Raw genomic sequence first — 70,703 nt, 5'->3', positions numbered from 1 at the left:
CCTCATAAGGCTGCAGAGGAGAGACACTTGGCACCATTAGAACTCATACATTCTGATCTTTGTGAGATGAATGGTGTGTTGACTAAAGGTGGAAAGAAATACTTCATGACATTGATAAATGATTCCACTAGATTTTGCTATGTGTATGTGTTAAATACTAAAGATGAGGCTCTACACTACTTTAAAATCTATAAGGCAGAAGTTGAGAATCAACTTGAAAAGAAAATTAAACGAGTCCGGTCTAATCGTGGTGGAGAGTACTTATCAAACGAATTTGATTCATTTTGTGCGGAACACGGCATTATTCATGAGAGGACGCCTCCCTATTCACCCCAGTCAAACGGGGTTGCCGAGCGGAAAAACCGTACTCTAACTGATTTGGTTAACGCCATGTTAGATACATCGGGTTTATCCAAGGCATGGTGGAGGGAGGCTATATTGACCGCGTGTCATGTCCTGAATAAAGTTCCTACAAAAGATAATGAGGTCACTCCCTACGAGGAGTGGTCAAAGAGAAGGACGACGCTCTCGTACTTACGTACTTGGGGCTGCTTGGCGAAAGTCAATGTACTGATCCCCAAGAAGCGTAAGCTTGGACCAAAGACTGTGGACTGCGTTAATTTGGGATACACTAAGAATAGCGTAGGCTATAGATTTCTAGTAGTGAAATCTGAGGTACCTGACGTGAAGGTCGGTACAATAATGGAGTCGAGGGATGCTACATTCTTTGAGGATATATTTCCCATGAGAGATATGCAAAGCACTTCTAGACAGGAATCTGAGATAACTCCTGAGCCTGCCATTCCTATGGAATACTATGAACAAACGCATGATGAAAATCCTGAGGAGGATGACGAGGAAGCCCGTGGTAGGGGCAAGAGACAAAGGACTGCAAAGACCTTTGGTGATGATTTCTTCGTATACCTCATGGATGATAATCCCTCTTCTATTTCACAAGCGTATGCGTCTCCAGATGCTGATTACTGGAAAGCTGCGGTCCGTAGCGAGATGGATTCCATCATGGCTAACGGGACATGGGAAATCACTGATCGTCCCTATGGTTGCAAACCATTGGGATGCAAGTGGGTGTTCAAAAAGAAGCTTAGGCCCGATGGTACGATTGAAAAGTACAAGGCTAGGCTTGTGGCCAAGGGCTACGCCCAGAAAGAAGAGGAAGATTTCTTCGATACTTATTCACCCATGGCTAGACTGGACCACCATTCGAGTACTACTCTCATTGGCGGCCTCTCATGGTCTTCTCGTTCATCAAATGGACGTTAAGACGGCTTTCCTGAATGGAGAGCTAAATGAGGAAATCTATATGCAACAGCCAGATGGCTTTGTGATAGAAGGTCAGGAAGGAAAGGTGTGTAAGTTGCTGAAATCTTTATATGGTCTGAGACAAGCACCTAAGCAATGGCATGAGAAGATTAATAATACTCTGACATCTGTTGGCTTCGTTGTTAATGAAGCTGACAAATGTGTATAGTATCGCCATGGTGGGGGCGAAGGAGTTATATTGTGCTTGTATGTTGATGACATACTGATATTTGGAACCAACCTCAAAGTAATTGAGGAGGTTAAGTCTTTTCTGTCTCAAAACTTTGAGATGAAGGACCTTGGGGTGGCTGATGTTATCTTGAACATCAAGCTGTTGAGAGATGATGAGGGTGGGATTACACTTCTGCAATCCCACTATGTTGATAAGATTTTGAGTCGCTTTGGATATTCAGACTGCAAAATTTGTCAAACACCATATGATCCTAGTGTGCTTATTCGAAAGTTTAAAGGTACAGCTATAGATCAATTGAGATTCTCTCAAATTATCGGTTCACTTATGTACCTAGCTAGCGCAACGAGGCCTGACATCGCGTTTGCTGTGAGCAAACTTAGCCGGTTTGTTGCAAACCCGGGTGATGTTCATTGGCGCGCTGTTGAAAGAATTATGCGCTACTTGAAAGGTACTGTCAATCACGGGCTTCACTATACGGGATTCCCATCCGTACTTGAAGGGTATAGTGATGCAAATTGGATCTCTGATGCTAATGAGATGAAGGCTACCACTGGGTATATGTTTACTCTTGGGGGTGGTGCTGTTTCCTGGAAGTCTTGCAAGCAAACGATCTTAACAAGATCGACAATGGAAGCAGAATTAACAGCATTAGACACATCTGGTGTCGAAGCAGAATTTCTTCGAGATCTTTTGATGGACTTACCTGTGGTTGAGAAGCCGGTTCCGGCTATCCTTATGAACTGCGATAATCAGACGGTTATTGTTAAAGTGAAGAGTTCAAAGGACAATATGAAGTCCAACAAACATATAAGAATGAGATTGAAGTGTGACAGACGTTTGAGAAACTCCGGAGTGATAGCGTTGGATTATATCCAAACGGCTAAGAATCTAGCAGATCCCTTTACTAAAGGGCTATCACGTGTTGTGATAGATAGTGCATCGAGGGAGATGGGTATGAGACCCACATGAGTTGCCATGGTAGTAACCCAACCTATATGATCGGAGATCCCGTGAAGTAGGACCTGGGAAAACAAGCCAGTGGTGAACTGAGGAGAGTAACTTTACTAACCCACTCCGTTGGAGATGCAATACTCTCGGATACTGTATGGTAGGATGACTACTGTCTTAATGTGTTCTAATGCTTATATGTAAGCAAGATGCTGTCCTACAGAGCGATCTTTGGAGGAACACACCTATATGAGCTTGACTGCTGGTCACAGTCTATGAGGTTTGGGTGATCTCTAGTAAACTCATGAATAGGCCAGGAGTGTGACTAATATGCTCCATCCGAGGGGTCACCTTCGGCAGTCTAGTACTAGTAATACTTGTGGTGAAGCTCCTTTACGCCAAACTGACAATTCAAGGCATAGTCTATTGTTCAGTTGTAAAGGGGTGTAGCTACTTGTTCTAGGTGAAGCTCAACCTTAATAGGTCTTCACTGAAATGCTGGTATATTAAAACAGTGATTGGAACGAGGGAACACGATGTGCCCTTGAGATCTGGTGGGGGATTGTTGAAATTTGGAGGTGGGCTTTAGGCCCATTAGAGAATTTCAGAAAAATCTCCAAGGGCCCATGTAGGTGGTGGCATGACAAGGTGGTGGGAGTTTAGTCCCACCCCGCTAGTGGAGGAGAGTTTGAACCCCTCTATAAGGGTCTCTCTTCCACATGCTATTGGAGAGTGAGAAGAGAAGGTGCCCTCGCGCACTCCTCCTCCGCCGCCCGCCTCGCCACGCCACGCCACGCCTCGCCACTACGCGCCGCGGGTTGCAGGAATGAGCCGAGCCGAGCTCATATCTACGCGCTTATTTTTGCCGGTCAGGAACGGAGAATACGTAACGGACAAGGCACGATCCGAGACGTCGGATCGTGGCTGTTACCGACTCGGACGTGGGCGTGGCCCACGTCTCTCCACCCAGCCGCCTTTATAAGCACGCGATCGCCTACCCTAGCCGTCTTGAGAATCAGATCACATATGTCTCACGCGTTCGTTCCTTCAACTGCTGCTGCCGCCGGCGACTCCGTCCCGTTTACCGCGTACACGGTCGACGGGAGAGCAGGCCTCCGAAACCTTGCCTCTCTCGTTCCTGTACGGGAGAGGGGCGATTAGGTTTTTGGGGAGCGATCACGCGACTGCTCGCCTCCGTCCGTCTGCTTCGTCTACGTCTGCGTCGCCTTCGTCATCGCCATGTCTTCAGCAAGCGAAGCTGACCGTCTCCGCGAGAAGGCCGAAGCAGAGAAGAAGGCGGCAGAGGATACTGCCGCCGCCACCGCTGCTGCTACGGCCAACTGGCCGATTGGAGGGTATGACTCGTTTATCCTCATGTTCGTGTTTATCCTAGCAGTGCTACTTGTCTGCATAGATGTATCCACTATATGCGTAGTATGTGCTAGGTTAGCTCAAGATCAGTATATCATTAGTCTAGTCAATGCCATACTAGTTATTATCTCGTGGATTAATATACTCGGAAAATTGCCTAATTACTCAACATCTGTTGCATGATGTGCATCGGTGCGCGACACAATCTTCGTATATGACCTATCCTGCCGTATATAGGTCATATCACTGCAGCATAAGTCTGTTCCCGGCTAGCCAAGTTTCGGGAACGCATCTATCGTCATTAGAGGACATGCAGAGTTGTGTCTCCGATGGATCTCGCATTATTTGGTTAGCAATTTGCTTGCATTCAATCTTTATTCGTGTGTGTGTGTTAGATCCTTTCGATTTATACTTCTCGTCATCGCCGACGGCTGCTATTCTTGTGGGGCTGATCCTATGAAACGGCGACGGCTGCTATTTTTGTGGGGCTGGTCCTATGAAACCTTAGCACAACAACATTTTGACTGTCTACTACAACAAGCCCGACTCCGGTGAGGGTTAGGAGTTGACGGCTCTGTGCCACCACGCTTTCAGCTCACTACAGTGTTTGTTGTCGTTGCTAGGTGGTCTATCGATATGGATGTAATTTTTAGAATCTCCGTGTCTTTGCACTGCAATGCTATGATGTAAAAATTTATTTTATGTTCGTGTCTATTATTGTTTGTCTCTTATTTTGTCAAATGCTCACAAATTATTGAAATGTTGACGAACTAAAGATGAGAGTGACGCCCGATGAAGCCAGGTGCCTTACTCACATGTTTGTCATCCTATCCCAGCCGGTGCTCGACTTTCCCAGCGATTGGCACCTCACAAGTTGCAATCTTGCACACTGTAACGAAGTTCATGTCCATAAGAAGACCATAATTTCAGACATGTGCGTGTAATGGGATTCTTGTCCGTAATTTCGGACCAGTACGCGTAGCTGCTCCGGGCGACACTCTTTCTAAAATAATGTACTCGTACGTAGGACCGGCTGGCGCAAGCTTCGTCAGCAGTTAGCCGACGTTGAAAGGTCAGGTCAGGTGTAGGTAGGAATAGGATGAACACACGCGCGCATAGTGAAAGTGCCAGTTGATGCTGATCCATTTGGTTGTGGTGATTAGCTTGGCGCGCGGTTACGGTCACGGAGTTTAGGAGATGGTGGGTCGTCATTGTCGGGCTACATTCGGTCTCCAGATATCGTGCACGGGTTGATGACTAATTGATGCCACAATGTGCCATGAGGCGTGTATGTCGACTCTTCATTGAGACGTCGGATTGCGCGAGGCCCCGATATACTCCATAAATCCATTGAGAACGCAGGAGCCATGTATTGATCTTATTTACATCATGGAGACGATTGCACAACTTGATGACTAATAACAAATATAGAAAAGAGAGCGCGACATAACGGAACCGAACTGGCCCTCGGCGGTTGCCATGGCTGCATCGACCGAGAGCAAAAGCTCCACACGTGAACCCGAAGCTACCTAGCTAGTTCGTTCGTTCGTTCGCGCGCTCGCCTAACCTCTACTTTGTACTCCCCCGTTTCTAAATATAATTTTTTAAGAGTTTTTAATAAAAAATTACATACGGATGTATATAGACATATATTAGAGTGTAGATTCGTTCATTTTATTCCGTATGTAGTCCTCTAGTAAAATCTCTAAAAGGACTGATATTTAGGAACGGAGGGAATAGCATATGCTGTTCGAATCGCAATTCATGGATTTAAATATTCAGCGACGTGACGAGGCATTACGAACTCGAAGCCAAACCAACACGAAGCTGATTAACGAGATCTAAATATGCATTGTGGGAGAAGCTTCATTATATATGATTGGTGGCCCTGCAGAGTGCGGTGTGAGAGGAAGATAGACAAGTCGTAGTAGCTAGGAGAAAAACATGATGATTGATTGATTTAGGTCGGCGATCAGCGTCATTTCACGGGCTTGATTTCCTTTTATCTTTCTCTCGCGAAGGCGACCGATAGAGCCATGATGCGCTCTAGTACCACATTTCAGGGTTACGTGCGTGCCGTTGCAAGTACAGAAACTAGCCAGACACACAGAGCACTCAGACCAATCAATAAGCTGGCTAGCTAGGTAGGGGGTGCTTAAAACGTGACCAGCAAGCTAGTACCGAATCCAACCGGCTAGCTCCATGGGGTGCTTACAAAATGGCATGACAATGAAAAAGGGGTACTTCCTCCACGTACGCACGTCCTTCTTGAAAATATCAATCAACTTCGAACGGGATCCAACAAACATCCCGTTTTCTACAGTTTGGGTCATATTTATCTTGCTCGTATACTGGAATTAAGCACCAACTAGCACAATGTATCATGTGTATTTCATGTCAGTCATATTTGTAGAGTTGCAAATACGCTGAGTTGTGGACTAACTCATAATTTTTCTAGAGAATTAGTACATGTTAAGAAGTGCATAGTAAATGTCTACATCAACCATATTTTGCTACATCAACCGTATTTTGTACTTACATTTTCATTAGGTCGATTTGGCTGATCGGGAGTGATTAATAGATAAGGTTACATGGGTTACATGGGTAGGGGCGTTCACTAAGGTGGCCTAACAAGAGAGGTACTTGCCCCATCCATGAGCCATGTTCTCTCCTCCCTCCGTCCCGTTCTAAATTCAGAGGACCGCCGCACCGATGTACTTCCTCCGTTCCTAAATATAAGACCTTTTAGAGATTATACTATAAACTATATACGGATGTACATAGACATATTTTAGAGTATAGATTCACTCATTTTGCTTCGTATGTAGTCTCCTAGTGAAATCCCTAAAAGGTCTTACAATTTGAAACGGAGGGAGTATCTGTGTTGTGGAGGACCATCATTCTCCAATTTCGTACCCAAGAATGGAGGGCACGCTGCATGCATGCATGCTTAATTGTCCATGGATAATGGTCTTGGAACTCTTTGACACTAAGGCTTCCTTTGCTTTACATAAATTTTGGATTTCTAAATGATAGAAATTTTATAAGGACATTTTCTTCGGAGCTGTTTGGTCTCTTGGAATAGAATCATATTTCTGTACAGCATAGGATTCCTTTGCATTTGAAAGAAAAATAAACATTACGCTAGACTCAATGAAAAAAACCATATTATATGAACCAAATGACATTTCTTTTCCTTTTCTAAAAAAAAAACCTTTTCTAAAAAATGACATTTCTTTTCCTATAGAATTTGAGATACATGTCATCTTATTTTCTACTATGATTTTTCTATTCCCATTAAATTCCTAGAGTTCCTTCCCCCCCCCCCCCCCCCCCCCCCTAGCATACAATGCGCACATACGTACGTCAGCCTGTTAAAAGTGATCATGTACCAACAGGACAGCACCGTGGAAGCCTCCAAAGCATCGAGATCACAAGAGGGAAAGGAATTAAAGCTCTTGAAAGCTAATACAAATAAGATTCCAGAAGAAATAGTATGCCCGGATGATGATTTGCTTGGCCGGACGAGGAAATACCCAAGGGATTCCAAAAGAAATAGTATGCTCCCACAACCCACATGGAGCCAGCAAGTCCCTCCATTTCAGCAGAAATGCAGCTCCAAGCATCTAACTGCTACTCCATCTTAAGTCTGTCACGAATACTGTCGTAATAATGGATTGATGGATGCTGATTCTTTCTTCTACATGAGAGACCGACAGTGACGCGGCACCAATAAATCACTGTGGAGAAGATATAATACTGAAGTGGTATTGTACTGCAAACTCAAAACAAAATAAAGAATAACAGCTACTATGGCGGTGCTTGGCTTCCCTTGCAGCATAAATACATGTAGCATCTTGTGGTCGCTTGGTTGAATAGAAAACATAATTCTGCAAATTATGGAGTAGAAGAATCTCTCCCGATGGCCGACGTAAGACCTGCCTCCTAGGCTGTTTAGTGGTTGCAGGAAGAAACATGGATGTGCAAACCATGCATATAAAAACTACTTTTTTTTTGTAGTTGTAGTTTGGACCATGTGCTTATACTTTCTGATAAATAAGTTCTAAAAATACAAGAGCATCTCTAGCAGACCCCGTAAAAGGGCGAACCCGTATAATTTCGACGAGTATACGGGTTCGTCCGTTTTTCTTGTTAGAACACACTGTATCCCGGATCTGGCCCTAAAAAAATTACCGTGGCCCGGAAAAAGATCCTCTCCACCGTTATTTATGTTGTTTCAGCGCTCGGATACGGGTCAAACCTTATCCGCCTCCGTCGTCGCTCCGCTGCGATTCCTCTTCAACTCCGTCCCAATTTCTCGCCACCGACGAGCCTAAAAAAAGCCCCAGGGTCCTCTCCCGACCCATAGGCGGCTACAGAAATAGTGGGGATCACACGCAGCGCTGCTGCAACCGCATCTCCGACACCACATGCCAGCGAGAGGGGCACGGATGTGGCTCAACGAGTACGAGCTTTCGAACGTCGCGAGCTCGACAAGTACAAGCGCTAGCTCGCGGTCCGTCACCGCACCTCCTTCGGCTCCTCCGCCGCCAGGAGCTCGTCGGCGGGAGCCTCCAGCTCCCAGCTCACTCCGGTCAAGAGAGAGCCGGAGGAGCTCAGGACGCTCACTGTCAAGCTCGAGGCTGACGCGGACCCGCCGCGTCGAAGCATCATCGGCCCCGAAGACTACCTCCTTCCAAGGCAGGAGGTCCACCTCGAGCGCACCATCATGGAGCGCTCGGTGAGGGATGCGGAGGAGGCCGACGCGCGCATCCTCGCGAGCTCAGGATCGAGGAGATCTTTCCTTGAGAAGGGTGTCGCGGTGTCACATGCACACATGTCGAAGGAGGCGGACCTGGCGTCATCAAGGCCGAGCAGGCCAAGGTCTGGATCGACCTCGACTCCAACGAGGACTGAGCTACTCCGGATCCTCCGTCGCGTCATCACTGCCACACCCGTCGATTTTAGTACCCTAGGCTCGGGTACGTTGCAAGGCCCGCAGATCCCCCTTCCCCCCATGTAGTACTATGATGTAGTTTGATGAACAACTATCTGTGATGTATAAGATGATCAACTATGTACGATGAATGTCTTTGTAAGTTTCTTCCGTGAATGTTTTTTTCAAATTTTACAGTTTTATATACTGGGTTTGATCTGCAGCGGACGAATTCGCCTTGCAAATCAGATCTGCAGCGAACTATAAACGTGTTTTCCGGATCCAACTTTTACGGGGTCTGCAAGAGATGCTCTAAGCTTTGTATTTTTGAAACAAATGAATCGTTTTAGGTACATCTTTCTTGAGGCTGGAGCAGTGCAGTAAAAAATCATTTTTCTATTTTCTTAGAAATAAATATTTTTCTAGTATTTTTTTGAACAAATCTTTTTCCTGGATTTCATTATATAAAAAAAAAAATTCTTAGTATCAGCATTTCTTTTACAGAAAAGTAGAGGAAGCGGTGGGCTAGCACGGTTATCATTCCGCTGCCACACTAATAGAATTGGCTGCCCAGACGCAGGGTGAGGCTGTCTATGATTTTGGCCCAGTACAACTGCTGGAATTTTCTGTCACGACGGCTTTGTCTCGCAAAACCTGTATATCTCGTCCATACCGGGAGACAGACGAACCGGTCCACTATGAGTCATGGGGAGCGGTTTCATGGATGTTTTTTTTCATATTGATATGTCTCGGCGATCTACTTTAAATCAAACGTTGCCATGATGTTTACACTGAATTTGCCATAGTATTTAGCATAAAGTTATCACGGCATGTTTCATCTAGTTTTTTCTTTCAGATTTAAATTTACCATAGTATTTCAACTACTTTTCACGTCATTTTTTTACGAATTGACCATGGCAAATTTTAATAATTACCGATGGCATATTTAATTAATACATCATGGCAATTTTTAGTTATCCATCATGGCAAATTGAGTTTATAGCTCATGGCAATTTTAGTATTTTTACCATTTAATTCTAGTATTTTGAACATGTGTTTTTTGTATGAACCAAGACTAATTCTAGTGCATGTATTATGAAAAAATTAAATAATTCATGGTTCATGATGGAATTTGAACCATTGACCATGCACTTTTTAAGTAATTAATGAAATATTTCCTTTTTACATACAAACCATGGCAAAAATATTTGATGGATCATGTCAAATTTTAGTAATTCATCATGACAAGTTTAGTTTCTTAATTTTTTTATAACATGTTACAATTTAATTTAAACATAGTAGAAAAAGCAGTTGAAATATATCATGTCAACTTCATTGTAATCATGATGGTAATTTATGTGCAAAAGACATGCCAACTTTTATCCCAAAAACAAAGTCGTCGAAATATATTGATATGAGATTTAGTTTCAAAGATCTCGCTGCGACGGATTTAGTGGTGAAAATGTTTTTTAATCGAAATTTTCATTCAAGAGGTAAAACATTTTAAAGTTTGAAAAATCCAAAATATTCCCACTAACATCATCTGTTTTTGTCCTGGTTGCATGTATTTTGTTAGAAATAAAAAAAGCTGACATGTCACAATAGGTGGCTAGAAGGGAGTTTGGCCCATCCTCTTTTAGCCCACACGTGTGGCCCTTATTAGTGTCCCTGTTTTTTAGACAATCTCGTAAAGTTTTTTATTAACCCGTCAAAATATTTACAGGGGCAAAGTAAAATCATCAGGGTTGCTTAATCACACATGATGATCAGCCCCAAATGAGAGAGCATGCTTTAATAAATTGTGAGCGTCGATATTAGAGCGTTTGTACTCACAACTAGAAAAAACAACTAGAACGATGACAATCTTGCAATCTGAAGGAACATAAATTCTTCGCTCATAGAGGTCATCCGTCAGGGCTAGCTCTAGTGTTGTAAGTGAGTCCTATATCCCGCCCATTGCTTGATATATGCACCTCCCGTCTACAACAGGCGCTGAATGGGTTGCTAAGCAACTGATGCTACGTCTATAGTTTTTGTTTATTTCTGCAGATCATTTCTTCAGTTCTTTAAATAGATATTTATTTTCTTCTATTGATTTCTTCGTTTTTCTCTGACATTTCTATTTTATGTGTTTTTTTCCGTTTTTAGTTTTTCTCTTGTTTTCAATATATGTCTATTTCTTAATACTCGTTGTATGTCTTTAAGTGAGGGAGCAACTGATGTTATATCTTTAGTTTTTTCTTTGTTTCTGCAGATCATTTATTCAGTTTTTCAAATACATGTTTATTTTCTTTATTTATTTACTCGGTTTTCTCTGACTTTTCTATTTTTATGTGTTTTTTTGCTGTTTTTTTAGCTTTTTTCTCTAGTTTTCAATACATGTCCATTTTTTAATACACTGTGTACAATTTTTTTTATACATATAAAATATATTTTTTGGGCATGTTAAATATTTTTTATATACATGATAAGTAACTAGACGACCAATCTGGCTAGCAAGCTCAAACATTGATATTAAAACAAATACATGATGAGTATTGTGTTTCAAATACATGTTTTGACTATTTATAGTAAATATTCAACATTTTTAATTACATGTTGGATATTTAAATGGTACAGAACATTTTCTAAATTATGCGGACTATTTCACATTCTTTTAACATTTTTTAAAATATCATGAAACTATTTTTGAAATGCGTGAATATCATTTTTGTCAAAGGTCACGAACATTTGTTTGAATGGTATGTAATATTTTTAATATTTACCTGAACAAAATTTATATAATGTATAAACATTATTTTTCTAGTTCCTTGAACAATTGTTTGAAATGTGCGAACATTTTTGAAGTTCACAAAACATTTTCTTCGAATACTATGGACATTTTTTAAAGGATGCAGGAGCATGATTTTTTTAAAATTGAAAAGAAAACCTTTTAATTTTGAACAAATTAATATTTCAAATACATGTATTTGGAATATTTCAAAATTTCTAATACTCAGTGTGTGCCCAGGAGGCGGTTGTACGAGCTTCCTCTTAAACCACCTCCAATACAGTTTGCATGATTAAAATATAGCTTCCGCCAACCGGAAGCTTTCTCATTCTATTGCAGGATGTCTGTTTCTTCATGTATGGTAAAGTGGCAATGACACCACATGTGCTTGAACTTGACGAGAAAAATCAGTTTGGTGCCAAATTTTTGACATAAATTGAATTGGTGACAAAACTTGACATGGAGATGCATATACGATGTTAATCCCATTTGTATATGCTAATAATGTGGGTGAGGCATGCACACGTGACGTGGGATCCAATGCCACTGACCGGAAGGTGAGGACTAAGGTGTGTGGCCTGGATTTTTGCAAAAAACACCTTGGATTTTTTCATAACGACCCCCCCCCCCTCGATTTTGTCATGTCCTATTTTGGTGAAAACAGTATGAAAAGAGAACGAATATGCGAAAACAAGATTCGAACACACGACCTCATCCTAACAAGCCAGTTATCCATGTCTTGCTTATTCTCGAGATGGGATAGATACACTAAATGACCATATGAGCAAGTACCCACGTGTGGTTGACATGATACTTCTTTAATTCATTAATACTATTATAGTTCATATTTATCATTTTCATTATGTAAATATTTGTTTAAATAATAATTTTTTATTTGTAGAATTACGTGAACATTGTTTTAAATAATAATAGTTCTTGTAAAGTGAGCACATGAATGCTTTGTGAATGCAAGAATATAGACTAAAAATACATGAATATTCTTTTGAATACATTAATAATATTTTTTAAATTCTGAAAAAAAATCGAAAAATCGAAAATTTTATTTTAGTTATATAAACATTTAGAAATAATATGTAAATATATTTTTGACAACATTACCATTATTTTACATAAGATTAGCTTTTAGAATTACATGCACATTATTTTATTGAACTAATATTATGTAGAATTACTTGAACATTATTTTAAATCAGAATATGTTTTTATAATTACAAGAAAAATATTTAAAATAAGACAATTTTTTAGAATCATATGAAAATAATTTTAAATAAGTTATTTAATTTTAGGTATATTATTTTCAATTTACATATTTTTATAGGATTCTAAGGATGTGAAAAAACTAACATGTGCAAATAAGCGGCTGGTGATTGCAGCCTGTTTAATCCCTATATGCGTGATGGGCTATACGCCATTAAGTATGGAAACCCCTGTTTATACAACAACTCATACTGTGGTGCGTTGGCTAGCGAACTAGAACTTGTGCTACGAAATATTTTGCGTCCTAATTTTCTCTGTATTGTGCCCTGATGTGTGGGGTTCAATTGCCACGTCTCAAGTTATTTTCAAGGAAAATAATTTCAGAGGCATTTCACAGAAAGATAAAATTCAAGGCTGTTTTTGCAAAATAAACATGCCACACGCCTTTGTCCTATGCCACATGTGTGCATGGGCGGATTTGGGCCCTCGGCAGCCCATGCCATTGCCTGGGGCGTGGGAACAAATTGGCCTGGGGCGCAGCCCAGTTCCAGGCCCAGGTAGCCCAGGCCAAACAGGCCCAACCGCCCAGGCCGACTTTCATAACTATTGGTTCGATAATCATCGGGCTGGTTGGAATATAACATTGAAAAGAAATCAGCCTCTTGCTTTTATTGTTTTATGTTTAAGCAACCAAGAGCTGAAAACTATGGTATTGAAGCATTCACGAAACATGGATTCAAAACATGGAAGGATGGGCCTAAACTTTTTAATCAACATGCTGGGAAGCATGATAGTGCTTATAATAAATCTAGGCAACATTATGAGGATTCCAAAAATCAAAGACAAAATCTGCCACATGTGTTTGATAGGGTTCTCAGAAGAAAGAAGAAGAATACAAAGCTCGTCTCTTGATTGTATTGAGTATTATAAAATGTTTAATACTACAAGATGTTGCTTTTCGTGGTCATGATGAGTACAACAACTCATTGAATAAGGGTAACTATAATGAGTTGTTGGACTTGTTCATAAAGAAAGACCCAAAGGTGGCAAAATTATTGGGGGATGCAGGAGATAACCATAAGTTGACTTCACATAAGATACAAAAGGATTTATGCAAGGCTTGTGCAAAAGAGACCACCAATGCCATTATTGAGGAGATTGGAGATAGTAAATTTGCATTACTTGTTGATGAGTCCAGAGATGCATCAATGAAGGAGCAAATGGCTGTGTGTTTGAGGTCAGTACCTTTGCTTGTATTGTATGTGTGTGTTCTTAAATTTTTATATATTAATCATCCTCCTTTGTCTATTTTAGGTATCTCGGCAAACAAAATGGGTGACGATTGGATGAATCATAGAATGGTATGTTACATTGAGTGAGATATATTTGTTAGTATTGAAGAATCAAAGATAATCGAGCGATTTCAAGGTTATCGCACACGTAAAGTCGTTTTGCCTCGTCATAGACGTAAGTTTTCACATTTTACATCTATCATTAACTAGTTTTATCTGCTATATTATGCATTGATTTGCATTTCAAAATTGATGATTGAAGGTTTAGCTTTTTCTGCTATTGAAGATGTGATCATGGGAGGCTCAGATCAACCAGCAATCCTTTGATTTGGTATCAATCATTTCATCATCTATACCATCTATCTATGCTACATATTGTCTTTTAATTTGTCTTGCTTTATTAATTGACCCATCATGAAACAAATGATGTCATTGAATATTGTGTTTGATTTAATATTAGTTATGCAGCATAGATTGACTTTTGTATGCCTTAAAACTAGAGTTTTTTCTAGGTAGTTTTTAGCCTTTGGTTTCTCGCCTGGGGCGTCAGCTAATCCTAGGTCCGCCACTGCATGTGTGTGCCTCGTCAGCATCCTTATTGTATTCAAACGGATAAGCATCGTACATGCATGCCTAAGCTAAGTTGTGTCACCAGTTTAATGTATGTCACAAGTTTTAGCATCAAATTGATTTTTCTCGCCAAGTTTATACACGTGTGATGTAATTGACTCCATGCTAAACTACCTGTACATCTCTAGAACTTAAGCATGCTGCAATACAAATAGCACTAGTGAGAATACTGGCATTCAAAGCGGTGTGACCAAACAGAATGAATGAAGCCGCCTGTATTATTAGAGTTTGGTGGTAGTATTCAGTTACAAACTTGTTAACAAAAAAGAAACGAGAGAGGAAAAGGAACAGTAAATTGAAGAAACAAGAAAAGAGGCTCCGTCTAGTTATATATGCATGGAAGCTTGACTACACTTTGGGGGTAGGTGTGTGTGTGTGTCTCACTTGACCCAGCAGTCCCCTAAGTAACGTTGGGCTGCACGCTTCTTTCTTTTGGACTTTCTCCGCATCGGTTCTGAACTTGCTTCAGTTACCATTCTTGTCAGGCACATGCTCCTCCCATCTGGTTGTTTTTCGTCACTCATCCTTGCTCCGGGTGTATCAGGGTACATGATAACGTCTTCTCTCGGCTTTGTGACCGGAATGAGACTCTCCGTGTAGGAAACCATAGCGAACATGAAGATATCCTTCCGACCAACAAAATCGAAGGAATCTACTCTAGGTTTGTTATACCTCAGCCTGTCCAGACAAACCATTTCCCTTACATCTGGATGTGCATTGTCATAGTGGTAAAGCCGATTACGACTGCGAATAAGCAAAACATCTTCCCGAGTGACCGATAAAACCTCGAAATTGCATGCCTCTGGTAAGATAATAACATAGTGTCGAGCCCATTCACCAGATTGTAATAACATCCAGATTACTTGTTTTCCTTCAAAGCCTTGAGCTAGGCATAATTTTCCGCCTAGCTCAACAATGTATATTAGCTCCTCCTTTGGCGAGAAAATTTCAGGATGGCTTATGAAGCTAAATGCTTCATCTTCTAAGTTAAAGCGGAGAACACCTTGTGAGGGCCTTTCAACAAGATCATCCCGGATGAACAAATACAAAGAGCCCTTGAAGTGCGTTATGGACCCTGGCCCAATCGGCAACGGTGGATCCTCCGTGATGCTCCTCCAGGAAGAATCGATGTCATCGTCACCGATTGTAAATATCTCCATTCCCATGCTGTAAGTTCCCAAGGAAAAATTCAGGTAACGGTAAAAGAAGCGAACGACCTTGTACTTGTTGGTGCAAGGGTCAAGGCCGAAACCAACTCTTGGGATTTGCGACACATCCTCTTGGCCATCAGGCAGCTTGAGTACATCATGTATGGCCGGGTTGAAGACGTACACCTTGGTGTCGGTCGAGAGGACTACAAGCCCATCACAGTGCAGCGTGTGGTAAACCGACCCGAACTCGCCATGGAAGGTTGTCGAGTGCACGTGGCGCGCCTCGCTCTCGCCATCTTGCCATGAGTAGAAGGAGATGTGGTTGGAAACGTTGGTCGGCCAGGCCTCTCTTCTGATCACCTGGCCCTCCAGGGTAAGCGGGGTGATGAGGAAGGAAGTCTTCCGTTCTTGGTTGTCGTTCTTGCCGGATTGCTTGAGATGTGAGCGGGCGAAGCTTGGATCGGAGATGATGGCACGCCAGGCCTTGCTGACGGACTTGAACCGCACCAGAGCTTTCACGGGCAGCCGGACAAGAATCTCGAATACCATCTGGTCTGGTAGCGCCGGGCAGTAGCGCGCTCTCCTTTTGTATACCATGAGTGTTTCCGGGCTGGTTTTCATGTCCCATTAAAGGGCGAGATCGTGCTGCTTTAACTCAATCATGTAAATGATAGGTTATTAAGAATTCAAAAAATCATACCATATATATGAGATCACCTTCCTAAAAGACAAGCATGAGTTTTTTCTCGATAATTTTTCAAAACAAAATTAGATATACCTCAATAACAAATCGCTATTTCCGTGCACTATGTCATTTATTAATTATTATCATTATCTTTACTATTAATTGACAACCACAACTTTCGTAATATGACAAAAATAACATATCTTTTTTGTTATGAGCGTACGCATCCATACGCCATTGCCGAGGGACGCTGTGAGCGACACCATGTAGGACATTGTGACCAGGCCTGACGTCGGCGTTATGTGCGAGAATGCCAGTGTGTGAATCACGACATCGAGGACCGTCACGTACATGCGTTCGTGGATGCGGTCATATTACATTTCTTGTCATTCTCAAATCAAGTGTGGCATTCAAATGTCAAAAAATACGTTAAGGAAATGTGTCCAACAATACTCAGTAGTAGTCGTCGTCATTCATAGCAACCATTAATGCAAAAATGTTTTGGAAATCGAGCTTGAATCAATTTGGAATCAAACCATCAATAGAGTTAATTAGCTAGACATTAATCACGTATGCATAGGCCATTTAAATAGGATTCTTTTTTGCACCAAATAAATTTTAAAAGCGGGTCATTAATAGAATTAATTAGATAGACGCCTATAGATAACTAGAAGTAAAAAAAGTTCATAATCAGGCAAATAATTAATTGATTTTATTGGTAGTTAAATTAGGCATGCATAGAGTTAGATCGACCATTAATTATTTGTGTAATTAATTAATTAGTAAGTTAAGAAGCTAATCGTGTCCAATCATTTTAAAAGCGCTTGTGGACAAGGATGATCAACACGATCTCTGAGACATGGCCGAGCACCGCTTGCCAATAAGAACAAATGTCACCATGTACTCGCTACATGGGCGACCCAGCGTTCACCAAGAGGGGTCAAGACCATTTTTTGCAGGATGTCCACATGTTGACGGTTGTCGAAATAATAGCGGGCGAGGATGACACAACACAGCATTGACCAGACGGTTCATGCTATAGTGGAAAGAAACTGTGTTCCAAAAATAAGGAAAAAAAAGTAAAGCAACCAAGTGATCCATGATGTTGGAGAAGAAATGAGTGTTTAAAAAAAATATTCTAGAAAATAAGTCGGAACGAGAACTAAAACTAATGAGGTAGAACAACAACAATACTTGAATAAAAAAATGAAAAATAAACGCTTGGGAAGTGTAGCTTGTGTGCCCAAAGAAATGCAAATCGGAGAGAAGAAGAAGATAATGTATCTCTGATGCAGGGGCAGAGCCAAGGGGGTGCTAGCAGGGGTCTGACCCCCCCCCCAACCGTTCGCCCCCCCCCCCCCCCCCCAACAATTTTCAGCAGATAATACTAGGCATAATTAGCCTATTGTTCATAATTATTTCATTGAAAAAAACATTGGACTATTGCATAAAGGGCCAATACACACAGAAGCCCATGTAGACAGACCTGATCAGATCGATCGGTACATATCATTAAGCGATCAAGTCTCTGGCATAATTCAGATCGATCCAGGTCCCTTCTCGCCGCCAGCCTCTCAGCCCGCCCTTCTGCCGCGCAGCACGTCTAGGCCTCTAGGGACTAGGGCACAGCCGCCAGGCCTGACAGCCGCACAGCACAGGCGCTCGCTGCTCGCCAAATCGCCAGGCCCTCGTTGGCTCGCTGCTCGCGTGACGCCGCTACTAGTCTTGTGTCAGTGGATGCTAGCCTAGCCAAGATCTGCCTCTGCCGGCTGCCGCAATACAATCTTCCAAAAGAATCTGTACTTAAGAAATCACGTAATGTTTTCCCGTCACACCAACCTAGGCTAATGCGTCCATTCTTTTTTACTCATCCTTGTGACCTTGTCCATTCTTTCTCGGCCATGAAACTTATTAAGACACGTCTTCGAAGTAGAATGGGAGATGATTATCTTCGGAATTATATGATTGTTTACATTGGTAAGGAAATAGCTGCAAAGATTAGTTCTGATGAGATTATAGAGTTATTCGACACCGGTGGTCGCAAAGCGGAGTTTAAGCTAATAGACATGTAACTTTCTTTCTAAACATCAAACATATATTCGAATATTTATATGGATTTTCTATAATATATTTTGTGACTTAATATATTACGATATTTATTCACTATGATGGTCGTCGAATTTTGCCCCCCCCCCCCCATGTTGGAATCCTGGCTCCGCCCCTGCTCTGATGAACGCACTAATATTGGCGTGATGTTGGTTGGCGTCAACGAAACGGGTTGATGAAGAGACTAGGAGTGGAAGATGTAGGGAAGGACGGGATAGAGAAAAATAACAATTATCCCTTCTAACGACGAATGGTATGTGCACTCGAGGTGGTCCTTATTAGTGAATATGTTCAAGTGGCCACTCGCCTCACGTGAGTGTGCATTTGCAAAGTTGAATGGATCTTTGGGAATGATCCATAAAGTTAGTTGTTGTTTTATGTCAATAGTATGTGTTATTTTTGTTAGGAAGTATTAGTATTAGTCTAGAAGTCCTATTAGTCTATGTTTATTTTTCTTGCACCTTAAGTCATGTGTAATATATATATATATATGCCCTTTGTGCCTTTGATAAAGATAAGTTGCATATTCCTAACATGGTATTAGAGCTTAGGTTATTTTTTTAACACATGCAGATCCAATTTCGAGCCGCCACCAACCTCCTCTCGGCCGGACGCTGCCTCCCCTCGCGATGCCGCCATCGTCCTCTGGTCGTCTCGCGCTCCTCTCCCTCCGCCTTCACGCGCCCTGCCCAGGTCCTTCGTGGTCAACGCTCTCTCTAGGTCAAGAGATTGGGCCGCCCTAGTAAAGGTTGCCTCGCTCCAGATCGGGCTGGTTCTGCACCCTCCAGAGCCAGATACCGGGTCGGCTCGGTCAACGCCGTCACACTGGATCTCATCGCCTTGAGGCCTCGTTTGACACAAGGAGGTTGGAGGGCGGGGACATAAAAGTCCAAAAATTCTCCATGAGTTCATTTGATACAAAGGGTTTGCGATGTACAAACCCCTTCGACCCCCCCCCCCAATCCACAGGGTTTTGAAGCATCTAGGCACGAGACTAGTGAAACTCGTGCAATGGGGATTCAAGGGAATTGGTTGGAAGAAGAGGATTCACCAAATCCCCTGAAATCCACACCTCCTTGGGGCTTGAAAACCACTTGTGCCAAACAAGGTCTGAAGATCGTTGCCGCCCCAGTCAACGTCGCCCCCGTGCAGGTCTCCCGAGCCCGCCCGTGCAGGTCTCCCGTGCGAGCCTGCGCTCCCGCTGGCTGCTCTCCAAGTCTACCGTCGGGACGATCGACCCTCCCACGAAGACCGACCGTCGCCGCCGAGTGATGACCAGCGATTCATCAGCCGCTGCTCTCTGAACATGTGTTTCCATGTGCAACCGCTTCTCACTCGCGTGCGTTAGCTCGTGCAGCCGTACATGCGTGTTGCTCTCCTACTGCTTTTGCTTCCGATTTCCGTGTGCGTGGCTGCTGCTATCTCCTGCTACACTGGCTGCATGCCTGTCTGCACTAGCTGCTGCTAAACCGTGTTCCCTTATTATCATTGGTCCTTCCCGTGATTTTTTGTTGGTTGTCATGGTACCATGATTTTTCTCTTTCGCAACCATCATCCTTAGTCTAGTGTGTGTTTTTTGTTTTCTTTGTTTTTGATGCGTCCATCAAATCTGTTGCTATTTTGTGTTATCACGTCATGCGAGTCCATCATACCTTTGTCCGTCGGCCTTTTCTTTGGTCCTGATCCTTTCTATGCAAATTTGTGGCCTACTTGTCCTTGTTGTGTTTCTATAGGATTTTCTGGACTTCTTTTGCCTTGTCGATCTACGTCCATTGTGCCTTATCCGCCGAGCTTCTTTCGCCGACGGTTGTCGTGGACTATGATTTTCTGCGCAATGCTTTATTTTTCTTGATGTGTCATTTTCTTTTGACAACCCATCTTTTTTTGATACTTATGTTGGCAGGGATGATGAAAAGGAAGTCTTTTGTTCTTGCTTTTTCTTGGAGGATTGCTGGAGATGCATGTGAGCAGATGAAGCTTGGATCGGACATGGTGTCACGCTAGGCCTTGCTGACGGACTTGGACCGCATGAGAGATTTCACTCGCAGCCGGACGAGAATCTCGAAGACCATCTCGTCTGGTAGCGATCGGGCAGTAGCGGACTCTCGTGTGTACCTTGAGTATTTCTTGGCAGCTGGTTTTCATGGCCATGTGCATCTTCTATATCCTTGGATATAATTTCTGATCCACAAGAGGTAATTTATATAATTTATCCAGACTGATCCGGATATCAGATGCTTCCGGAGATGAAAGGTGGTGAATGGAAAAATGTTAGAAGCGAAACACAATGGTAAGTTAATACATCATCAGATCACCGGTAGCGTAGTATAGGACACAGAAATCTCGCGTCGCCTAAACCAAACAGCAAGCAAGGGCAAGCAAATTGGTGAAACTGTGCAAGTTGGACCTTGATTGCCCTCTTTGTGTTCGCAAATGGTTATTTCTCAAGAAAACTATGGACTGAGGAAATTCCTATCCATTGCATTTTACAACGTATTGCCCCTATATTGCACAGGCAAACCACTACTTGGCGAGCCCACGTAGCGATTTTTATTTTCTGTCTTCTATTCTATATTTCTCTCTTTTTTTTCCAAACCCAGTTTCTTAGGGGTTTATCTTTCTGTTTTCAGTGTCGAATTCATGAACATTTTTCAAACATTCATGAACACTTCTTAGAAGATAACAAACACATTTCAGACTCCATGAAATTTTAAAATTTCGTGAATATTTAGTATATTAGTAAACATGTTTTAGAAATGGTGACAGGTTTTAAATCCATATGCATTTAAAAAAATCATGAACATTTGTAAAATTCCTGAGAACTTATTAATTTATGGAACATGTACAGAATTCCTGATCATTTTTCAAATGCATGAAAATATTTTAAAATATCACAACATCATGATTTGTTTAAAGTGTGTGTAATAGAAAAATCAAAGCTTATTGGGCCAACGCATTTGAGGATCATTGTGAGTCATAGGGGTAATTCCATGCTTAAGGCCATTAATATAACCCTAAAAATAAACGATCTATCATGTGTGCTCTCCAGGTATGTATATAGGAGTGGGATCTCCCAGACGCGATCATACATGGGACGACCCATTTGTGGCTTTGCGTTTCCTGAGTTTTCTTTCATTGTTCCCTCTTAATATTTTTACTACTCCCTCCGTTTCTAAATATAAGTCTTTTAAGATATTTCACTAGGAGTCTACATACAGAACAAAATGAATGAATCTACACTCTATAGTATGTCTATATACATCCGTATGTAGTCCACTAATGATACCTCTTTAAAGACTTATATTTAGGAACGGAGGGAGTATCTTTTTTCTTTTTTTGTTCTCTTATTTGCCATATTTTATTCTAGGTATGTTTTATCCTTTTATGTTTCCCTTTTCTATTGATTTATTTTTTAAAGGAAATATTTTTTAAAGTTATTACATTTTCATAAATACATAAGTTTATAATTCTATGAATTTTAAATAGTAAAATAACATTATATTATATATACATTTAAAAGTACATTATGAAAAAATACACTAGAAAATTCTACAAAAATCCGTAACATCTTACTGTCTATTTCGTATATCATTAAATCGGCACCAGTTGATATTGCTAGTAGAAATGGAAATTTGGGTAAATTTCCGACCTTTGGCCTTATGTAACATATTAACCCTTTTGTTTTTATCTCCCCGTTGAAACAACCTTTCAACATGATTTTTTTTCCAAAAACCTTTACTATAAGTATAAATTGATACGATGCCATTGTTAAAAAGATGATCAACTATTATAAGGTACTTTGAATGATCTACTCACACCATGCACACTACATATAAGATTTCAAGCAGATTGGCCTAGACAAATTTACCAACTAGAAGATCATCACAGATGCATCACTAGTTGGCCTGTTAATTTGTGTGGTTACATTTATTGTGTATCATCTCATTGTATTTTTTTTGTATTCCTGAGTTTTAATATTCTTTCCATCTTCAATATAATTAGATTATAAATTTATCTTATATGTTTGAGTTGTTGCCATTTCTCAAGGTCGCAAGACAAGCACAACTGGTAAGTTCTACGGCTATCAACCCACCGTATAAATTAACTAATCAGGTTGTACTCCTTTGGCTTTCAAATCTAATAACAACTGCAATGCATCTTCTAATCATCTTGACCCCGCAAAAATTGGAAAAAGTTGTATAGAGTGTATGCAGCCTGTCCACGGAAGACATCAACATTCAGGTCAGTGCCATCATAACAAAGGCATCAACATAACCCATCTCTTGTTTTTGCCCACCATCTAGCCGACCTACTCTTTTCCCTATATACTACTAATCTCAGCACATGCCATAGCCGCCATACGGGCCAGAGTCCTCATATTTCACACGCTACACACGGAATAGTCGAGGTAACACGCATGTCTCTCGTTGAGTTGTCTAAGCCACTACTTATTTCTGACAAAAAAAAGTATTTCTTGGACTCGGTGGCATACTAGCGCGGTTGCTCTATCTTTCCTATAGCGAGATGGTAGCTCCCCTCGCCGGAAGGGCCCCGTAGCGTCACACGAATGGCCCGACCTACTAGCATGTTTTCTTGGTGGTGCTTTCGTTTGTTCGAAAATTGTTTCTTCTTTTCTTCTTCCTTTTTAGTTTCCTCAAAAAATTTCTTTGATTTTTCATTTTACTTTGCCATACTTAATTTTTATTATTTATTTCTCAGTTTTCTTTGGTTTTATTTTGTTTGTTGTTCTTTTTTAGACAGTTTTTTCTTCGGTTTTCTTATTTTCTTTTTCATATTTCTTATTTTTTTTCCTTTTCTTTTGTTTCTTTCTCAGCTTTCTTTGGGTTTTTTCCATCACAGGAATACATCTTTAAGATGCTCCCTCCGTCCCAAAATAAGTGTCCTAAATTTAGTGTTATTTTGTACTAAAGCTAGTATAAAGTTGAGACACTTATTTCGCAATGGAAGCAGTATATGGTTTGATGCCTATTATCTTTATCATACACATCTAATATTTTTTGTATACGTGAGGAAACTTTTAATAAATGTCTAATAGTTTTCAAATACATGATTAACATTTTTTCCAGACATATGTTTTGATGCCTATTTTCTTTACTATACACAGTTAACATTTTTGTATATAACATGTACATTTTTCTAATAAACGTTTAATAGTTTTGAAATATATGTTTTGGCGCCTACTTTATTTATCATGCACATTTAACATTTTTAGCGTACATCAGGAACAATTTTATTAAATAAGTAACATATTTAGGACGTGATTACATTTTAGAAAATATGATATTTTGTTGTCTAGTTCTTTGCATATACTACTTTCTAATTTTTGTATACATCTAGAAAATTTCTTTATACATGTTTCAAACATTATATTAATGATTAAGAATTTTAATATATACATTTGGATGTCTACTTTTTCCACACAAGTGGTGCATTTTTCGTATAGATTAGAAATATTTTTTTATACAGATAAATGGTTAAAACTTTTCATGTTATTTTAATGTCTACTATTTTCATACACTTCGTACAGTTTTTTTACACATCAGGGATGTATTTCTATACATATTTAACAATTTTTTAATTTATATAAATATTTTTTTCGTATTAAATTATTGATATCTAATTTTTTTTGTTCATACACATTGTTTATGTTTCGGATGCATCAGCAATATTTATGTGCATGTTTATTTATTTTTTTAGAATGCATGATTAACATTTTCCGTATATATATGATATTTTCCAATATAAGAAAATTAAAAAAAGAAAGTAAAATGAAAACGGAAAAAGCTGAAAAATAAAGAAAAACAATCCCTTGAGCTAGGACGGCCCATTGGTATAGGCGCTTTCGGAGAGCTTTCTCCTACTTCGTCGCTATAAGTGAGGCATAGTTACTTTCGCACAGTAGTTAGTACCGCAACACCTGTTCGGCTCGGGTAATTTTAAGTTGGTTCTTTGAATATTTTTTAAATCTTGATGCCACTAGGACAATATTTTTTATGTAATTTTCTATACATAGATGAAATAAAAAAAGGTTTGAAAATATTCAGGATTTTTCTTGAAAACTCAAAAAGATTTTATTTTTTTAGGAATTTTAAGAAAAATCGTTAAATTTAAAGATCTTCACAAATTAAAATATTCATGTGCACAAAATATTGAAAAAAATAATAATTTCAGTGAATTTTAACGATTTGCAAATTTTAGAAATGAAAAAGGGTAGGAGAAAAAAATCAGGTAAATCATGTGAAACCAGAAAATCGTAGAAAAAAATCCGAATGAAAAAATATAGAAAAGAAAAAGGAAAAAATAAACTGCTGGAGAAGAACTGGAACAAAAACAAAAACCAAAGGAAACCATAGTAAACCGACTAAAACCGTGTGGAAAACCGCAAAAATAAAATGGAAACCGGCTGACGAAAATCACCAACCTTGGGTATACATACCTGTTCACTATTTTGTGTTTATTACGCGCACAATAGGATTTGTCGTACGGGTCTTAGTGAGTCGCCATAGCTTCCCTATAAATCAAAACGAGCACATTCTTTCATCCTTTTGTATGTGGCACAACCCTAATTTCTAACTATATATGAAAAAAAATACTATAATCCCTTTTTTTCCTTCCATGACATCTCCTCCCTACATCAACTCAACCATATATATGGAATTCATATACTTGGTATTCTCTCCTTCACGGTAACCATCTTCATGTGTTATGTTCATCTGTGCATGATGTTAGCGTTACTAGGGAGTATATGGTTGTTTCGTTATAGCGATTCCAACTCAAAACTCTAAATTCATTTTCACAAACATAGGAGCTAGAATGCCTTAACATCAAGGTAAATTCTTGATTGGTGAAGTGCAAACGAAAGGATATACAATATACAACCTGTGACACAAAGAATGGTCTCATATGGGTGTGTAACATGCTAGAAGCACGTCACATGGGAGTCATATCGTCGCATGAACAAAAAAGGAATTTCAAACAATTTACATTGCTCGATTATATACTGGTACGTAAGCATCCACTCGTTGATATATAAGATATAGATACATAATTGTAGTTACATATCATTCACTGTCACATGAGAAAAGTGCATTCGTATACAATACAAATCCTTTTACCTGGCTGATAACTGTGACATCGAGATGGTGGCCTTGGATGCAGAGGATGAACTGGACACAGATGTTTCACCTCGCACTCTACTTGTTGAATCAATAAAGGTGGGCCTTGTGGGTTGTATCTCTGGAGAATTTCTTGATAACAACAACACAACTACCTCTGACATCGTTGGCCTTGAAGTAGCGGCCGATTGAGTGCAGAGAAACGCTATCTCTATTATTCTTTTTACCTCTTCTAACATATATTCTTCAAGATCTAATGATTCATCCACCAACTTAATCACGTTCTCATTTTCATATAGCTTCCATGCCTATACCGAGAGCAGGCATCATAAGATGTATGTCTTAAAATAACATGAAGCATGTGTACATAAACAAACCACAATATAGTAAACACAAAATGATCACATCTTCATCAACTATTAAAGGCCTGCCTATTTAAAATTCTTACCGAGGATGGGTAAGACTCACGTGCAATAAGTATATTGGCTAGATAGCCTTGTCTCCGACCTATTGGAAATCTGGGGACTCACATTTTTGGATTGTCTGATGGCTGCGAAGGAACACTTCATCACTTTAGATCGTTCACTACTAGGGTCAGACCAAAAATTCATTTTTCTAGAATAAGTGGTTGGACAACGCCACCATTAGCCAAAAAATAATACTCTTGCACAAGTATTGGGTACATCTCTGCCTAACGTGTTGTTCAAATGAGATCTAGTTGGTTCGTGTCTCGCAACATGGCATGCTCTCTTGGGTACGTTGTAATTAGTCCAATTGTCACAAGGCCATGGGCTTTTCCACTTAAATCTCCATTAGAATGGTAGATTATCGATTGACTCTATATACCACACACTCATTCACTTAGACTCACTATCGTAAAGAATAAAAGGATTCAGAAGTCGAAGGTACCACTGAAATAAATTAATTTTGTGGTGTTTGCATAGGGGTGTGATCGTGATACAAAACATCCACACTCCCCGCAATTCGCGTGGTAGTAACCCGTGTTGTTGCGGTCATAAAGGCAAGCCAATAAAACACACATCTTCTTCCAATGCAAATTTGTGTGAGCTACATGGTTAGTCATCCAAGCTATGTCTAACATGTATCCACAACATAGTGTTGAAAGCACTACATGGCATAGATCACAAGCTTAGTGATGCATAAGGGGTGAGTGGTAGTTTGACTATGTAGAGATGAAATTGTTTGATTGGTAAAACCCCTCTCTTCTACGAGTTATATATGAGTGTACGTGGTGGCTCTCTATGTGGTATACTCTTCAATGACATGAGCACCAACTACAATATTTGATGGTTTGTAAGTGACTCGAGCGGCTAACCGAGGATTATTTTTTCACTCAACATGTATGCAACATAGTCTCCGGACTGGTTCCATGCAAACCTGTCCTTAGGCAACCTCTTTTGTCTTAATATACTTTGCATCTTTGCCGATGTATAATTGTGTGTGTGTGCATGGGTGCGCATCATAGTCATCCAGAAGAAGCCGAATATAAGCTTGTTGTGCTTCTAACACTTGATGTGATATTATGAGTCACTAAAGCTTCATTTAACAAAAATGTTATAGAAAGTATGTTCTTAAAAAACAAACTATTGAAGTTAATCTTGATGAAGAATGATACCGGAGAAATATAAACACAGATCGATGCTTACTTAGCAAGAATTATGTCAATTACTTGTTAAATCTCCAATCATATAGTGAAAACCAGCTAGGGCATTCATACCGCCAAATTAGGAAGTGCAAGTATAAAGAAATATACTAATCAGAACAAATGAAAGATGTGTGAAGTTGTTACGTAAAATATGCAAGCCATATATATGTGGCAATATATGGAATCAAGGGAGGCTTTTCAGAAGAAAGATGAATACCGATTCAAGTAGGTATTGTGCTTCAGGTTCAAGCCTTGTATCATTGATTTTCCGACCACTTATTATTTCCAAAATAACTATACCAAAGCTGTATGTGTCAACCTTCTCCGATAGCTGGCCTTGGATTGCATACTCGGGAGCAGTGTAGCCCCTGTTCAATAGTAAAAAATGTAATTAGAAATAAGAAGTGTTCCCAATGCATTATTTGCATGTGCAAACTTACAATGTTCCTGCAAATCTAGTGCTGACATGACTATGATCATTAGGTAGGAGCCTTGCCAAACCAAAATCAGCAATCTTAGGCTGGAATTCATCATCAAGGAGAACATTGCTAGATTTAATGTCACGGTGTATGATACACACATGGAACTCTTGATGAAGATACGCAAGGCCACGAGCCATGCCAACCATGATATTAAATCGCTGCTTCCAGTTAAGTGTTCCACGTCTCTCACCTATTATGCCAGAAAGTGTGCATGTTAGACCATCACTTAGAGGTGTACATCAACACTATCGTAAGATAATCAACTCGGTTTACAAGATTACATATGTAATTGCCTAGTAAAAACAAAACTACCATGGGAGTAATTTCAGTCTAACAATACAGGTGGAAGTGTAAGATTCAGTTTAGATTAATGAGACCTTCTAGGGAAATCAAATGTGAAATATTATCCATAGTTCCATACAAGATGTTTTCGCACATGTTCAACCAGGCGTAGGCACAATTTTACGCGAGAGGTGGACCAATAGTTATTTTCATATTAATTTGGTTCATGTTGAGTTTTTCCTAACATTTGTTTGCCAGGATATATATAATGCTTAGAATATCTTAGAGTGGGCCATGGCCCACACGTCCACCCCTAGTTCCGCCCATGTATCCAATGATCGGACAAATACATCAAGTAGATGACATGGAAAGGGTTGAGCATACCGAATAGTAACTTGTCAAGACTACTATTGGCCATATATTCATAAACCAGGAGGCATTCAGAACCCTTGCTGGAACAACCAAGAAGACGAACAAGATTTCGATGTTGAACATTGCTAATCAGCTTCACCTCACTTTCAAAATCTTCTTTGGCCCTGCTAGTTTGCATTACTGACAACCTTTTTACTGCCACAATTTTCCCATTTTTCAGCAAACCCTGTTAGAGAAGGACATTAAATAATACTTATGCGATAACCTAATAAAGTATAATGAAAAAACAAATTGTTACATGATGTTCTTATTCTAATTTTCCGTTATGTTCATTTGCCTTTTGTTTACAAATATTCATGGTGGATTAAATATTTGAAGATCACCAGACCTTAAAGACATCTCCAAAACCTCCTTCTCCAATTTTACTTTTCTCACTGAAATTATTTGTTGCAGCCTTAAGATCACGATAGTAAAAACTTGTTGGGCCTTGCAATTCCGTTGCTCCAAGAATATCACCTAAAAGTATACATACAGTCAGTTGAGGAAACAAACTATCAGATTGAAATTACTTGATTCTTTTCTTTTCCATCTAACTTCCTAAAACAATTTCTTTTCCCGCAGGATCTCTTGCAAGAAGAAAATAATCTCCAAATTCAATATGAAAAAAATAGGGAAGTTCTTTTAAATGGAACTAATGACACTCACAAATACGAAACAAATGCAAAATGCTAATACAATTAGTATATTATGCCCTTGTGTAAATAGGCCAATCTTGGAATTTCAAAGTAACCTAGTTGTCAGGAACAACTAGATAAACACAATCTTTCCATAGCTACCAACACTTGATATCATTTGCATGGTGCTACAAAAATAATGGAAAAATCAAGACACGTTGAATAGAAAAGGAACATCCCTAAAAAATTAAGAGAAAAGGTGAACAAAACACATAAGTATTAAAAAGAATCAAAGGTCCGCAACATAACTACAAATTATGGGATAATTCAAAGGCGTGCCCACACGCGCGCGCGCGCGCACACACACACACACACACAAACACCCCCCCCACACACACACACATGTACATAATAAATTCCCATTTCATATCTGTGAATTCACTATGTCTTGTGGCAAAATAGTCACTTTTCATGAAAATTTTGAACATTTACATGTTTATGTTACATTTGAAAAGACATTTTTTTCTATTTTGTTGTTCTGAGGGGGTGCATGATCGCTGGAGCCATTTTGCTTCTCTTGACATTATATTACTTCAGGGTGGAAATTGTATGGTGGCCATGACTCACAAAAATTTGTAATATATGATGTCAACTTCCTAAATTAATTTTGTTTCAGCGCGACATCTATAAAATTATGAGTTACCAAATACAAACATAGATTTTTGACATATTTAACTTAATAATCAATCACAGTTTGACTACTATGGAGAATTAGGATAGTGACCCAATAACAATGGATATTGTGCGATTCATGATGGCATCAATAAATGAGTAATGATCATTATAAATAAAGCTAAAATGCACAATGTGATAATATAGTTACTTCTGTAAAAAATAATCCAACATATCGCTTTCTTGTTTAATTATTTGGGAGTCCTATCCAATTACAAATGAGGAGCCCGTGTTGAGTAGTAAAATGATAGAACTTTATGCCATCATCATCATGGCAACACATGACAATAGTGACATGGCATAGGAGATGTTCTATCGAGGCATCTCATTAGATGGAACTTACAGAATCACTTCTTTACCATCAAGATGATTAAATGGAAGAATCTTTTTTTGAACTAGAGGAAAAAAATACTTGTTCAATTTATTAAACATCTATTTTGGCTAGTTAATGACATCAACTTGGACCATGTTCATAAGATCACATTGAAAAAACAGATAAGAAGTGAAGAGCATTAACTTCTAGAAACTGGGGTACTTTGTAACATTTACCCCTGTGAGGTTTCTTTAGCTTCTTAGACCGCCTAATCCATAACAATGCTGATAACCCTAGAAGCAACAGGAAGGCTAGACCTCCAAAAATTCCTCCTATAGTGGCTCCCTTCACTCTTGATTTTCCTGTAATAAATTGATCAACATTGAATTAGAAACATAAAAATTTCATTGACTTGGGTTTTAATAGAACTTATTATAACAATCTAATTGACATCAAAGTTCAAGAAACACGTTCCCTGGTGCAGAAAAACATGCTTACCTTTGTGACAAAATAGTGAATGTTAAAATTTAAACTCACCTCAAACATTGTGTTCCAAATGTACAAAAATATGATCCAAAGTACTAAAGTTAAGTTTTCAAATTATTCCCTCTAGTACTACATAACTAATTCTCTGTGAAGTTCTTAGCCCAACAGAAAGTACCCGACCCATAGTTGAGTGACGAGATCGAGTACTGAGGGTTGTGAGTGAGAGGAGGAAGGGAGGTAGAAATGACACACTAGTCGCAGTTGCTCTTTTATCTCTCGACCCCCTTTCTCCTTCCTAGAACCCTAGCTATCTTTTCCAGAAATTCCTCTCTAATTTGGTCACTATTGTATCCAATTGCTATCGAGAGCATAGCAAACTCTCCCCTCCACGGTTCGCCGATGAGCCCGTGGGTTAGCCTCCCCTCTACTTGCCACTCCGGTGGTCGGTGGAGGGGAGGGGAATCCTGGTGCCTCTGCTCCGGTTAGTACTCGAGGTTGGAGATTTTAATCCTCGCACGTGCGGCGTTCGAGAGGATGGTGACACTTCTTCTTTGAGCTTTTTTTGTGCTCCGATCCTCCTTGACTTTGTCCGTCTAGACATAGTCGACGGAGCTCGGGTGTAGGATCATGTTGTCTCCTTGGGATTGTAACATCTCGTCATGTGGCGATACTTGATGTCAGGTGCTTCAGATCTATGCAAGGATTCAATGATGACGACTGCAGTTCTAGAGTGCTGGTCCTTAGGGGCATATGCAGGAGGACTTACTAGCTGTCATCGATAAGATCAAGCCGGGTCAGGTAAGGGAGCGGTGACAGCAGAGCGTCGATTGCTCGCTCTCGCGGCGGTAGTGGTCGTTTGATTGCGTTAGAATCTTAATGTAGTGTTTATTGATGCTTGTATTTTCTTGGCATTTTTAATACATAGTAGATCTGATTCTTCAAAATAGGACTAACTTAGGACTATGCTACACTCAAACCCACTTACATATGGTCAATGATTTTAGAAAAATATAAGCCTACCTAAAAATAAAGTACCAACTACTTTCGCACGTCCACCCGTGTCTTTTCACAGAAAAGTCCCTACCATTTTTAGTAAGTAACACACATTTCATCTTGAAGTCGGAACGATATTTTTTGCAGTCTATACAAAACCTCCTGCCTTTTATGCTAATTAACCAGAGGTCCATATTTAAGTCATAGTGTATCATTTTTTTTAGTTTCACATAAACCCCTGATATCTACATTATTAATAATATATTTTTCAAATAACCCTATATTTTAAATCGTAACTTCAATTTTAACATGTTATATATGGAATTTGATTAGTAAAATGTGTAGAATTTGAATGTGATACTATTTTACATGTTAAATATATTTTAAGTGCTATTTATGATGCAATGTTAATTAGTGGCAAATGATCGGTCTTTATTTCGTACCGCCGTGAATCCATATTGCAACATGTAAAATTGAACGTTAATATTTCGGAATGTTTATAATCCTTTGACATGTTACACTTGCACAAAATTCTTTGTTTGTACATGTTTCATGATCTACAAGCTTGCGTACGTAACACTCTTGGCGAAATTCACGCGCATATTTACCAAAGGAGTACACACTTTTTTTTTATAATGAATACACAAACAATTTTTATAGAATGTACACACACTTATAAAAATCATGAACATAAGAAGCACACAAAGATTTATTTTGAAAACATCCAAACTATTTGTGTGATAGTCATGTACATTAATAGTGGAACCGATAAGTATAATCTTAATTTGTGTTCGATTCGTTGTATATGCTTTCTTGACTAAACTTAATTTATATATGCGGTCTCCTTAGTGTCGAATAGCATCACAAAAATACCGCCAAGTGTGGTCGTAGGTGCACACCATCAACATAACAAGTCAGAATTAAAATCATACGAAAATGATAAGATTATATCAAAAAGTTTATTCTTTCACTACAACGCACAAATATGTTTGCTAGTACTGCCTCCGTCCGAAATTACTTGCCGCACAAATGTATAAAAATTGATGTATCTAGAACTAAAGTACATCTAGAACAAGTATTTCTGGACGGAGGGTATTTTGCTAATAATCACGCGTGAAAGACGAGGAACTCACCTCCAGAGGGCAAGTAGGGCGCCAGGTCTTCGGTCAAATTAGCCGGGAAGAACGGCTTATCAGAGTACCTCATGAAGCACCCCGCGTCCACTGCGCGGCCGTCGGATTTGGGCGGGCACCGGCCAATGTTTCTCGAAGCTACCTCCAGGCACTGCGCGCAGCCGTCCATCCCGACCGTCTCCACGCACTGCGCCATGGCGTACACCCCGGTGCGCGCGGCCATCGCGACGAGCCGCGGGAATCGAGGCACGGCGGTCGTGAGGTCGCGGACCAGCGCTTGCACCGCGCCGTTGAAAACGCCGCCGGCCACGGTGGAGCCGTTGCAGAGCTCCGTGTTGCCGGGGAGCGTGGCCTGATCGAAGAAAGCCAGGCTCTCGTACCGTACGACGCAGCCGTCGAGGATGGCGCGCCCGCCGGTGACGGCGCCGCAGTAGGCGCGGACGCGCGCCGCGGCGGCGTCGAAGCAGGCGACGCAGTCTCTCCCGACGACGTATGGGCGGCACTGCGCCACCGCGAACGTCGGCGCGACGATGCGCGGCTGAACCACGGTGGCGAAGCCGCCGCCGGCGGAGAGGTTGGCGCGGAGCTCGGCGAAGGTGGAGTTGAGGGCGGAGAGGAAGGTGGCCGTGGGCGTGGCGTTGTACATGCTGCACCCTTTGTTGAGCATCAGAGCCTGCGGGTCAGCGACGGTGAGCGGAGCCAACGCGGAGGTGATCGCCAGCACTAGAGCCGGCAACAGCGGGAGGTGAGCCATGCGGGGCATCGGCGCCGCCGGCGAGAGGAGAGGAGAAATCGCCGTGAACTCTGGGTTTTGGACGCGAGAGCGGCGTGGCCTGGTTGGGAAAGTGTGCAGTGCAAGGAGAACGTGATTGGTTCCAGGTGGTATAAATACGAGGCATTTTACCGTATATAAATTACTCCCTCTGTCCCAACATAAATATCGTAGATAAATGTCATAGAGCTAGTATAAGCTAGTATAATTTTTCTCTACGACATTTATTTTGGGACGGAGAAGTATTAAGTACGAGTGAGTATAAGCCATCCAACTTGCAGCAATTTCGGCCACAAACTGCACCCCCAATCCACGCTTGTCAAGTTTCTTCCACCTGCATAAATTGGCTGACGCTCGATAATTTTTTATGTACATTAGCAAACGTGGAAAAAAACATTTTGCAGCCAGCAGATCTTTTTGAAATATTCATATTTATCCATGCCACTAGGCCACTAGGTTCGTGTAACATCCACCTCACTCATTGCTTGGCTACTTGCGTTTCCATGCCATCATCGCCGGCCGCTAGCTACTCGCAAAACCTATGAATATTTTGCCAGGTTAAATCAAAATTGTGATGAAGCTTCCCTATATTGAATGTGAATATAGGGTTAGTTTTTTTAGGGCTTATGGATGGTTGTCAAAATAAGCTACTCCATCTATCCATATATATAGGGTCTAATGCGTTTTTTGAAGCTAACTTTAACCATATGTTAGAACAATAATATATGACATGCAAGTTACACAAAGCATGTCTTCAAATTCGTACGTAAAAGGAGTTTTCAATGATATAATTTCCACATTATACATTTCATATATTATTAATCTTATCAATAGTCAAAGGCAATCTTGAAAAATGCATTAGGCCCTATATATATAAATGGAGGGAGTACCCTGTATCCTGCTTATTCGGGCAGTCCAACCTAAATTGTTATGTATTGTAGAACCCACTAATTAAGAGTTAGCACACATTTTATCTAAAAAAGATATTTAGCAGGCTTTTAAAATAAAGTTTTAGATTAAGTTGCTAGAATAAGAAAAAAAGTGAGACTTATTTCCGCAACCATCCATAAAGCCCAAAGCAAATTGCCTGTAGATAGTATGGCACATTGGCACGTACATATTTCTTGTACATGACTCAGTACAAGTAATTATTTCTTGAGGTGGGAGTACTAGTAAATTGTACCGTAAAAGACCTCTTAAATATTGGTCATGTTTGGATCCTAGGGTTAGAGTTAGAGTGGGTTAGATTTAAGCCATCTAACCCTCAAAGATCCAAACAAGTGGGTTAGAGTTGGTTAGATGCATCTAACCCATCCAAAAACTCTAACCCATCCAAGAGGTGTTTTTTTGGGTTAGAGTAGGTGGGGTCCAGGGAAAGAGAAAGGTCCAAAGTAGCCAAATGATTGAGAAAGAGCATTTATTGTCCATCTAACCCTCCCATCCAAACATCTTTAGAGTTAGAGTTAGTTCAGGTTAGTTCAAGGGTTAGATTCCAACTCTAACTCTAACCAGGTTAGAGTATCCAAACAAGGTCATTACTAGGAGAGATAGTCCTGTGAACCTTCACATCTTTCATGTGGCCTTTTAGACTGACTAGCAAAAGGGCCCGTGCGTTGCAACGGGAGAAAAAAATACCACACGTTTTACATCTTTTTATAATCATTTTGATTTATTAAAATAATAAGCTAACTAACTAATGTAGTCAGTCCTATCCTGTTTTGTTGAGAAATTAACCCGTCCATTGTTAATTCCACCATGATGAGAAATTGAGCGGGACAAGCAAAGCAAAACAAAGAGGCTACGTGTATTGATCAATAGACTGTTATATTATTACCATGATGAGAAGATCAATAGACTGTTATATGGGGTAGAGAATGTGGGATCAGATGACAAATTGAAGGTGGTGTTCCATTCTCTGTCTCTACAACAATACAATCTTACATTCAATACATTTATTCATCAGCAAACAAATCCCCACAAAACAAAAATTCTTGCCGGTGCTTGGCACACGGTTGGAGACATGGGGAGGGGATCTCACCAGATGATGAGCTCCTGTCGGAGGAGGGGATACGATGAGGGGAGCATGTTGGGGAACGTCGCATGGGAAACAAAAAATTTCCTACGCGCACGAAGACCTATCATGGTGATGTCCATCTACGAGAGGGGATGAGTGATCTACGTACCCTCGTAGACCATACAGCAGAAGCGTTAGAGAACGCGGTTGATGTAGTGGAACGTCCTCACGTCCCTCGATCCGCCCCGCGAACAATCCCGCGATCAGTCCCACGATCTAGTACCGAACGGACGGCACCTCCGCGTTCAGGACACGTACAGCTCGACGATGATCTCGGCCTTCTTGATCCAGCAAGAGAGACGGAGAGGTAGAAGAGTTCTCCGACAGCGTGACGGCGCTCCGGAGGTTGGTGATGACCTTGTCTCAGCAGGGCTCCGCCCGAGCTCCGCAGAAACGCGATCTAGAGGTCATCCTATATATCAATTTTCGTTTCCGGACCATTCCGGAAACCCTCGTGACGTCCGTGATCTCATCCGGGACTCCGAACAACATTCGGTAACCAACCATATAACTCAAATACGCATAAAACAGCGTCGAACCTTAAGTGTGCAGACCCTGCGGGTTCGAGAACTATGTAGACATGACCCGAGAGACTCCTCGGTCAATATCCAACAGCGGGACCTGGATGCCCATATTGGATCCCACATATTCTACGAAGATCTTATCGTTTGAACCTTAGTGTCAAGGATTCATATAATCCCGTATGTCATTCCCTTTGTCCTTCGGTATGTTACTTGCCCGATATTCGATCGTCAGTATCCGCATACCTATTTCAATCTCGTTTACCGGCAAGTCTCTTTACTCGTTCCGTAATACAAGATCCCGCAACTTACACTAAGTTACATTGCTTGCAAGGCTTGTATGTGATGTTGTATTACCGAGTGGGCCCCGAGATACCTCTCCGTCACACGAAGTGACAAATCCCAGTCTTGATCCATACTAACTCAACTAACACCTTCGGAGATACCTGTAGAGCACCTTTATAGTCACCCAGTTACGTTGCGACGTTTGATACACACAAAGCATTCCTCCGGTGTCACTGAGTTATATGATCTCATGGTCATAGGAACAAATACTTGACACGCAGAAAACAGTAGCAACAAAATGACACGATCAACATGCTACGTCTATTAGTTTGGGTCTAGTCCATCACGTGATTCTCCTAATGACGTGATCCAGTTATCAAGCAACAACACCTTGTTCATAATCAGAAGACACTGACTATCATCGATCAACCGGCTAGCCAACTAGAGGCATGCTAGGGATGGTGTTTTGTCTATGTATCCACACATGTAAATGAGTCTTCATTCAATACAATTATAGCATGGATAATAAACTATTATCTTGATACAGGAATTATAATAATAACTATATTTATTATTGCCTCTAGGGCATAATTCCAACAGTCTCCCACTTGCACTAGAGTCAATAATCTAGCCCTCACATCACCATGTGAATTACATTGTAATAAATCTAACACCCATACAGTTCTGGTGTCGATCATGTTTTGGCCGTGGAAGAGGTTTAGTCAGCGGGTCTGCTACATTCAGATCCGTGTGCACTTTGCATATATTTACGTCCTCTTCCTCGACGTAGTCGCGGATGAGGTTGAAGCGTCGTTTGATGTGTCTGGTCTTCTTGTGAAACCGTGGTTCCTTTGCTAAGGCAATGGCACCAGTGTTGTCACAGAACAAGGTGATTGGATTCAGTGCACTTGGCACCACTCCAAGATCCGTCATGAACTGATTCATCCAGACACCCTCCTTAGCCGCCTCCGAGGCAGCCATGTACTCCGCTTCACATGTAGAATCTGCTACGACGCTTTGCTTGGAACTGCACCAGCTTACTGCACCCCCATTAAGAATAAATACGTATCCGGTTTGCGACTTAGAGTCGTCCGGATATGTGTCAAAGCTTGCATCGACGTATCCTTTTACGGCGAGCTCTTCGTCACCTCCATATACGAGAAACATCTCCTTAGTCCTTTTCAGGTACTTCAGGATATTCTTGACCGCTGTCCAGTGATCCACTCCTGGATTACTCTGGAACCTACCTACCATACTTATGGCCAGGCTAACATCAGGTCTGGTGCACAACATTGCATACATGATAGAACCTATGGCTGAAGCATAGGGGACGGAGCGCATATGCTCTCTATCTTCATCAGTTGCTGGGCACTGAGTCTTACTCAATCTCGTACCTTGTAAAACTGGCAAGAACCCTTTCTTGGACTGTTCCATTTTGAACCTTTTCAAAACTTTATCAAGGTATGTGCTTTGTGAAAGTCCTATCAGGCGTTTTGATCTATCCCTATAGATCTTAATGCCTAGAATGTAAGCAGCTTCTCCTAGGTCCTTCATAGAGAAACTTTTATTCAAGTAACCTTTTATGCTCTCCAAAAGCTCTACGTTGTTTCCAGTCAGTAATATGTCATCCACATATAATATTAGAAACGCCATAGAGCTCCCACTCACTTTCTTGTAAATACAAGATTCTCTAACCACTTGTATAAACCCAAATGCTTTGATTACCTCATCAAAGCGTTTGTTCCAACTCCGAGATGCTTGCACCAGTCCATAAATGGATCGCTGGAGCTTGCACACCTTGTTAGCATTCTTAGGATCGACAAAACCTTCGGGTTGCATCATATACAACTCTTCCTTAAGGAAACCGTTAAGGAATGCCGTTTTGACATCCAACTGCCAGATTTCATAATCGAAAAATGCAGCTATTGCTAACATGATTCTACGGACTTAAGCATCTCTACGGGTGAGAAAGTCTCATCGTAGTCAACTCCTGGAACTTGTGAAAAACCCTTTGCCACAAGTCGAGCTTTATAAACGGTCACATTACCGTCAGCGTCCGTCTTCTTCTTAAAGATCCATTTGTTCTGAATAGCCTTGCGGCCCTCAGGTAGTATCTCCAAAGTCCACACTTTGTTCTCATACATGGATCCTTTCTCGGACTTCATGGCTTCTAGCCATTTGTTGGAATCTGGGCCCACCATTGCTTCTTCATAATTTGCAGGTTCATTATTGTCTAACAACATGATTGATAAGACGGGATTACCGTACCACTCTGGAGCAGCGCGTGATCTCGTCGACATGCGTGGTTCAACAGAAACTTGAATTGGAGTTTCATGATCATCATCATTAATTTCCTCCTCAACCGGCGTCGCAACGACAGAGGTTTCCCCTTGCCCTGCGCCACCATCCAGAGGGATGAGAGGTTCGATAACCTCGTCAAGTTCTATCTTCCTCCCACTCAATTCTCTCGAGATAAACTCCTTCTCGAGAAAAGTTCCATTCTTAGCAACAAACACTTTGCCCTCGGATTTGAGATAGAAGGTGTACCCAACTGTCTCTTTTGGGTAACCTATGAAGACGCACTTTTCCGCTTTGGGTTCCAGCTTTTCACGCTGAAGCTTTTTGACATAAGCATCACATCCCCAAACTTTAAGAAACGACAATTTTGGCCTTTTGCCGTACCACAGTTCGTATGGTGTCGTCTCAACGGATTTTGATGGTGTCCTATTTAAAGTGAATGCAGCTGTTTCTAATGCATAACCCCAAAATGATAACGGCAAATCAGTAAGAGACATCATAGATCGCACCATCTCTAATAGAGTACGATTACGACGTTCGGACACACCATTACGCTGTGGTGTTCCAGGCGGTGTTAACTGTGAAACAATTCTACATTGTCTTAAGTGAGAACCAAACTCGAAACTCAGATATTCACCCCCACGATCAGACCGTAGGAACTTGATCTTCTTGTTACGATGATTTTCCACTTCACTCTGAAATTGCTTGAACTTTTCAAATGTTTCAGACTTGTGCTTCATCAAGTAGACATAACCATATCTACTTAAATCGTCAGTGAAGGTGAGAAAATAACGATATCCGCCGCGTGCCTCCACGCTCATCGGACCACATACATCGGTATGTATGATTTCCAACAAGTCACTTGCACGCTCCATTGTTCCGGAGAACGGAGTCTTAGTCATCTTGCCCATGAGGCACGGTTCGCACGTGTCAAGTGAATCAAAGTCAAGTGACTCCAAAAGTCCATCAGCATTGAGTTTCTTCATGCGCTTTACACCAATATGACCTAAGCGGTAGTGCCACAAAAACATGGCGCTATCATTGTTAACTCTAACTCTTTTGGTCTCAATGTTATGTATATGCGTATCGCTATCAAGATTCAATATGAACAATCCTCTCACATTCGGTGCATGACCATAAAAGATGTTACTCATAGAAATAGAACAACCATTATTCTCTGACTTAAAAGAGTAACCGTCTCGCAATAAACAAGATCCAGATATAATGTTCATGCTCAACACAGGCACTAAATAACAATGATTTAAGTTCATCACTAATCCCGACGGTAGCTGAAGTGACACTGTGCCGACGGCGATTGCATCAACCTTGGAACCATTTCCTACGCGCATCGTCACTTCATCTTTCGCCAGCCTTCGTCTATTCCGTAGTTCCTGTTTCGAGTTGCAAATATGAGCAACAGAACCGGTATCGAATACCCAGGCACTACTACGTGAGCCGGTTAAGTACACATCAATAACATGTATATCAAATATACCTGATTTTTCTTTGCCCGCCTTCTTATCTGCCAGATACTTGGGGCAATTGCGCTTCCAGTGACCCATACCCTTGCAATAGTAGCACTCCGTTTCAGGCTTAGGTCCAGCCTTGGGTTTCTTCGGCGGATTGGCAACAGGCTTGCCGCTCTTCTTCGAATTGCCCTTCTTGCCTTTGCCGTTTCTCTTGAAACTAGTGGTCTTATTCACCATCAACACTTGATGTTCTTTATGGAGTTCAGACTCTGCGACTTTCAACATCGCAAACAACTCGCCGGGAGACTTGTTCATCCCTTGCATGTTGTAGTTCAACACAAAGCCTTTATAGCTTGGCGGCAGTGATTGAAGGATTCTGTCAGTGATAGCTTCTTGCGGGAGTTCAATCCCCAGCTCAGCTAGACGGTTTGAGTACCCCACATTTTGAGCACATGTTCACTGACAGACGAGTTTTCCTCCATCTTGCAAGCATAGAATTTATTGGAGGTCTCATACCTCTCGATCCGGGCGTTCTTCTGAAAGATAAACTCCAACTCCTGGAACATCTCAAATGCTCCATGACGCTCAAAGCGACATTGAAGTCCCGGTTCTAAGCCATACAAGACTGCACATTGAACTATTGAGTAGTCCTCCTTACGTGCTAACCAAGCGTTCTTAACATCCTGATCAGCCGTAGCGGGTGGTTCATCTCCTAGCGCAGCATTAAGGACATAATCCTTCTTCCCAGCTTGTAAGATTAGCTTAAGATTACGAGCCCAGTCTACAAAGTTGCTTCCATCATCTTTCAACTTAGCTTTCTCTAGGAACGTATTAAAATTCAGGATGACTGTCGCGTGAGCCATGATCTACAACACAAATATATTCAAAGTGGACTTAGACTATGTTCAAGATAATTAGAGTTCAACTTAATCAAATTATATGCTAAACTCCCACTTAAAAAGTACGTCTCTCTAGTCATTTGAGTGGTTCATGATCCACTTACACTATCCCAAGTCCGATCATCACGTGAGTTGAGTATAGTTTCAGTGGTAAGCATCCCTATGCTAATCATATCAACTATATGATTCATGATCGACCTTTCGGTCTCATGTGTTTCGAGGCCATGTCTGCACATGCTAGGCTCGTCAAGCTTAACCCGAGTGTTCCGCGTGCGCAACTGTTTTGCACCCGTTGTATGTGAACGTTGAGTCTATCACACCCGATCATCACGTGGTGTCTCGAAACGACGAACTGTAGCAACGGTGCACAGTCGGGGAGAACACAATTTCGTCTTGAAATTTTAGTGAGAGATCACCTCATAATGCTACCGTCGTTCTAAGCAAAATAAGGTGCATAAAAGGATTAACATCACATGCAATTCTTAAGTGACATGATATGGCCATCATCACGTGCTTCTTGATCTCCATCACCAAAGCACCGGCACGATCTTCTTGTCACCGGCGCCACACCATGATCCTCCATCAACGTGTTGCCATCGGGGTTGTCGTGCTACTCATGCTATTACTATTAAAACTACATCCTAGCAAAATAGTAAACGCATCTGCAAGCACAAACGTTAGTATAAAGACAACCCTATGGCTCCTGCCGGTTGCCGTACCATCGACGTGCAAGTCGATATTTCTATTACAACATGATCATCTCATACATCCAATATATCACATCACATCGTTGGCCATATCACATCACAAGCATACCCTGCAAAAACAAGTTAGACGTCCTCTAATTTTGTTGTTGCATGTTTTACGTGGTGACCAAGGGTATCTAGTAAGATCGCATCTTATTTAAGCAAACACCACAACGGAGATATATGAGTTGCTATTTAACCTCATCCAAGGACCTCCTCGGTCAAATCCGATTCAACTAAAGTTGGAGAAACCGTCACTTGCCAGTCATCTTTGAGCAAAGCGGGTTACTTGTAACGATGAAACCAGTCTCTCGTAAGCGTACGAGTAATGTCGGTCCAAGCCGCTTCAATCCAACAATACCGCGGAATCAAGAAAAGACTAAGGAGGGCAGCAAAACGCACATCACCGCCCACAAAAACTTTTGTGTTCTACTCGAGAAGACATCTACGCATGAACCTAGCTCATGATGCCACTGTTGGGGAACGTCGCATGGGAAACAAAAATTTTCCTACGCGCACGAAGACCTATCATGGTGATGTCCATCTACGAGAGGGGATGAGTGATCTACGTACCCTCGTAGACCGTACAGCAGAAGCGTTAGAGAACGCGGTTGATGTAGTGGAACGTCCTCACGTCCCTCGATCCGCCCCGCGAACAATCCCGCGATCAGTCCCACGATCTAGTACCGAACGAACGGCACCTCCGCGTTCAGCACACGTACAGCTCGACGATGATCTCAGCCTTCTTGATCCAGCAAGAGAGACGGAGAGGTAGAAGAGTTCTCCGGCAGCGTGACGGTGCTCCGGAGGTTGGTGATGACCTTATCTCAGCAGGGCTCCGCCCGAGCTCCGCAGAAACGCGATCTAGAGGAAAAACTGTGGAGGTATGTGGTCGGGCTGCCGTGGAAAAGTCGTCTCAAATCAGCCCTAAAACCTCCGTATATATAGGTCGGAGGGAGGGGACCTTGCCTTGGGGCTCAAGGATCCCCAAGGGGGTCGGCCGAGTCCAAGGGGGAGGACTCTCCCCCCCCCCCCAAACCGAGTTGGACTAGGTTTGGTGGGAGGGAGTCCCCCTTCCTTCCCACCTCCTCCTTCTTTTTTCCTTCTCTCTTGATTTTCTTCTCCTTGGCGCATAGGGCACTTGTGGGCTGTCCCACCAGCCCACTAAGGGCTGGTGTGTCTCCCCCAAGGCCTATGGGCTTCCCCGGGGTGGGTTGCCCCCCCCCCCCCGGTGAACCCCCGGAACCCATTCGTCATTCCCGGTACATTCCCGGTAACTCCGAAAACCTTCCGGTAATCAAATGAGGTCATCCTATATATCAATTTTCGTTTCCGGACCATTCCGGAAACCCTCGTGACGTCCGTGATCTCATCCGGAACTCCGAACAACATTCGGTAACCAACCATATAACTCAAATACGCATAAAACAGCGTCGAACCTTAAGTGTGCAGACCCTGCGGGTTCGAGAACTATGTAGACATGACCCGAGAGACTCCTCGGTCAATATCCAACAGCGGGACCTGGATGCCCATATTGGATCCCACATATTCTACGAAGATCTTATCGTTTGAACCTTAGTGTCAAGGATTCATATAATCCCGTATGTCATTCCCTTTGTCCTTCGGTATGTTACTTGCCCGATATTCGATCGTCAGTATCCGCATACCTATTTCAATCTCGTTTACCGGCAAGTCTCTTTACTCGTTCCGTAATACAAGATCCCGCAACTTACACTAAGTTACATTGCTTGCAAGGCTTGTATGTGATGTTGTATTACCGAGTGGGCCCCGAGATACCTCTCCGTCACACGAAGTGACAAATCCCAGTCTTGATCCATACTAACTCAACTAACACCTTCGGAGATACCTGTAGAGCACCTTTATAGTCACCCAGTTACGTTGCGACGTTTGATACACACAAAGCATTCCTCCGGTGTCACTGAGTTATATGATCTCATGGTCATAGGAACAAATACTTGACACGCAGAAAACAGTAGCAACAAAATGACACGATCAACATGCTACGTCTATTAGTTTGGGTCTAGTCCATCACGTGATTCTCCTAATGACGTGATCCAGTTATCAAGCAACAACACCTTGTTCATAATCAGAAGACACTGACTATCATCGATCAACCGGCTAGCCAACTAGAGGCATGCTAGGGACGGTGTTTTGTATATGTATCCACACATGTAAATGAGTCTTCATTCAATACAATTATAGCATGGATAATAAACTATTATCTTGATACAGGAATTATAATAATAACTATATTTATTATTGCCTCTAGGGCATAATTCCAACAGAGCAAGGGTTAGACGCCTCTATCTGACCATAAGGAGTCGTCGTTGCCGCGCCATAACCTCGGAGTTCCCCGTTTGAGACATGGAGGCCTGCCTCCACCTCCAAGTACTTCGCTCCGCCGCGCCTTATCCGCGCGCCGCCGCCGTTCTGCATCGAGCAGACGCATCATCCCCACTCACTGTAGCTGTCGCGTTGATTTGATCCAGAAGCTGTGCTCGAGCGCCGAAACGGGGGCAGCAAGCGGGCAGAGGTACGACCGCGGAGGCGGGTGGGCTGAGATCGACAACAGTGGTGGTTGAGGTCGGCCGCGGCGACGAGTGGTGTGGCAGCGGCCTGGGCACAGGCCAAGGTGGACCAGGGTCGACGTGATGCGCTCGAGCGCCGCAACGGGGGCAGTGACTGGGGAGAGGTACGGCCGCGGAGTGGGGTGGGTTGAGATCGACAACAGTGGTGGTTGAGGTCGACCGCGGCGGCGAGTGGTGTGGCAGCGGCCTAGGCACAGGCCAAGGTGGACCAGGGTCGACGCGATGCGCTCGAGCGCCGCAACGGGGCAGTGACCGGGGAGAGGTACGACCGCAGAGGCGGGTGGGTTGAGATCGGCAGCGGTGACGGTTGAGGTCGGCCGCGGCGGCGAGTGGTGTGGCGGCGGTCTGGGCACAGGCTAGGGTGGCCCAGGATCGACGGGAGGAGACGATGCGTACGGGTATAATTTTTGCAGCGAATCGTTTTTTCCTTTTGCGTTGCAGATAAATGATGGAGCGCGGGTTGAATAACAAAAATTACAGGGGCTTTTTATAAAAATGCTGCGGTGGGTTTTCCGACGGAAGCAATAGCCGCTTTATTATTAGGTATAGATTTGGAAGAGAAAATATCGATGTTCATGGGAAAGCAACATAAGGGATGCAAGGATGATAGTATTTTCTTTGTGATGTATAGTTTTTCTTGTGCGGATAATAGTTTGTGGAGAGTGACTATTGCTCAGTCAATCCTGAAATAATTATTTCTCAATGGTATTGTTAGTCATCTGATCAAAATTATCGCATCCTTTCTATGACTTCTAGTGTTCTTTGTAATTTAACAATTGATGAAAAGATCTGAAGTATTTCCTGGAAAAGTAACATTGGACTGTTCTTAGCGGTGACTTGAAATTTTTACCCTCTCTATCCTACAATATAAAATGTTTTTGTGGTATCCTTGAAAATAAAATATGTATGTGGGAGTATTTCTTAGCCGCCTGAGACTTGAATAGTCCACGGATATCGACATTTAGCATACGGTAGCTGACAGATAAATTGTAATGTTGTGACCTTGTGGGAGAATAGACTCACTCACGTACTAAGAGTATCCACGTGCTCCATAGCACGGTCAAAGCAAGAGAAAATTATAGGAAAATTATACGTGGTGCTCTTAACCTTTGCTCCCAGCGGCAAGGATTCCGCGTGCCTCCGGCCAGTGATAGCGCCGGTCTGCCTCGTCTTCCGTGATCTTAGGGAACGATGGATCCCGTTCTTTGTCGTTAGGAGGATTTTATTTTTAAATATTTTTCTTAAGTTTTATTAGAATTTCTGTTTTGTCCAGAGAGGTGAGGTGCCAGTGGAAGTTGAAATAAAGTTCCTCACGTATCCTTTTTTCTGTCGTTGAAGGGTGTATGGAGGTTTGTCTCTAGTGAATTTCGTAGGATACGTTCGGCGTTTGTCTTCGAAGGATTCACGTGAATTTGTTCTTCATTCATCTGTATTTGTGTGTTTATATGTTGAATCTTTTCGATCTACGTTTTTATATCACAGCGATGGTTGTTGTTTTGATGTGTTAGTCCTTATGGGGTCATAGTATGCGACTTTCTGAGTGTGTACTAAAACAATGTTTGTCTGACTCCTAGGAGGGAAGGATGATGATTGCGGTGCGCCTTTAGCTTGCTCAAGTGCCTGAAATCGTCACTAGATGATTGAGGAAGAACCTGAAACTTATCTCCTATGCTGGCGGCTGGGTTTGAAGCAAGTTTCAAGACAAGATGAAGGATGCCAGCTCATTTATGAAGCGAGATCCATAAATCTTGACAATAAGAAGACATCTAATAACCTTGATAGAGTGTCATTTTAAGCCAAAATCATCATCCCTACAATTATTATGGCATGCGCCAGAACCTCCTCATTGTTAACTGGCTGTGTGCGCATGTATCGCCTGATCGTCGGGTGCCTGTCATGACAAGCTCTCCCCATCACGCGCATTACTTGAAGCGGACAACTTTCTCTTCTTCGGACGTTTCCCTAGTCAAACGGGATTCCTCAGATAGTGAAAGGATCGAATGCAGTACGAAATCGGCATTTCTTTCTTGCATTACCTTAGCTCCACACAATAAAATGTAAATATCACCTTGTGACACGACTATTGAGTCCTGAATTGTGTTCGATCTTCCACGGTCAATGAAAGAAAGGTTGGCATGCATGATTGGTACAGACCAGACGAGTCTAAAATCTATGCCACGTACAATAAACCACAAGCTAGTTGTTCCATTGAAACAAATATAGGTCCAGCAGAATCAGGCCCGGGTTGTTTTACAGTACATGAAACAAATATGGATTGTCATTCTTTATCATCTGAGGATCCAGGTCTATCCATGCATACTTTCGGTCAAAGCACGGACCCGACCAATCAAACCATAGAAAGGACAGAAAAGATATGGAAGTTATTCATCATTGGTTCCTAACAGCATCAACAACCGGACTTCTTAAACACTCCTCAAACGTTTGGGAAGATCACCCGGTCATAAAATTTGATCCACGCGGGCCTCTCAAACCGGCCTCAAACGCCCAGGCTGGCCGGCACCCCCATTTCTAACCCAAAGATGGAACGGATGTGGGGAAGCCCGAGCCCGCTCGGGCATGCTCGCCTGGCCCACACTGGACCGCATGGACCCCACATATATTCGTCCTTATCCGTTGGTCGGACCAAACCCTAGCCACTTCACTCCACTCCCCTCCACTCCCATCTGCCACCCAAGCTCATCTCCGGTGATCTCCGGCCTTCTCCGGCATGGCCTCCAGCGGATCCGTCCCCGATCAATCCGGATCCGTCGAATGGGGGAGGGGGGGTCGTCCCGTGCGGAGGGGAGGAGGCAATGCCAGTTCTCATTGCACTCCGTCGTTCGCGCGAGGACAGTGCCCGACCGACGGGACGATCTGTCCACCTCCACTCCATAGCGTCCACTGAAACGATGCTCGGTTCCTCTGGGGCGGGATCATCCATGTCCCAGTGGGCGGATCCATGTGTTGGGAAACGTTCACCCAGATCAATCTATGGAGACTAACATCTACGAGAGGGGAGAGTGCATCTACATACCCTTGTAGATCACTAAGATGAAGCGTATATAACGCGGTTGATGTAGTCGAACAACTTCGCGATCCAAATCGCAATCCATTCCACGATCCCATCATGATCCGTCCCGCGATCTCATCAAGATTCGTTCCAATCTAGTGCCGAACAGATGGCACCTCCGCGTTCAGCAGTCGTACAGCTCGATGACGATCTCCGCCTTCTTTATCCACCAAGAGTGGCGGAGAGGCCCAACCAACACGACGGCGTGATGGAGATGATGGTGGAGCAGTGATACGTCCCAAACGTATCTATAATTTCTGCTTGTTCCGTGATCTTTTGGGTGACATTGTTATATGTTTTGCTACACTTTTATATCTTTTTACACATATTTGGACTAACCTACTAACTCAGTGCACCCAGTGCCAGTTTCTGTCTGCTGATGTCTTTTTTGCACGGACTTTTATCCAAATTTCCAGAGTCCCAAAAATCCCGAGAAAAATATATAAAAATCAGCGTGACGGAAGCTTCACGAAGCACGAAGATGGGCCAGAGGGGAGCCAGGGGCTGCCCAAGCGGCCTCCCACAGGTCGCCTGGGTGGGTCCCACCTCCTCTGGTGCCCTCCTTCGACCTATATTTACCTCTCCGACGGGAAAAACCTATATCATATCTAGAATCGCGAATTTCTCCATCATTCCACCGTCGCAGCGCTTTCGAGATCGGGAGCATAAGGAGACTCTTCCCGGCACCCTGCCGGAGGGAGGATTGACCTCCGGGAGATTCTCCACCGCCATGGATGCTTCCCGGACGTGTCGTGAGTAGTCCTCCTTGGACCATGAGTCCATGACCAGTAGCTATGTGAGCTGCCCTGGTTAGTCCTCCTTGGACCATGTCTTCTCTTTAATGTTGTGCTTCCATGATTAACCCTTGTGAGCTGCCCTACATGATCAAGACATCTATGTAATTTTTCTGCTATTTCTATGCTCGGTTTGCTGGGATCCGATGGATTATGAGATTATGTTCAGATTGTGATGAGTTATATATTTGATTATCCTTTTATATTATGTTCTTTAGTGATTCATGCATGTTCTCCGTTGCCTTTTATTGCTTTGGCCGAGTAGTAGATTGTAACTCCAAGACGGAGCGTTATGCATGATTGTGGGTTCATGCCCCCTGATGTCTAGCTTGAGTGACAGAAACATTAGACTAGGGGATGTGTTGTTGCCAGCAGGGAGAAAACAACGGTGCTTGTGACCACGGTTGCAAGGATTGTTTACCTTACGCAAAGTTCGTTAATGTAGTTGTCCGTTGCTTTGAGTTTACACTTTGGGTGGGGCTCGCAACTTTATACAAGCGAGATGTTCTGGATAGATATCTCAAGGTGGATGATTAGTAAGTAGATGCTGATAAATAAATGGTCTACTTGTCTTGGCGTGTTGCCCATTACTTTTGAACCTCTAACTTTCTAGTAGCATGATTAGCATTGCGGTGCTTTTATAATTATGTCAATTGACCAGCTGTAATTTGTATACCCAAGCATAGTTGTTTATCGTCTTTTGGAAGAGAGACATCACTAGTGAACATCATGTGACTCAGGTCCATATTACCATCATTGCTTACACCTCCACCATTTACTGTTTTTATTTACTTTTCCGTTGCTATAACTATCACTATTCCCGCTTGTGTTTTGATCCTTTGCAAACTACAAGACCAGAGAGAGTGACAACCTCTCTGTACTCGTTGGGAGCAAAGTTATTTGTTGTGTGTGCAGGTCCACGTCTTCTGCTTGCGCCAGAGCTGCGGACACCTACTTGGTGATCCTCGGAGTCCTCCTGCTTCGATAAACCTTACAGTCCCGTGTAAGGGAAATCTGCTGCTGACTACATCTCCACCTTCTACTTAGGGTAACCAACGAGGGGTGAGAAGTATATCCATCAACTCGTCATCAAGCAAATTTCTGGCGCCGTTGCCGGGGACTCCAGTCTTCAAGATAGGGGAGTAGCACACTATCTTTTACCTTTGCGTATTAGTCTTGTTAGTTTGCTTTTCATGATTGGCATGACTAGTTAGGCTTAATGGAAAACAACAAAAATATGAGAGAGCTTTATAAACTTTATCTTGAACTAGGACATGAAGTGTTTGAGGAGAAAATTAAAAAACCTATGAAACTTTATTATTTTCATAACAGTTATGATGGTGGCAATCTTATTAGTATGCTTTCTTTGAATATCAATATTGATAATGACATGGAAAGCTCTAAGCTTGGGGATGACGGGTTTGATGAACATGATATTTTTAGTCCCCCAATTTTTGAGGAGAAAATTTGCTTTGATGATTACCATGATGATAATGAATGTTTTACTCTCACTATTCCTAATAAGAAAGATTTTGCTTATAAGAAGAGTAATGATACTTTTATGCTTTTGGATCATGGAAATAATGCCTTATGTGATGGTTATATTGTTGAGTTCATCCATGATGCTAATGAAACTTATAATGAGAGGGGGAGGCATGGTTCTAAATATCTAAAAAATAAGAAGTTTCCCCTCTTTATGTCGAAGGTTTTGAAGCTGCACTTGTTTTGCCTTCCTATGCTTATTGTTTTGTGCTTCAATGAATTATTCTATTGCAATATTCTTATACATAGGAAGCATGTTAGACTTAAATCTGTTTGGTATTTGCTTCTTCATGCTCTCTTTTGTTCTACAACTCTTATTCCTACGAGAGCGTCATTAAAATCTTAAGCCTATCTTTATGGCTACAAAGAAAGAGCTCTAGGGAGACAACCATTGTTACCTTTACTTTGAGTTTTTACTTTCAGTTTTAGTGGTCTTGATGCTTGTTACTACTGTAGCAACATCATTGTATCTTTATTTTCAAGCTTTGTGCCAAGTTTTAGCCTTCGATTGCAAGAAAGTTCAAAAGTTGTGACATGCTGTCCAGAAACAGATTATGTCTGCTTGACGGAAAAAATCGCCAAAAATCACCAGATCATCTTTTTGATGTGAATTGTTTTGACAGTATGCTCTATAATTTTGTCTTTATGGCGTTTGTTCTGAGTTTTTTGATTTGAGTTGCAGAAGTGTCTCGATTTTTTTTATTTATTATGGATACTAACCACTCTAATCAGATTATGATTAGTTTCGTATGAAGGGAGTTTTCAAGTATGCGATGGAAGATGATGAAAGAAGATCCAGGAGTGTCAACCGCTCAAGCTTGGGGATGCCCCCATGCATCCCCAAGAAATATTCAAGAAGACTCAAGCGCCTAAGCTTGGGGATGCCCCCATGCATCCCCAAGAAATATTCAAGAAGACTCAAGCGCCTAAGCTTGGGGATGCCCCCATGCATCCCCTTCTCCATCAACAATCATTAGTTCGTCCATCTCCATGCTATATTTTTATCACTTCATATGTTATGTGCTATTCTTGGAGCGTCCCGTTATTTACTTTTTAGTTTTTCTTGTTGTTCATAACAATTTGGAACCTAGCCTTCTTTATTTGGAAGAGAAACACGCTCCACTCCACCCTAGAACACAACATAGGTTTTCATGCTTATCTTTTCTGTGTGTTCTTTATCTTTTCATAGCTGTTGTCATGCTTAGCTCTTAGTTTTCATGCTTTATCTTTTTAAGAGCTTTTATTTAGGTTGCTTTTGGAACTCTCTTGAGTTATCATGCTTATCTTGTTTAAATAATTGGCTTGTTGCACTGAGTTGTGTGTCTTGCATGAGTAGGTAATTGAGGTTGCTATTTAAGTACAGTAGTAACTTGCAATAGTTTTGAGGTATTGGTTTGAGGAATGTTTGGACTATTGGTGCCAAGAGCTTGAGCCTATTAGTGATAGGTGTCATATTTTGGGAAACCCGTGTGTTTTTTCAAAACTAAAAATTAGTTGAGAACTCTAGCTACTAAATTGATCGTACAGGTTTAGGATTGTACACAACACCTTCATGAGATCAATGGAGACCATCTCCAGGTACTTCAAGAAAGTGTTGTATGTTGTTGGGAAGCTTAGAGGAGAGATGATCAGGTCACCAACCAGCCGGACTCCTACCAAGATTCGCACTAGCCCAAGATGGTACCCGTACTTCAAGGTGAGCACTTATACAGTATGTAGTTCATGCCTTGATATGTTGTTATTATTTCTTCTATGGACTAACAACATATTGTAATGTCATTCCAGGATTGCGTTGGAGCAATAGATGGTACTCATGTCACTGCCGAAGTGCCGAGGTCACAAGATGCAACATATAGAGGGAGGAAACACTACACAAGTCAGAATGTGCTACCTATTGTTGACTTTGATCTGAAGTTCACATACGTGTTGGCTGACTGGAAAGGTTCAACACATGATGCTAACATTCTCAGTGACAACATGAGTCGTCATGATGGCATCAACATCCCCGATGGCAAGTTCTACTTTGGAGATGCTGGTTGTGCATGTCGGTCAGGTGTTCTTCCACCTTTCAGGAAAACCAGGTACCATGTGAATGAGTTTGCTGGTAGGAACTATTCCAGGACTCCTCGGGAACTGTTCAACCTCACACACTCCAGCCTTAGAGTGACTGTTGAGAGGGCCTTTGGAGCTCTGAAGAACAGGTTTAAGATCCAGGATCAGAAGCCATTTCACCCTTATCCTACCCAGGTGAAGCTTGTTCTTGAATGTTTCATCATTCACAACTTGATCATGCAATGGAGAGTTGATGAATTTGTGTCGTAGGAGGAAGATGTGACTCCTCATGAGGTGATCAGCTCCGGCCATGGTGTGGAGGCGTTCGACAATGAAGCGTGGAAGAACAAAAGGTTGTAGTGATCTCATGCAATATGGGATAATAGAGGTCAGACAAAGATCTGAAGCAGCAGAACACGAGGAGGAAGAAGAAAGAGGCAGCAACAAAAGCAAGGGAGAGGAAGCACCTTAGTTAACATCATTAAACTATCCTTATTCAGCCATGTTGACTCTTAATAACTTGTACTGCCATTTGCTAGTAGCTAGGATAAACTTCCATTTGTTTTCTAGCTAAGACAAAACAATGTTCAGTGTGTGTGGTAAGATCATCATTTGTGAGAAGTGATTATTATATCTTTAGTCGTTTGCAACCGAGCAACGTGTTGTTTATTTAACAATAGCGACGCAGACAACCAAACAACATGTTCATCACTAATTGATTCTCTCATGCAAAAAGCCTAATGTGGAGGCAACCAAACTACACGTAGATGTTGATTTTTAGCCTCTATTTGCCCAACCAGACCCGACTGGAACAGGGATGTAAAATGTCCTCAAACAGAAATGGGAACCAAACACACCCTAAATGTTTGGGTGCTAAAAGCGTGATACTTCCCTGAAGCGCTGTTTATATCCGCAGAGTTATGAAGCCTTCCCTCGCAGGTGTGGAGAAGTATTTGTGATGTTTATATTCGCAGAGTTATGAAGCGAGACATTCTTCGGCAGCGTTTAGTCCGGCGTATTGGTGACGGAGCCTTGACCCGAGTCATGCTTGACTATTGGATCCCACGTGATTGCATGCTAACTAAGGTGTGCATGCAATTGCATAATCCCCCGGAACTTCTCTCAGAACTGATTCTAACAGCGCCAAGAAGCTAGGATCTTGTGAAGTTACGTGCCAATTAACTTTCTCCCAATGGACGTCGAAGCGATACAGAGTCTATACCGATCAGCCCAGGGCCGGGCCAGCAAAATTGGAGGCCGTGTGCCAAATATTGAAATGTGGACTATTTTAAAAAGAAAGTACTTTCTTCGTCACGGTTTAGAAGGCGTGCATGTAAATTCTCTGAAACCTAGGTGGTTATTGGTTGGCTGTGAGATAAGTTGAAAAAGAGCATTCACACTACGCATGCATATAGAAGTAGTACAACGGAGTATTAATTAGCTGCTAGGAGTAAATGCAATGCGTCTTAAACCATGTCTATTATAAAAATGCATGTAAATTTAACGATGCATTCTAAACCGTGACGAAAAGAGTATTTGTTATTGCTTCACAATATAATCTATAAATAAGACATCGCTTAATAAATACAATGTCTTCTATGACAGAACTAATTGAACTCAGTTGAATTATACTCGCTCTGTGTCTAAATATAGGTTTTTTTATAGAAATTTCAATACAAACTGCATATGGATTACATAAGGATGTATATAGACAATTTTTAAAGTATATATTCACTCATTTTGATTTATATGTAGTTTATATTAAAATCTCTAAAAGACATACTTTTAGTAACCGAGGGAGTATAAAAATAGACACCTACAACAAGTTAATTTCTGGGCAAGGCACTCTGAGAAGCATGGTGTTTTTTCGGTTCGATCGGCATACATAATGATCATAGAAAAAGAAGAGAAGCGGAGAGGCCTGAATTGATAAGACGCTGCAGACGCCAATCAAGAGTGACGCGTATGTCGGCCGGAAGATATTCTGACATACACACATCCCTATAAATATACACACATGTACACCCTACCCATATAATATTATGAGTAATACAAGATGTAGCATTCTTTATTTATTTCACCTTTTATAAAGGAAACGTCTAAAACAAACCTTGAAATTGTAGACGAAAGCTAAATCATACCTTGAACTTTGAATCCCTGAAATTGACACTCCGAATTTGTAATGCCGGTCTATTTAAACCGTAGACCTGTTTGTCACACCGGGATTCTGGCAATACCACAATCCCGACCGGATAACCTGCTACTCTCATAGACAGAAATTGGGCCGGCCCACTAACAAAAAGAATTCATTAAGTTTAAAAAAAGTTCGCGCATTTTTAAAATTATTCAGAAGTTAAAAATATTTTTGTTTTCTCTTTTTGTCACAACTCTATGTCTTTTTTGTTTCAAAAAAATGTTTGGGATTTTTAATTCTATTCGTATACACAATTTCAGAAAAATCACGTTTGGCAAAAAACATTTAGAACTCCAACAGTTTTTCACATGCTATGAAAAATATTCAGATTTTCGAAATCGGTCCATGTTTTTTAAATAATGTTTCCGGATTGTTTGTTGCAGACTCAATTGGGCCAGCCCACCAGACATATAGCTAGTTTTTTTCTTAACACACGACGTAAAATCTTCCTTTCTTTTTATTAACGCGCTACACGATGATTCCAAAACAAAAATAACAACGATGGAGTCGAACTTGGGACCTGGCAGGGTTGATCTCATGTTGCTAGGCATTACACCAGAGGATTATGAGTAACATAATTAACGGTGCCGAAATAATTAAGTCGCGCATACGATTAATAAAGACTGGAATGTATAAAGTATGTATAAAGAAGTGTATACACTGTAAAAAAAGGTTGCATCTTTTTTTTAAAAGTGTGCCATACCTTGAAAAGAATGTTCATAAATATTATAAAATGTTTATTGTTATTTATAAAATATAAAATATATATTTGGATAAATATTACCATGTATTTTTTTTGGATAAGATGTACTTTTAAAATGTACATAATGTGTTGGATAATATTGGAAGTTTATCCAAAAATATAAATATGTACGTTAAAAATTATATTGGATACTAATAAAAAGTAGAGATGTGTGGAAAAGAAAAGAGAAAATAAAAAACAAAGAAAACCAGAGCAGAGGGTAGGCGCGTGCGCAACTGCGCTAATGGGCCCAGCCCAATTCAGTAAATACCGGCTAAGTTCTCTCAAGCTTTAAAATAGACCAGGATCAGTGAGTTCAGTGTGATAATTTCAGGGATTCGAAGTTCAGGGTATGGTTTAGGTTTTGTCTACAAGTTCAAGATTTATTTTGGATTTTTTCCTTTTATAAAGTTAGGTTAATTATGATGCGATACATCGCAATTTTTTCTCGAGGACAACATAGAATACGCAAATCAAAGAGAGTCTATTTAGAATCTTAGAATTATGCTTGATTTTGATTGATAATGCACCTCTAATTTTGTTACTTATGCACGGAATTTATCACGGCAAAGGGTTATGCGATGCAACAAATCTTACTCAAAATGCAGTCTATTAAAATATCGTCAATGCACTGTGATACCAAAGGTTTCATTCATCTTTTACTGTCTTGTGAACTAAAATTTGTATGCATTACAAGAAAGAATGGCATTTTTGTTAATTCACTTTTCTTGTGTTTTTTCCTTTCTCTGTATCTTGCTTCGATCACTAATACAAATTTTCATCTGTTGAAGGTTGGGGTATTATCTTTAAAATGTATACTAGAACAATTTTCCTCCGGTTTGAAGGAAACTTCATCTCGTACAACTTTTGGTTGAACAACCCTTGGCTATATATCATAGGAAAAAGCTTATTTTAAACCCTGAATTCATAGAAGTTTGGCGAATCAAACCATCAAGTCTAAATCTTTGTCGTTTGCTCCCTAAACTACATGATTCCGGTCTAAATCGGACCCTGAGACACAAAAATAAAATGTCAACCGGGATTCGGCTGGCTAATGGGCCAAGTAGTGCGTTGGGTCGGCCCATTTTATTTTTTTAGTTAGACTGCCAAAAAAGTCTGTCGTGTGGTCTAAAAAACTTAAAAACAAAAAAATGAATACAAAACGTTCATAAAGGCGAAATAAGTTAATAAAAAAGGCTGCCCTTTAAAAAAATGAAAATATATATATAAAATAAAATGAATTTTTTTTATAAAAAAAAGAGTAAAAGAAAAAGAAAAAGAAAAACATACGCTGGGCAGCTGCAACAGCTGGAGCTAAAGTCAGCAGCTCTATATTGACCAGCAAATGTGATTTTTCAGGTTAGCACGTACAATATTTTCACTAGCTATGGAATATTCAGACAAGTAGTAGTGCTGCAGCAAAAACATTTCTCTTAAGAAAAATAGAGCGTGTGTAATTTTCCGTGCGGCATTTCAAAATCTATTTAAGTATTATTAAAATAGTACATGCCATCTTAAAATTTATTTAAATATAATAAAAATATTATGTTGCATTTCAGAATAAATTGAAATATTATAAAGATAGTACGTGGCATTTTAAAATATAGTTAGATATTATAAAAATAGTACGTGGCATTTCAAAATATATTTAAATATTAAAAAAACAGTACGTGGCATTTCAAAACATATTTAAATATTATAAAACTAGTACATGGCATTTCAAAATTTATTTAAATACTATTAAAATAGTACGTGACATTTCGAAATATATTTAAATATTATAAAAATAGTACGTGGCATTTCAAAATAGTACTTGTCATTTCTAAATCCATGATTATTTCTTCAAAATTGGTGAATTTGTTTTCTCATTTTTTTATTTCCGTAAATATTGTGAAGTCCGAGAGCGAGATAGGCTTGATTGGGCTGGCTCAGTCATTTTCGCGCGTGCCCGCGCAGCGCAGCCCAATCCCGACGAACCCAGGGTTCTTTTTAAACCGGGATTGCATAGTTTAAGGTGTAATCGATAGGGATTTTGAATTAAAGGTTCATTTCGCCAATCTCTATAAATTTAGAGTTCAAAATGGACATTTTTCTATATCATAGTAGGAACAACTTTGGTTGAAACATTTAAGATATATAGGTAAGTGACTATACCCATGAGTGAACTGTTTTTTGATACCTTTATATACTTATCTTAGTTAAATTGACTTTCACACTGTAAACTGTCAGCTCACTTATTCATATCTTTTTTTTTACTTTATAAGGAAAACAACACAATCACACACGCGCTTCATGACTCCGCCTGCTAGTAAAATACTCCCTCCGTTTAAAAAAAATTGTCTTAGATTTGTTTGAATATAAATGTATTTAATCACGTTTTAGTATTTTGATACATTCATTTCTAGACAAACCTAAAATAACAATTTTGGGATGGAGGGAGTAAATATCACCTTGTGACTGACACGACTATTGAGATCTGAATTGTGTTGGATCTTCCACGGTGAAAGAAAGGTTGGTATGCATGATTGGTACAGATCCAACGAGTCTAAAATCGAGCCCTAGTTAATTCGCAGTAGCCTTGGCAGCGTTCTTGGTGTGTATGAACCTGACGTACTCGACGACCCGGTCGACGTCCTGGAGCAGCTCCACGGCGGCGTCGAGCTCGCCGAAGCGCCGCAGCCACGCCGCCAGCAGCGGCGTCCTGCCTTCATCCTGGAATAGCCTCTCGCCGGAGACCCTGGCTACGGCGTGCACGTACGAGACCGCGCCGCCCACCACGACGTCGACGTACCCGACGCTTTCACCGCCGAAGAAGCATCCTTTCCTGCCCCCGTCGGTGCACTCCCCCAGCCCACGCTCCAGCCCGTCCGCCGCGTCGACCACCTTCTTCATCCACGCCGCCCGCTCCTCCTCCGTCCCTGCCCGGAGCGCCCTGTCCCACGGCGCGCCCAGCTCGTCGTCGAAGTATGCCGCCCAGAACCTCGCCACGGCGCGCTCGTGCGGGTCGGCGGGGAGGAGGGTGGGAGGTCCGAAGGCCTCGTCGACGTACTGGAGGATGGCCTGGGACTCGCAGACGGGGCGGCCGCGGTGGATGAGGACGGGCACGGCGCGGTGGACGGGGTTGCAGCGGAGGAGCAGGTCGCTCTTGCTGCGCAGGTCCTCCTCCACGTACTCGTACCGCACGCCCTTGAGCCGCAGCGCCAGCCGCACCCGCGTCACGAACGGGCTCCCCCAGTGGCCCAGCACCGTCACCTCGCCCTCGTCTCCGGCCATCGATCGAGCCCAGGCTTGGACTAAAATCCGGCGCGGTGCTCGTCGTGTACGGCGCGGTGGTTCAGTTGGGTGGGTATATATAAAATCCTTAATGCTTGTAGTTGGCATTCGCTTGCTTCAGCATGAATCTTCTTCCCGGCTTTATCTTGGGAAGAAGATCAATCAAGAAAGATTAAACAATGTTATCTTCCACGCTAAATAACGGATGCATCGAGCCAGCTGCCTAGACTCTAGAGAGCATCACATCACATTGCACGTTCAACGTTTGACCAAACAATTTGATTTTAGAAAAACTGTCATTACACAATTATTTTTTCAGGTTATCTACAGAACCACGATTTAAATTCGTACGTGGTCGTTATTTAATCATGCGGACTCCAGAGAGTATATGGCTATTGGGTGCAACCGATGAAAGATGACCGGACAGGCTATCTTCAGTCGATTAGATGATAAATTAATAATATGCTAAGTGTATAGACATTGTAGCTTACTTTTGATTTCACCAGATGTGTGAGTTTTCAACTGTTCCCAGCACTTGTTTTTACACTCAGTTTGTGAGCTCTTTGCGGATCTAAGACTTTATGCTTAAATTAATAAATATAGTTGCATGCATCGATTGATACAAAGGTTGAGGGCTTGGTTCTTTTTTTTTTTTTTTTGAAAGCAACAGCATCTCTAACATCAAACACTTCAAACACATACGAACTGTCATCTCTAAATTCATCTTTTGCTTTCGAGCATTTCTCCCAAACTCTAGCGAACCACAAAAGACCAAACCTGAACATGTCGAACAAACCTCAAAGATTTTGAATAGTATCTTGACTGTCATCTCTAACCTGAAACACTTCAAACACATATGAATTGTCATCTCTAACTTCATCTTGTGCTTTCAAGCATTTCTCTCAAACTCTGGTGAACCGCAAAAGACCAAACCTGAACATGTCGAACAAACCTCAAAGATTATAAATAGTATCTTGAGTCCCACCCCAAATAGGTGGGAATCTGAGATCAACGACCCTACTCCTGGGACATACTCCTTTGCAAGGCAGACTGTTGAACCGCTGGTTTATCGGCATACACTTGTACATTTTTATACACATTTAATGTTTCTGAACTACAGGATTAACATTTATCAAAGTAATTGTTTATGAATACGTGCCAAACATCCTTCAAATTTTTGAATTATACAAACATATTTAGAACTATGCGAACATGTTTTAAAACCAATTCACGAACATATTTTTTTAACTTGTAAGCATTTTTTAAAAGAAATGTACATTTTTTTGATCGTATGAAACCTTTTCTAACAGCAGTTTTTTTTCTTACATTGTATATATATTTTTAATTGACATGTGCATTCTTTGGAAACATGTGATTTTATAAATGTTGTAATGTTTGTAATGCAATATTTTAAAAAACTAAGCTACTCCATCTGTCTCTTAATTGACGATCAAATGAATGTATCTAGACATATTACAATGCTAGATACATTTGTTTGAGCGTCAATTAATATGAAACGGAGGAAGTAACAACATTTTACGCCGTGTTGGCATTTCAAAGTACAATAACTAAATTACTTTCCGAAGTATATGTATTTAGAATGTCTCAGAATATAAACAAAATTTTAAAAAAAACTATATGGCGAACTAATGCACATTGGTCGGCTGAACTTAGCGCGTTCCCTAAGGCGAGGCGTTCCTCTATCGTCTCTCTATAAGCCCGGCAAATGTTAAATGCAGCAGATCCTATAAGAGAGAGAGATGTGTGGCTCTATACGTGCGGTGGGTGGTTCATTTTCTTTTTCTTTTTCCCTTCCCCTTTTCTTTAGATAGTTGGATGGACGTGACCAATGACATTAATCCATGGCAAAATTTGTAGGGGAGCTCCTACATGCCGCTCAATGCGGCACGCAGCCCTGCACCGCACAGAGGGCCCGGACTGGGCCGGCCCAGTTTTACTTTTTTTCTGTTACTTTTTTCTTCTCTACTTATTTTCTTTTTTTTCGTTCGTTTTTTCTTTTTTTATTTGAAGAAACTATATTTTTCGAATTTGCATGACAATTTTGAAAAATCATGAAGAAATTTGAAAGTGTGATCAATTTTTTAGAGCCCAAATATTTTTTAAATCTTGAGAACAAAATTTTCAAAACGAGAACCATTTTGAAGCACCCTGAACAAATTTGAACGCGCAAAAAAAATTGTTAAGCACGAACATTTTTTAAATTTTGAGAATAAATTTTGAAACTGCAAACAATTTTAGGAAACGTGAACAAATTTGGAAGCGTGAACAATTTTTCAAAGCAGGAACATTCTTTGAATCTTGAGAACAAAATTTGGGAAAAGGTGAACAATTTTGAAAAATCCTGAACAAATTTGAAAGCGAGGACATATTTTTAAACCACGAACATTCTTGGAATTTTGAGAACAAACTTTGAAACTGAGTACAATTTTTTTTTAAATGAACAAATTTGGACGCTTGAACAATTTTTTAAAGCACGAATTGTTTTTAAATCTAAGGAACAAAATTTTGAAAAGGAGAAAATGTTTGAAAAACAACAACCAAATTTGAAAGTGCGGACAAATTTTTAAAGCACGAGCATATTTTGCATTTTGAGAAGGAATTTTGTAACTGAGAACAATTGAAAAAACGTGAACTAATTTTGAAGAGCGAACTATTTTTTAAATACACGACCATTTCTTGAATCTTGAGAACAAAATTTTAAAAAGGAGAACAATTTTGTAAAACCCCAAACAAATTTGAAAGAGCGAACATTTTTTTTAAAACAAACACTTTTTTGAATTTTTTGGACAAATATGAAATCTATAACAATTTTAAAAAATAAACAAATTCGGAAGCGCGAACAAATTTTTAAATACACAGAATTTTTGAAAACATAAACAATTTCTTAGTCTATAAACAAATTTCAAAACAGGAGCATTTTACAAACAAAGATCATTTTCTTTCTAAGAACGAATATTATTTTTGTAAGAAAGAACAATTTCTGAAATTGGTGAACAATTTTTGAACTTATGTACACTTTTCAAAAGAGGAACGTTTTTTGAACTTACGTACATTTTTTGATAGGACAAATAGTTTTTAGAAAATGAAGAATATTTTCTAAACTTCAAGAACATTTTAAAATCATGAATAATTTTAGAATTGGCGAACAAAATTTGAACAATTTTCAATTTGTGAACAAAGTTTGGAAAAGAAGACACATTTTTCGTAACACGGGAACATTTTTCATAAAAATGTGAAAAGCAAGCACATATTTTAAAAAATTGTGAACAATTTATGAAAATAGGAACATTTTTTTGAATACGAGAACAATTTTTGAAACTCGAGATTTTTCAAAAGATGAACCCATTTTGGAAGCAGGAACATTTTTTGAAGCACAGACATTTAAATATAAAGTGTGAATACGAGAAGATTTTTTGGAATTCAAAACAAAAATTATCAAATGTCAAACAGAAAAATAGGAAAAGGGAAATGGAACAAAAGTGAAGGAAAAAATTAAAAAGGAAACAATAACATTTTTCGAAAGAAAAAAACTTTTTTTTAAAATGGCGAACATTTTTTGAAAATGTCGGACATTTTTCTAAAATCCTGAACATTTTGAAGCTAGGAGTGTTTTTTGGAAAACAGCAAATATTTGAAATTTAGAACATCTTTATAAAATCAAGAACATTTTCTGAATTTCAAGAAACAATATAGAACATAAACTTACATTAAAAAATAACCATAGAAAAAAAGGAAATAAAAGAAACTGAAGCAGAAAACCGAAAAATGAAAAAAAAAGGAAAAAAACGAAACATAAAAAGGGACGAAAAAACTGAAGCAGAAAACAGAACTGCCTGCAAAAGGAGATAGGCCGGCCCAGTTTGTCGCATCCCTGTGCGTTTGCCCGACTATTTGCTGCCAAGAGGGTTAAATAGGATTTTACTATTTTATGTGTGGCGGGTGATGTCTGAGGCCCGCCATAGGTGGTTGAGTTACCAGTGGCACACATGTACTGCGGCCCGTCATTGATATTTTTAGACAAATTTGCTCCAAGATCAAAAAATACCAATGGCGGGTACGTGTTGCTGCCCGCCGGAGGTAACTCAAGTACTAGTGGTGGGCGTAGTTTTGTGCCCGTCATTGGCAACATTTCCTCCATGACAATTTGGACCGGTATTATCAGTGGCAGACGCAAACTCGCGCTCGCCACTACTAACCTAATAGCAATGACGGTCCGGATTTTTCATCCGGCACTAATAAATTTTAAAATTACCAATGTTGGGTTTTGTATTACTCTACGCCAGTTAAATGGGGTTCATATATATGTCCTTTTTCAGCAGTGCGATGGTGGTTTCATGCATAGACCTACTGAATATGAATGTTAAGATTACTCCCTTCGATCTTTAGTTCAAAACTACTACACTTATTATGGATCGAAGGGAGTACAATATCAGTATTTTTTTAATCCACCCTACTATGTTGTAAGCATGCAAATTTTACTTTTTTCGTTGCAATGCACGTGCACTAAACTCTAAAAGACCAAATGCTTAGTACCTCAAATTTAACCAGCAGGCTAACTATTTTGGGCTACTTGTTATTTTATTCGTCCGGTTTCCTAAAGCAGGATGTTGGATACGCTGGTTGACTGGTTTTTCCAGTTATTTTTTTCTTCAAAACCAGGCTACCATGAAATTTTTAAAACATGTTCAAGAAATTTGAAAAGTAATTTTTATTTTGAAAAACCTAAGAAATCAAGAATTTTAAAATATTTAATGATTTTTGTAAAAAATATTCTCTGATTTAGAAATGTCCCCAAATAAAAAGGAGAAAGTGAAAGTTAAAAATACAAGGAAAAGGAAAATAAAGATGGAAAACCAATAAAACCTCAGAGAAATCGGAGAAAAAACGAATGAAAGAAGGTTTCAGAACATTTTCAACAACGATGATAAGAGAAAGAAAGAAGCCCCAGCCAATAATTTTTAGAGCTCCTGATCGACGCACTAAACACCGCATCGGAAACTGATGCGTCATCTCCCGTCGGCAGGCCCAGCAAGGATAGATCCATGCTCTCATGCGCGACTGCTCGCTCGCCAGATTTTATAGTTGACTTTTGCAGAAAGTTCATGAATTCAACAAAAATCGCAAAAACTAAAAAGATGCAATTCAAAAAAAAATGTGGGCTCACAAAATTTCATGAATTTGGAAAAAGATTACAAATTTTGAAAAAAAATATAAATTAGAAAATCACATGTTTTCAAAGCTTGAAAGAAAAAGGATTGTGAATTTTAGAAAAGTTCAAAATTTTTGAATAAGTTAAATCTCTGAGATTTCATTTGTTTAAAAAAAATCTGTAAATTGGTTATTTCACAAATTTAAATAAGAAAAAATTGTAACTTTAAGAAAAATTCTCAATCATTCATGTTTTTTTCCACCGGTTTTAAGAATGGTCTTTCGTCATTTTTAACATGGTCGTTTTTCCTTGGTGTTTTTCAGGAAAGTTCTTGCTTATTTTTTTTTCGTTTTGTAAACATTTCGCAGATTCATGATTTTTTCCAATGTTCGGGAAGAAATTTCAAATTCATGTTTTTCTGAATTCGTGAACATTTTGAAATTCACGGTCTTTTGAAAATTCGTGAACTTTTTCCATGTGAATTTTTCTTCTTTAATGTCGATCAAATCCCTTAGAGCAACTTCAATGGGGCGACCCATTTCGTTCGCCGCCGTCCGTTTAGGTCGGCGCAGACACAAAAGTCGACCCAACCCGCCGACCCAAACAGAGGCGCGTCCAGTTTTCGTCCGCGGGCGAAACATTTTTGAGCCGGATTTGTACCGACGCGGAAACGCGACGGACGCGCGCACGCTCGCCTTCTCCTCCCCCGAGCCCGCTGGTCGGTGGCACATTGGCCTCCCCCCATCCAACCCTCACCCGCCTCCTTCCTCACCGACGCCGCCGCCTATTTTTGCCAGCGACTCTACCAGCTGTCGGCGCCTCCTCATTCGCCCAGCAACGGCGCCCACTTCCATGTCGCCCGCAACCGCCGTCTTGCCGCTGGGGAGCCGACTGCTTCCCACTCCCGCGCCCCCACCACACAGCCCGCCCCGACCAAGAAGTCGCCTCGCCGCCCGGCCATATCCTCACCAGCACGCTCTTCGGACATCAGCCCACTCGTCGGACGCCAAAGGGCAGCTAGCTGGTCCGTGCGCAAGCAAGCTGTTCGGCAGTTTGCCAAGGTACAAAATGGACTCGTCGACGAGTTATTTTTTTACAATTTCCTTTGCGACTCCGACGATTCGTCGTCCGATCACGAGGAGGAGATATTGGCTGTCATGTTGGTCCATCACCACCTCAACATCCACCGATCGTTGTTCCGTGGCTCCATTCCGGGCCACCTTCCAGCGTTGGATCACAACCAAGAGAGCGGACATTTCCTTCTTTGTAAGGACTACTTTGAAACAACAACCCTGTTGTTCAAATAACAAAAATTCCGTCGCCGTTTTCCGTATGAGTAGGCATCTTTTCAATCGTATTAGAGAGGGGGTGGTCGGCTATGATGACTATTTCGAGTGCAAAGAGGATGCCGTTGGCAAGATAGGGTTTTCCTCTAATCAGAAATGAACTGCCGCCATCCGAATGCTTGCATACGGAGTGCCCGGTGATCTCGTTGACGAGTACGTCCATATGAGCGAGTCTACTTGCCTAGAGTCTATGTATAAGTTTTGCAAGGCTGTTATTGCTGTGTTTGGCCCTGAGTACTTGAGAGAGCTGACTGCTGAAGATACAACCCGTTTGTTGGCGATGAATGCCAGCAGGGGCTTTCCAGGGATGCTTGGTAGCATAGACTGCATGCACTAGGAGTGGAAGAAGTGCCCTTCTGCTTGGCAAGGACAGTATAAGGGCCATGTCAAGGCTTGCACTGTCATACTAGAGGCCGTGGCGTGTGAAGATCTCCGGATCTGACACTTTTTCTTTGGCATGGCCGGATCACACAATGATATCAACGTGCTTCAGCACTCGCCGGTGTTTGCTAGGCTTGCCGAAGGCAACAACCCACCGGTGAACTTTACTGTCAACAACCATAACTACGACAAAGGATACTACCTGGATGACGGCATCTATCCTCAGTGGACCACTATTGTCAAGACAATGCCCAACCATGTCGGAGAGAAGAGGAAAAGATTTGCCCAAGAGCAAGAGAGTGCTAGGAAGGATGTCGAGCGTGCCTTTGGTTTTTTGCAATCTCGATGGGGCATCGTTCGGTATATTGCTAATACCTGGAGCACGCAGAAACCGTGGGAGATGATGACTTCTTGTGTGATCATGCATAATATGATCGTAGAAGACGAGCGCCCAAAACATCTGTACGATCAAGGGTTTCAGTTTCAGGGTGAGAATGTTGTGCCTGAACATGGAGGAGCGGCAATGTTTGAACAGTTCATCCAATTTCATCAAAACATGCGTGATTGGGAAACTCACGTGCAAGTACAAAATGATTTGGTTGAGCATACGTGGGCTCACGTTGGCAACCAATATATTTATCTTCTTTTATTCGTTTGCAAAACTATGTGAGAGTTATGCTATTTCTATTCGGCTTGTAATAAATATGCTATTTTATTCGGTCCAAATTTTGTTATTTGATTCAAACTATGCAAACTCATGCAAAATAGGCCGGTTGGCCGGCCACGCCGACACATATGGGTCGACGTGATGGGCGCGCTGTCGACCCATATCTAAAACAGGACGGACGCCGGGCGGGCGGCCAATCCAAATGGATAAAAAACGGACGAAATCGCCGTCCGCTTGGGTCGTCCCATTAAAGTTGCTCTTACACCCAGCATGAATATTTTACTCATATTATTCATTAGCTTGCTATTTTAGTGTATTATTATTATTCAGTAGCTAGCTGAGATCGTGGCTCGGCTAGCCTTTTTTCTTTTTGGTAACTGGGCGCGGCTAGCCTTTTTTTCCTTGAGTAACTGAGCGCGGCTTTGTTTTGTGCTCCAACAAACAAGGGCAGCGAGTAGTGGGCCGGCCCACAATATTTATATTCACCGCCTATTATAAAAGTATTTGGGGAATGTAACTTCTATTGTTCTCGTGGCTTTAAAAAATGTTCGTACATTTAGAAAAAATATGCCATTGAAAGAATGGTCATGCTTTATTTTATTTTCATGCAGTGTTAAAAATCTGTTTGCACAGGTTTAAACGAATTTTTGCACCATTCAAAAAATGTTCATGACATTTAAAAATGTTCACGCGTTTAAAAGTTTATGTTCGTGATATTTTGAAAAACAATTGTGTATCAAAAATATGTATAGCGTGTATTCGGAAAAAAAATCTTCAACAAGTACTTGAAAAGAAAGGTTCATCATGTATTTTAAAAGATCATCCTAAGTTCCAAAAGAGGGTGATATTCAACGTCACTTGTTACTAAAAATTATAATGATATTACAATTTCCAAATATCAAATATCAACATAATGATTACCCGCAAAATTGAAGAAGACACCGTAAATTGTAATGCCATGTCCTTGTGGCGGGAGACTGGGAGTACTAGACTCACCCGCAAAAAGTAAAAGAAAAAAGACCGGGACTGGGATTAGAGTCGCCTATGTCTATGTAGAATGGTATATCAACTAGTGTCACGGTTGCTTTCACCTGTACCGTGAGCTGCCTTGAGCGCGTATCCCGGTCTTGTCCATCTCAACTGGCTTTCCCCCCAGATTGTACGCTAGCTACTTGGCACCATCACACATCTTCTCTTCTTTCTGGAACGAATATTTTTTTTTCATTGGTTTTGTTAGTCACTTGCTAGGTTATATTAGTCGGAATATAGCGAATGAAGTTGATCTAGTTTTGGACGCCCTGTCGAGAAGAAAACCGGATAGTGCAAAATCAGATTAACAAACTGAAAAAATAATAATTTAGTCATTTATTTCGGGTGACAGCAGCATTGATCTTGTCCCTTCACTGTGAGAAAATGATATATGCACGCATAGATCGACGACTAGTACTGTATGGTGATTCAAGGGGACATTGCAAATTGAAGACTAGCTAGGGAGTAGACTTTTTTTTTTTTGCGTGTAAGCTAGGGAATAGACTCGCCTACGTATGTAGAATGTAGTAGAATGGTACACCAACTTTTCTCACGACAGTTGCTTTCACCTGTCTCATGACCTGCTTTTTAGTCTCACATTTGTATTGCGCGCTGTGCTCCACATGGGGGATGATGCCATTGGGACACTGGGTCTCTCTCAACTCAACGTCGTGATAAATTCTTCCCTTCACAGGGGGGCATCGAGAAGGCTACTGATTGTCTATTCAGGCGTCATGTTATTATCAACTCAACGTCCGGGTGGCTGTCGTCTCTGTCCAAAGAATCGTCGCAAGGTTTATTCACAGCGACACCTGCTCCCCTTTATCTCAATGGCGATGCTGGCCACAGGTTTCTACGTAATAGAATTGTTTGTAATCATCATCAGCCAGCCAGTGGATGGATGGAGGGGAGAGGAGGAGAGCATGCCTCCAACGACTAAGAAATCAACGGTAAGCGCTAGTGGACACCCGTCTATTTGTCATAACCGGGCTTGATTTGTGACAATAACATAGCGCGTAGGAGGCACAATTGCTACAGGTGGACCAGGCCGACGAATGGGAGTCTTCGGAGCAACTAATCAAAGAGCGCTAATTCAGGAGCCGTCCCAAGTGTCATTTAGAGTGGGCTGGAAATGCGTCACAACTGCCATTACATGTCGCGTTTTAGTCGCTTCCTTCTTTTTTTAATTTTCTTCATTCATATTAAGCTTTTAGATTATTATTTTTTGAATTTTTTCGGCTTGTTTTGGACTAATTTTTTCTTTGATTTTTTGATGCGGAAAAACGTGTTTTCTTTTCTTTCTCTAAGAAGCCCGAATTTACTTCTTGTGAAAGCACGAATTTACTTTTGTGCCTCTAACAAAAAGACAAAACATATTTTCTTTTCCTACTACGAGAGACACGGATTTACTTTGGTAGATGCATGGACTAGTTTCGTGAAAGGTTAGGCCGTGCCTCTTGAAAAAAGAGAAAAGATCTTTTTTCTTTCGTGCGAAGCACGGTTCTCATGGAGGTACGGCCGTGCCTCTCGTAAAAATAAAAAAACACATTCTTTTATCTACCATGAACGGTATGATCGTGCCTAAAGAAAAGACATTTTTTTCTTTCATGGAAGGCACGGATTTATTTCTCGTGAAGACACGAATTTGCTTACGCGAAAGGCATTGTCGTGTCTCTCGCGAAAAGGAAAAAACAATAAGTTTTCTTTTTTCCTATCATGAGATGCACAAATTGACTTCTCATGGAGGCACGGATTTTCTTCCTCGGGAATGTGATACCGGTTTGGTTTATTTTGTTCGATTTTTTTAAAACTTTTTTTTGTCAAAACTTATCAACATAAGATCTAGTTTTAAAGATCTCGTCACGAGGAATCCAACGGTAAAAACGGTTCGAGATTGGATTCCTCTCATGACTAGATATCAATGATAAGTGCTAGCGAACACCCATCTATTTGTCATAGCGAGGGCCGTTGAAGGGCCTGTGCGAGCTGTGCGCTCGCACATGGCCCCAAAAATCATGGGGGCCCCAACTAGGTCCATAATAGTTTGTACTATGTTCGTTGCTAGGCCTTCTTGGGCCTGGAACGCTCGAGGCCTAAGTGGCTGAGGTGAATCGATGATAGATCCATTGTATCCTAGACGAAATGACAGCCCCTTAACTTCCGCAGTTCTGCTTCTATTCCTTGCATCTCGCCTTCCCGCACCTCGGACTGGATCGGCTCGATGCCGATGGCGACCGTGTTGCGGAACTGGAGAACTCATGGCCTAGGCGAACTGCATTTGACTTTCGAGCGCCAGCCGCTGCCGCCGCAACTGCCACGGTGCCGCCCACAGGAACGGAAGACCAATGGTGTGGTGCCCTCCCTATCCCTCGTCCCCACGCTCATCCAGTTTCTCTAATTTTGGTACAAATTACAATTTACAAAGTCGAGTTGATATTTAACTAATATGTTTTGAAACGATTTTTGTCTAGTTGTTCAAGTTTAGAAGTAGTCAGGGATTCAAGAATTTTAGTAGTTGCTCGTCCTATCGTCCAAGTCCAAAATCAAGGTTATATCTGATTCTATGTTTTTTGAACTATCTATACAAGTCAGAAGTCTATATTTCATGTGAACTCATCAATTCAAATAAATTGAAAGAGTATGTATTTCATTGAAACAGAAACAATCTTGCATTCTAATTCTAGAAGAAAGTATGATTCTGGTGCCTTCAAGCGTGAGGAGAAACATAAATTAGACGAAGATGCTCAATCTCAACGGGATGTTCTTGATAAATATGTTGTGAAAGGACCCCAAACTAATTCTTAATATCAAACTCCAGATACTAATATTAATGATGGTCACGATGTTGAAATCCTACTTGCGTTCTACTTTGACACAAGAAAGACTGAATGGTTTGGCGACAACATCACTAAAATGATATCTTGTAGAAGGTTAATTATGAAGATATAATTGAAGATTTTATTTCAAGAAACACAAGATGGATGATGCTTTTTAATACAGCATGAGGTCGGTCTATTGGTTTTAGTATTTTGAATAGATACTTAAGAATTTTCTAGGCACTGTATAAAATAACATAAATTTTAATTACATAATTAGGTGATTATGTTTTGTTATCATATGTTTTTTTAAATGTTAGGGCCGCATTTTACTTTTCGCACCCGGGCCCCGAACTACTGGAGACGGCCCTGATCATACCGAGCTTGATATGTGACAAGGTCATAGCGCGTAGGAGGATGAACATGGCCCAATTGCTACAGGATGGGCCATGCGACAACTGGGAGTGTTCGGAGCAACTAATCTAAGAGCGCTTTTTTGGAGCCTCTTCAAGGGTTATTTAGGGTGGGTTGAGAGCGCACCACGCGTTACTTGGCGCGCTCTCAGCCGCCGCCACGTGTCTTGTTCTGGCGTTTCATTTGGATTTTTATTTTTTATTTTTCTTTATATGTTTTCGCTTATTAGATGATTTTTTTTTTGCCTTTTCGGTTTCTCACCGGCTTTTCTTAGGTTTTGGACCAATTTTTTCCGAACCCTTTTCTGACTTGAAAAAACATGTTTTTTTGCAAGAGGCATATATTTATTTCTCGTGGAGCCATGAATTTGCTTCTGAGAGAGGCATGAACTTTTTTCCTATTATGTGAGACAAATATTTACTTCTTGTACATGCACGGATATGCTTTGCGAGAGGCACGGTCGTGTCTCTTGGAAAGGAAAAATAACAATTTTTTTCTTCTTTCGCGAGATGTACGGATTTACTTCTCTTGTAGGCACGGCTTTTTCCGACTATATAAGGCACATATTTATTTCTCGTACATGCATGAATTTGCTTTTGCGAGCATGTCCCTTCAAAAAGAAAAATAACACGTTTTTTTCACCGGAGGCAC

The 70,703-nt window shown here is 41.1% G+C and overlaps 2 protein-coding genes across 2 annotated transcripts; both read right to left on the bottom strand.

Annotated features, from left to right (window-relative positions):
• Positions 1–25,663: 25,663 nt before the first annotated feature.
• On the bottom strand, positions 25,664–33,740 carry LOC123442416 (cold-responsive protein kinase 1-like). Its single transcript, XM_045118452.1, has 7 exons — positions 32,890–33,740; positions 30,514–30,639; positions 28,947–29,074; positions 28,571–28,784; positions 27,863–28,094; positions 27,640–27,790; positions 25,664–26,064 (listed from the first exon to the last, which is right to left on the bottom strand). The coding sequence occupies exons 1-7, from the start codon at positions 33,650–33,652 to the stop codon at positions 25,753–25,755; spliced, it is 1,926 nt and encodes a 641-aa protein (XP_044974387.1). The 5' UTR covers positions 33,653–33,740; the 3' UTR covers positions 25,664–25,752.
• Positions 33,741–57,425: 23,685 nt separating this feature from the next.
• On the bottom strand, positions 57,426–58,337 carry LOC123442418 (probable glutathione S-transferase GSTU6). The gene has a single exon (XM_045118455.1). The coding sequence runs from the start codon at positions 58,335–58,337 to the stop codon at positions 57,519–57,521; it is 819 nt and encodes a 272-aa protein (XP_044974390.1). The 3' UTR covers positions 57,426–57,518.
• Positions 58,338–70,703: the final 12,366 nt, after the last annotated feature.

Source organism: Hordeum vulgare, chromosome 3H (assembly GCF_904849725.1).
Source record: "Hordeum vulgare subsp. vulgare chromosome 3H, MorexV3_pseudomolecules_assembly, whole genome shotgun sequence".
Lineage (NCBI taxonomy): Eukaryota > Viridiplantae > Streptophyta > Magnoliopsida > Poales > Poaceae > Hordeum > Hordeum vulgare.
The sequence above is the reverse complement of the archived record's forward strand: the minus strand, read 5'-3'. Positions and strand labels throughout refer to the sequence as shown.

Bases quoted from the DNA above. Each gene is read 5' to 3' on its own strand.
- LOC123442418 (XM_045118455.1), bottom strand. From the start codon at position 58,337: ATGCCAACTACAAGCATTAAGGATTTTATATATACCCACCCAACTGAA.
- LOC123442416 (XM_045118452.1), bottom strand. From the start codon at position 33,652: ATGCCCCGCATGGCTCACCTCCCGCTGTTGCCGGCTCTAGTGCTGGCG. The intron at 29,075-30,513 runs GTAAATGTTACA...GTATACTTTTAG, and splicing joins GCTAAAGAAACCTCACAGGG to GTGATATTCTTGGAGCAACG. The intron at 28,785-28,946 runs GTCTGGTGATCT...CTTCTCTAACAG, and splicing joins GTTTTGGAGATGTCTTTAAG to GGTTTGCTGAAAAATGGGAA.